General features: G+C 38.1%; 1 protein-coding gene across 2 annotated transcripts; it reads right to left on the reverse strand.

Annotated features, from left to right (window-relative positions):
- Positions 1–7,285: 7,285 nt before the first annotated feature.
- ITGB8 (integrin subunit beta 8) lies at positions 7,286–54,586 on the reverse strand. 2 transcript variants are annotated; one of them, XM_027450911.3, is made up of 15 exons: positions 53,838–54,586; positions 40,191–40,276; positions 37,337–37,511; positions 34,459–34,705; positions 33,401–33,566; positions 30,521–30,679; positions 25,502–25,597; positions 25,319–25,408; positions 22,590–22,724; positions 19,295–19,700; positions 17,505–17,730; positions 16,401–16,504; positions 15,157–15,320; positions 7,672–7,797; positions 7,286–7,402 (listed from the first exon to the last, which is right to left on the reverse strand). In XM_027450911.3, exons 1-15 carry the CDS (start codon positions 54,565–54,567, stop codon positions 7,349–7,351), a joined length of 2,964 nt encoding a protein of 987 aa, XP_027306712.2. In that variant the 5' UTR covers positions 54,568–54,586; the 3' UTR covers positions 7,286–7,348. The 2 variants fall into 2 exon arrangements, with proteins under 2 accessions (XP_027306712.2, XP_027306713.2); XM_027450912.3 differs by lacking the exons at positions 7,286–7,402; positions 7,672–7,797 and adding an exon at positions 9,359–15,064.
- Between the last annotated feature and the right edge of the window lie 17,503 nt (positions 54,587–72,089).

Genomic DNA, 72,089 nt, shown 5'->3' on the forward strand with positions numbered 1-72,089 from the left:
GGCCAAACCATGCCCTCAGCTGTGTGTATTATTCCCAGCTAGGGGATCTGTACATGCCTCAGAGCAGGATATAGTCCCTTGCTTTAGATGGCAAAACTCTTCCATGGCCATATAAGAAAGACATGTTCAAAAATCAAGGTCTGCAATAAATTTCACTGTACTGAATTTCTGTATATAGCTATTTGTTTAGTAAAGAAGATCCATCTGCTTTGTATAGCAGCTTGAAAATGGCAGCTTTTCCTTCCCAGCAGACTCTAAGCAGATTCGTTGCTAGCAGTACAGTTTTTCCCTTGCATACAGCAGGCCTCTTGAAGTAAACGCAGGTAATATGGAAGAAGAGAAGAACCAGGTTCCACATTTATAACAGACTCACAGACCTATTAAGGTTGGAAGAGATCTTGCAAAGTGTCTAGTACAACCTCCTGCTCAAAAGAGGGTCAACGTTGTATCAGATAGGGTTGCTCAGAAACTTGTCCATCTGGATTTTGAAAACACTGAAGAACAGAGATCCAACGGGAAACTTCCTTCAAAGCTTAATTACCCTCAGAATGAATATTTTTATTTATATCCAGATTGAAACTCTCATTTCAACTTATGTCCATTATCCACCATGCACTATGGAGTGCTTGTGCTCTTGATAACCTCCCAATAGGCCATTGCAAGCTACTTTTCAGCCCCCTGAAGCCTTTTCTAAGCTGAAGAAACCCTCATCCCTCAGTCCCTCCTCCCTAAGCAAATGCTCTGGTCCCAACTGTCTTGGTGGCTCTTCACTGAACTTGCTTCAGGTTATCAGTCTTTCTTGTACAGAGGCCCCCAGACTGGATGCAGTGTCTAGATGTGGTCTAATGGGTGCCAATTAAAGAGGTGCAATCACTTCTGTCATTTTCCCAGCTATGTTCCTGTTACTACAGCAAAGAATGCTATTGGCTTTCCTTGATGCCAGGGCTCACAGCTGGCTCACTCTCAAACTGTGTCCACCAGGACTCCCATATCCTATCCAACAGAGCTGCTCCCTAACAGGGAAGACCCCAGCCTGGATCAGTGCAAGGGTTTAGTCCACTTCAGGTGTGGGACTTGGCATTTGTCCTTGACAAATTTCACAAGGTTCCTGTTGGCCCATTCCTCCAGCCTGTCAAGATGTCTTCCTTAATCCAAATACTTACCCCATGTGGAAAAGCCTGAGAGATTCATGCTGTGGAAAATATCTTAATAGATTTCTGCTGTGCTGAGTCTTACTTTCAGAGCTATCCCTATAGTCTTTTCTTGTTTTTAAAATTTCCACTTCTTAGGATTCAACAAACGTAGGAGTGCATTTGGGCCTGCCCTGTGCCAAAAGGAATCTCTTCCAAAATTTTTAAGTTCAGAACTTCAGACCTTGAATGAAGTTTAGGAGTAAAATCATGATTTCCTACCCCAAAAGACCATTTTTAAGGTGTCCCTATAGCAGAGAACATGATAACGAGGACATGGTAATCTTTTTATAACTGTTTTCAGGTATACTCTTGTTTCTGTCTCTTTTTAATTTTTGTCTTAGAAACAATCCTTGTCTTTGTTATAGCTGTGTCTAATTAAAAAATCAGTTTATTTATAATTCTGAGATCTTCATCTACCAAATGACCTGGTTATCAGATTATATCTTTGGCAGTAGGAAAGCCTAGGGACCTAATACAACAGCTTCATCTTTTGTGTGACTCAAGCATACTCCCTTAACTCTGGCCCCCAAACTTTGAAATCACCTCAGATTTCTAGGCCCTTTATAAGTTACCCAACCACAGAATCAGGTGTTTATTTATTTATTTATTTGACCTCCTAAAAATACTTTTGCAGAAGCTCTGAAGATAGGAAGGTACAAAACCTTAATGAAGCAGAGACTGTATGTATGAATCCAGGTTTAGATACTGAAGAAACTCTCCTGTGAAGCACAGGGAATGGAAAGAAATTTAGTGAAGACATAGCAGATTTTCTGAGAAACTGTTGGGATGCTGTAGGTACCTTTCCCACTGTGGGAAGTTGTGGATTAGCTGGTAGGCAGAAAAGCTAAAATGAAACAGGAGGCTAAGCTAGGAGCTGAAGAACTTATTTCTGTTATAGGAAAATTGAAAGTATTACAGTTCTTTCGGTTATAAATTTTATCATCTCCTTAAACGTCTGTTCCCATATCCATCTTATATCCCATTTACAATGTTTTTTCCCTTTTCTAGGACCCTCTATATACAGCCAAGATGCTAATTAGCCAATCAAGTAACCAAACAAGGGCATTCAAGGACAACAACCCATCTGGGAAGAGTTTGGGGTGGGACGAGTGGGAGGAGGCCACCCACCCACAGGTATAAAACCAGGGGCAAGGGAATGATGCCTTTCTTAATTAAGGCCAGCTCTAGCATGGAGTGAGTAGGAGTCTAGAAGTAAATAGCTAGGCAAGATTTTTTGCTCTTATGGACAAGACAGTAACAGAAGGAGTTGGTGACTCTATTTTTATGCCTATTTTGTGGTGTACACACTTAGGGAGACTAATGGGAGAAAGAGCAGCTGACAAAAGGGACTGCTTTAGGAATTGCTCTTGCTCCTGTTCAAAAGGATGAAAGGAAGAAAGAATTCTAGAAATGCTGTTCTTGGGGGTAGAGAGGGACACTTATGAGTACCCACCTTGTGGGGAAACCAGTGTCTGCATGTAAGGATGTTATGTTAAGTTGGCTGAACCAGAGAAGACAGACTGATGGAGATGTTCACTGAGGAAACCTTATGTAGGTGAGCAGTTTGGTCTTCTAAAAAGCAACTTACTGCTTTTTAAACTCTCTCTGTTGAGAGCTAGGCTTACAGAGGAAATCTCTAAAGATGTAATATTAACAAGTGAAAGGAGATCACAGAATCACAATTTCTAGGTTGGAAGAGACCTCAAGATCATCGAGTCCAACCTCTAACCTAACACTAACAGTCCCCACTAAGCCAATCCCTAAGCTCTACATCTAAACGTCTTTTAAAGACCTCCAGGGATGGTGACTCCACCACCTCCCTGGGCAGCCTGTTCCAGTGCCTCACAACCCTTTCAGTAAAGTTCTTCCTAACATCTAACCTAAAACTCCCCTGGCGCAACTTTAGCCCATTCCCCCTCGTCCTGTCACCAGGCACGTGGGAGAACAGGCCAATCCCCACCTCTCTACAGCCTCCTTTAAGGTATCTGTAGAGAGTGATAAGGTCGCCCCTGAGCCTCCTCTTCTCCAGGCTGAACAAGCCCAGCTCCTTCAGCCGCTCCTCGTAGGACTTGTTCTCCAGGCCCCTCACCAGCTTCGTCGCCCTTCTTTGGACCCGCTCAAGCACCTCGATGTCCTTCTTGTAGTGAGGGGCCCAAAACTGAACACAGTACTCGAGGTGCGGCCTCACCAGAGCCGAGTATAGGGGGACGATCATCTCCCTAGCCCTGCTGGTCACACTGTTTCTGATACAAGCCAGGATGCTGTTGGCCTTCTTGGCCACCTGAGCACACTGCTGGCTCATATTCAGCCGACTGTCCACCATCACTCCCAGGTCCTTCTCTGCCTGGCAGCTCTCCAACCACTCATCTCCCAGCCTGTAGCTCTGCTTGGGGTTATTGCGCCCCAGGTGCAGGACCCGGCACTTGGCCTTGTTGAACTTCATACAGTTGACCTCAGCCCATCGGTGCAGCCTATCCAGATCCTCCTGCAGAGCCTTCCTACCCTTGAGCAGATCGACACACGCACCTAGCTTGGTGTCATCTGCAAACTTACTGAGGGTGCACTCAATGCCCTCGTCCAGATCATTGATGAAGATATTAAAGAGGACCGTCCCCAGCACCGAGCCCTGGGGGATGCCACTAGTGACTGGCCTCCAACTGGACTTGGCTCCATTTACCACGACTCTTTGGGCCCGGCTATCCAGCCAGTTTCTAACCCAACAAAGCGTGCGCCAGTCCAAAAAAGATGTGACTATAGCATCAGGTTTCCCTCAACTAGATTATAAGTATGTGCCCTTTCTTAATGAGGATGTCGTTCTGGGTGTAGAATGTAGAGAAAGGAAGATGCTCTCATCCAGAAAAACAGACTTCTTCCTCTGGGGGGGAAAAAAACAAAACAAAACAAAAAAACAAAAAAAAAAAACAAACAAACAAAACAAAACAAAAAAAACCACCACAGATGGAGACCTGGACTCTGGGAACTTTCTCTGAAAGTCTCTGAAACATTCACTGAACCTTATGCAGAACTGAAGACAGAAGAAAGGCAAAGTTGTAGTGGTAGGAGGGTAAGATCTAGAGAAAATTTCTGATTCTCTGAACCATGGATACGTGCAGACTAAGCAGAAACTATGAAGGAAAGAGATTGCTTCAAGGAATATTTCAACAGAATTCAAATCTCAGGAAAAAAATTGTTATAATAACCCTTAATTAGCAAGATTTCAGGTATGTAGCTGCATATGAATGTTGCTATAAATTTATATCCTATAAAACTGCAATAATGCAGGTGATGGTATTATAATTCTGCTATGATTACAACCTCTTTGCCGAAGCTTGCTCAAGAATAACATTTCCCTTATCTTGTTAGTTCAAAGGACATTGCAGACTTAATTTTGTTGGCAAGCACCTGCATTGGCCTGGAGAAGCAGTAGTAATGGGGAACTAACCAAGTAGGGAGTAAAATTTGGCAAGATAAAAGTACATGAATTCCATATGAACTAGGTCACCAAATGTATCAAATAGCTTAAATGATAGCAATTATTCAGTAACACATTTTCCTTCAAGGTATTTCAAATAATGGTGACAGCCATTTGTTATTTTTTTTCTTTATGAAATAACAGTAAACTTTTCATTTACATATTTGACAAAAAGCCAGCTACCTAGACAAAATTTCTGGGCAGTACAGTGAATTCTACATTGCATGCTTTTTCATGTAGTGGAAATCTGAATAACTTTTTCAGTCAGTGGAAAGTAACGGAAGAAGTAAGAATACAATAGTTGTTTGCATAAATACTCTGTGATCTGATAGGGAACATCAACTAAGACAAAAGCTTTTTATGTTCTGGCTAACAAAAGGTCCTGTAAGATACCAGGTTTTGAAGAAGGGAGACATGTTACAAACATTAACTGTCTTGATCTGTTATACCTGATAAGCTCACAGGGGAGCTTAAGGAGTTGATATTCAAGTATGCTCTAACACATTCTTTGGCTGAAGCACGTGGGCCCAGCAATTTCACAGTATTGAACCTCAGAAAAAAACATTCCTTATATATATATTTGTCTGGAAATTAACCTGATTGCTTTTCATTTTAAACAACATGAAGCATTCTTTGTCATATGACATGAATTGTCCTTTGGAGACTGACACTATTTTTGTTTTGCAAAATTATTTGATATGTTATCTTTTTTTTTGACCTAATGATTCTTTTCTTATTTAAAGTCAAGACCTTACTCTCATAAGCAAGGAATAAAGTGGATAGAGAAATATGATGTTACAAATATTAGGTGAATGATTAGAACCCAGTTATCAACCAAGAGTTCACTGTGTAAAAGGTGCTCTGTCTGTCTTCCATGATGTAGTTTTAATGTGTAGGACAGCAGCTAAAAAATATAATCAGGAAAACACAAGGAGTCAAGGAGATTAATACTGGGGAATACTTCAAGTCACATTTTCAGCATGATAGCAGCCTAGTCATCAAGGGAAATTTGGATAAGTATAGGAATTTTTAAAGGAAGACCCTGCTATGCATGAGAAACTAGGGGAGAAATCCCATTTCAAATGTATGTATATAAAGAAGTATGTGAGACTGTTCTGTATTTATAGTTCATCTATTTGTATAGCATATATATGTATGGTCTTGTCTGACAGGATATTGAGCAATCAGAAATGAACTTGATACTGAAGAAACTTGATTTCAATGGAATTTTCAGTCATATAAAGGTATACATGAATAAATATTTACAAATAGTTAATGTAATAAAAATGATGGTACTTAAAAGAAAATGACTGTGTGTGTGTTATTTATAGCTTTAAACCTTGTCAGGTTTAAAGGTTATAGTTAGAGAATGTGTGATTATTTTGGGACTGGCTAGTTCACTGAGGAACAGACCTGACTTCCTAACACTGGAAAGGAGCAGAGGAATGTTAGTGCATCTGATCAGGTTGAGAGGTGCTCTGTTTAGTTTTGCTCTACAGACTAGAACTTGTTCCTGTCTGCCCAAAAAAGCTTTCCTCATGATATATCAGCTGCTTGCTGATGAAGCCCTATGATTTAGTGTCTGCAATTTTCAAGGAAGGCATGGTGAGGAAAATTTTTCAGCCCAATTTAGAGAGAAGTCTGGGAAGTATTTTTTCTGGCTTTTTTTTTTTTTTTTTTTTCTCCCCACAGGAGCCTGAGCACAGATGCAGGACAATTCAAGGACAGGAGACAACCACAAGCTGTACACCTTAAACATGAAGATAAGGATGATCTTGGTAGAAAGAACCATGTTTAAATTGGAGAAGTCTTTAAAATTCCTGTTTCTCATAAAGGAGAGTAAAGCAAAGATGTGTCTAAAAATTCCACAGAAAACTTATCTGTTGGCTTGTCCCCTGTCTCCACAGCTGTTAAACCACATATCATGCACCCTCAGTGATATTCTCAAGAATGGATGTGTTAAGGCCATGGCAAAAGAGTCAGAAGAGGATTTTTAGGGAATGGCTGCTCCTGTGAGCAGTTTTGGGAGCACAGTAATCCCAGCCAGGAGCAGGTCTTGCACTCTCCAGATTGCGGAGGCATAACAGAGTTTTGGGATGAAATGTTGGTTAGGGGCTTAAAAGGGGAACTTGGCAAGCTGAATAGCTGAAAGAAATACATCACATGCCCTGATTTCAATAAACATAATGTGACATAACTTGGCAATACTGTGTTTTTGTGGTTAATCATTTAGTTTTATCAGCTTGCATACACGTCGTCTTTATTAAACAGTAACTGTCCTTCATGAATCATCCCGTTCAAGGCCAAGAAAATAGCCAGAGGCCATGCTATGCTCTGGGCTGAGCAGATGATGAATGGTATGAAGAAAGGAACGCTGCTTTCTGCCACCCAACACCACTTCCTCAGAAGGAAGGACAAGGAGATGATAATGTTGGGCCTCTCTAGAACTAATAAATCGGACTTGCATCCCTCTAGAGCAATCAGACTTACCTAAGTCTATGTCATGTGAATTCTGAACAGTCAGAATTGACCAACCCAAGACTTCCAAGCATAAGACAAGCAGTCAGAAACCCATGAACTGCAGTGAGCATACCCGTGTTTTAAACACAGCTCCAGACAATTTTGGTTTCTGTAAAACTAGTTTTTTTATTTAATTCATACAATATATTTAAACTCTTTGGTTTTAAACCCAGGGTAGCAGGAATGTGTTTCCAAGGTTCTTGTCCTTGTTGTAGACCTAGAAGGAGAACAAACCACCCACATTAACTCCTCACTAGTTAAAATCTCTATTAACAAAGTTTTTATTCATGATATTAATAGTTGACTTTGGCTTTCATCATGCATATTCAGATCTTCACTCAATCCTCTGTGCTGAGCAGATAACTTACAGCAGTCCCTAACACAGAACTTTCTTCCTCCCATCCTCTCTGTATATTACATCAAATTCTGCACCTACCACAATGGGAAGCATGCAGGCAGAGAAATTTTGTAATAGTGTGCACCTACATGACTGGTGTCAAAAAAGTGGCTGAAATCAGGATCTCTGTCCTCCTCCGGCTTTAGAGGCTGTAACTTAGGTTTCTTTCCTCTTTGAAGTGCTTGAGCAGCAAGCCTTTTTCTTGCCAATGGTATCTGCAACAAAATAGCAGTTGCATTACATTACAGCCAAACTAGAGCACTGTCGTGCCCTGACTGACAGCTTCATGGACGTGAATGGAAATTGGGTAAATACAACGATGCCTGTGTCAAAACCCTACCGTTACCTGGATGTTTTAAAATATACAGGTATGTTTTGATTACCAGATTTCACAGGAAGGAAGACTTCATACAGATCACTTAGCAGCATTCCACAATATATAAGGTGTGCAGCACTGTTTGGTGCCAGTCTATCAGAGACTTAAGGTTGGTGTTAACACTGACTTTGAGCTTACATATCAAATGGAAAAAACGAACACCATGTCTGTAGCTCAAGATACGTGCTTAAATTCTATGTCTGATATAGGCTGATGTTTACTGCAAGTTGCTGACAGCATTCATTCCTTCCATAAAGAGCTGCTGTGGAAAATGTGTATTTCTCTGTGGGACTGCTTGCTCTTTGTGTTAGGAAATGCTTATGTATCTCTTTCCTCTGTGAAAGGAAATTCCTTAGCCTTCATCTCATCAGGTTTATATTGGGATTATGTTCGTTGCTTCAACAGAAAAAGTAACCAAGATGCACAGATTGCCATCTATCTATCATATAGATATATGTGTGTATATAATATATACGTATCTATCTATTTTTTCTTTCTAGGTTTGCTGTACACCTTTTCCCAATGTTTTCTGTTCTATTGTATATTAGGGTGTGGCCACTAAGTGGCTTAATGACTGGGAACATATCAGTCATCTCTTGATTCCACTTCTCTCTTGCTCTCCAGAGGAAAACCTGGGTCTTCTTAGAAGCATGAGCTTTCCTTCACATGAGAGAAGTCCTACAACTGGTTTTACCAGTGGTGTTGTCAGGTGGTTTAGTGTCACAGCTGTCTCTGATGCATCATATATCTTGCAGTGCAAATTTTGATTGTCAGAATGTCTGAAGTCCTTTTTATTAGAAATTTTATGGCATTGTGTAAAGCATACACTATTACCAATTCCGCAGAAGAACAGAAGGTGTGTAACCCTTCCAAAACTTAAGTGTTTTCACCAGTACTCATAAAGCAACTTAGGTCTGTAGTGAGTGGCATAGATGAGGCATCTACAAGAAACTGCCATTTCTATGGCAGTAACACCTCTACCACCAAGGCACTGCAAAGCAGAAGGATGCTGTAACTGTCTACTAATAACATATAGATCACATTTCTCCATGCAGTATTTTCTTGTCTCCAATAGGCTGGAAACACCTCCTGGTAAATTCATATTTCAATTGAGTGGGGCAAGGCAAACCAGCTGCACTCCCAAACTGCTGACTCCCCAGATTCTCAAAGCCCATCCCAATTGTGCATTCATCTGTTTGTCTGCAACTGATAAACTGGTATTCCTTGTATTTAGACTGATCTCTCCTGACCCAGTATTATTCCATTTAAAAACACTGTAATCATATAATTCCTCTTCTGGACGTGTACATACATCTTAATGAAAATGCTTTACTTCTTAAAGAGGTGAGGATCTCTTTCTTATCACAAATATCCTAGGCATTAAAAATATGAAAATTCCGTATGGATTAAATATTGATTTTATTTTTTAGAGAGCAAGTACAATGATGTTGCATTAAAATAATGCTATGTCATAGTTGTTACAGCTCTGATAGAAAAATAAACATCTCAATATACTACAGTGTCAACTCATTAATAAATATCAAAATAGAAGTTAGTAGTCAACTGAAATTAATAAACAGCTATAAAAGTATACTATTTTAAATAATAAAATATTCAGTATATTTCCAGACAAACAAAAGTAGTGATTTAAAGTATCATTTAAAAGTATCATTTAAAATGGAAAATGGACAGTAAGAAGTTACAAATTTATTTAAAACCTTTTCCCTTACTAACATTCTCTATGCATAAAATCTAGAGAAACATTATTTATCTGTATATATTTTTTACAAAAGGTAGTATATGTTAAATAGAAAGTTTAAAACTGTAGTATTTTTAATAGTTGTCACACCATTGCTAAATAAGACACTTTAACATATCTTTAGGTTCTGAAGCAGTAGTAGGTAAAAGTGAAGATGTTAGCACATTGAATTCTTCTAACACAAATGACTTTCCAAACAAATGTCTCATCTTTCAACGTCTCCCTTCAAAATATAACTGGAACAGCTCAAACACAGTATAGGTATAAGGATGAGAAGTTAGCATTTGGATAGAGATATCATTTTAATGAATGCCAGATTTCAAAACTTTTTTCTTTTAAAGGAGGTATACTTTTTTTTTAACAGTACGTGCAGAAAAGGAAACAGAGAAAATGCATTCCAGAGCAGCATTTCTTAAACTGAAGAATGTACTACTTTTACGTATTTATTTTGTTTCAACTTTTATTTACATATTTGTTTTCAGAAAGACCAATCATTCTGAGCTGGCTTGCACTCAGTGAAATCCCACTGATTTGGTTCACTATAAAATACATTCACATTGGCTACTTTTAACTGTTTTTTCCTCTCCGTGAATTTCAACTCTGTGCTATCCATGAGATTCTGTGCACTGAGCAGTGTCAAGATCATCATTGAAAAGTAGTGTTGTTCTTAACTATTGCTCCATTCCTGCTTAAATAAATCTTGCTCTTCTGTTTCAAGTGGACAGCGAGAACACTGGCACTATGTTTCCCTCATAGAGCAGAGTAAACATCACCCAGCACTCGTTCAGCATTAATGTCTCTATGAGAAGTGCCCTTTCCTGGCTACAGAAAACTTGACTTAAGGCTGGCAAATGCAGATCTTGGGGCTGGGCTGAAGTCAACGGGTAGATGCCCAAAGCATTCTCAGAAGCTCTCAAGGAGGCCTGAAGCATCCATGTTTACAGTACTTACTGGCACCAGTTGTCTCTTTCTAGATTAAATGCAAGCATTTTTTGATGAGTAAAGATGTAAAAAGCCTGTAGAGCTGAGGATTGCAGACTGTACACTATGTATTTCCAATGCGTGGACAAGCGTTGGAAATACAGGACAGAAACAGTGTCACCCCTGCCCAGCCAGCCTGCTCTGAAAAGGCTTCCTGCCCTGACATGTGGAGCAGTATGGTCTCAGAGCACCATCTCTGTAGGGATGCTATGGGAAACTGTAAGGTGCCTTGTGTCTGCTTGGGATGCCCACTGCAAAAGCAGTAGGACCTCTCTGTCCTGGGCTTCACTATTCCTTATGGACTAAGGGTTGCTTGAAGCTGCTTCACATGTTCACTCCCCGTTTGCAACACGTGTGCATTTAAGTATGCACACTAAACAGGAAACAAATAAATATGATCAGACTGGGAAAATAATTTTTTCCACTGCAGTCTGAAGAATACTTTACATAGCAGGTTTTCATGACACCATAGAGAGGAAAAAATAAATCCAGTTGATTATAATGGATAAAATGTAAACTATGCCTATACAAATGTCCTTCCTTTTTAAGGTCCACTTGAAACACTGCTTGTGAACGTAAGGGAATTTCAGCTGGGCACAATGAAAATTCCTCACATACCATATGCACGTTTTCTGGATGAAACGGCTATTTTCCCACACACATCTACAGTGATGTTACTAACATGCTCATGATGCTTGGAAATAATGCATAGTATTTCTTCATTTTAGAGTCTAAAAAAAATCTGAAGATGCATGTTTTAATTGCATAATAGTGTCACTTCTAAAATGTTATACAATTGATAAACAGTAAAAATAATGTGGAATTATAATTAAAAATTATACACACAGATTTTTACCATTAACAAATCTGCTTTGAAGAGTCACGCAGATGCTCTGTCTCAGAGGAAATCTAAAAGCAATCGTGCTAAGCAGTTATGAGGTGCCACAGTATCTGTCTGTATATTTTTGGGTATAGGCATGCGGTCAAATCATTTGACCTTTTTTTCATTTTTTAAAGCATTGTATTATAAGAAGTTTTATTTAAAAAGTTTGAAATGTGCTATTCTGAGGATAGATTTTTCCCACCTATTTTTACTAGCATCTTTGACGCACAATACATTGAAAACTAATCTGAATTAATTTGTCTGTAATATCTAAGCACTATAGGAAGCACAGGCCTTCTGCAATTGCTGAGGAAATTCCTTGTGAATTACAGGCTGCTTTCTCATTTAAGGTCATGTGCTGAGGGAACACAGCTCCCTAAATAGTGAGGCTTTTGTTGGGCTATTCATCTCCCGCAGCAGCTCTTCTGAAAAACATGGTCAAAGGCAGAGCGAAACAAGTACCAAGTAAAGCCAGAGTTTCTCATGGATAGATTCCATCCCCAGAAACAAAGCCTCCTCCCAAGGATCCTGCTCTATATAGGCTCCCCATGGGCCTTATAAAAGCCTTGACCTGTCACATTAGCAGCAGCTTATTCTTTTTCACTAGCTCCCTCCACAATACAGCAAAACACTGAGTGAGATGCAAGAAAAGGCCTTAAAAATTATATATATTCAATATATATATTTTTTTTGCCTTAGGACAGCAAGCAGTTTACATTGCAATTTTGTCTTGCAAGCCTGCTCAATGCAACCAGAGCACATGAAACATTCAGGCAGGTGTGTGATAAGGAAATACTGGCCATGCCCCTTCACAGGCAGCACTGCAATGCCAACAAAGTGCTACAGGAGAAGACTGGCAGCTATGTGACGTCTGGATGATGGGCGATACAGATCAGATCTTTCTCCCCCAAAGACCCCAGTTCCATTGTCCCCTACCCACACAATTAACTCCCTCTAACAGAGAAAAAATAATTTCTAGAGAAAAAACCAAAACAATAGCTAACACTTCAGTAAGTAGCTTAAGAGCTGTAATGAGAAACGTATGCTGAGGAATCTTTTCTGTTCAAAAAAAATGTATCACATTGTTTAAAGAACATAACCATGTTAGCCTTTTGTTAAACACTCAGATATTCCTGAGTGAGGTTGTATTTCTTTGCTTTGTTTTGCTAAGTGAAACAGAAAATCAGAGATTTTGTTTCTTACTTGCCTAAAAATACTACTGAATTGTGACAAGGACAATAGTAAGCAAACCTTTGCAGATCTTTTATCTTAATTCCACTGATACCAATGGCTCAGAGTCTGCTAACTTACATGGGAGGAAAATGGTTCTATGCATTTTAAAAAGAAAAGGAAAGTTCAAGGTATAGTTAATACATTACAGAGCAAATCTTCAGACAGAATTAATTTATAACTAAGATGTTACAATGAAGCAATCAGTAAAACCAGGGTCAGTGTAAGGATGACCTTTACTTTTAGCTGAATGGTCGGAAGTTCGGGGACTACTTTGAGGATTGCTTCAGAAACATTTCATACGTTAGTTCACAACTATTAAAAAAAAAAAAAAAAGCCCTAAAATCTAAACCTTTTATGACAGTTTAATTGAAAGACCACTGCTCCTGTTTTTATTTTTCTCAGTCCCTCACTTGACACATGACCCAAGAAATTCATTGTGAACACTCACATAATATTCATTTGTTTTGCATCCTACTCTCCTGTCACCTCTATATTACTCAGATTTCAGTAGGAATTTAAGAAATATTGAATATGAAATATTAATACATACTAATTTCTACCAAACTGCATAGGAAGTGGTCCTGTTTTGTTTGTGTTACTCTTATCTATGGCGATTACAGATTAATATTTCAGTAATTAATATTGCTAAAATGACTGCATAATATCTTATGAGATGATTTTTTTTTTCTTTCCAGCAAGATTTTAGTGCACATTTCACAGACAATGACCAGAATTTCTTAGGGTCTTGAAGAGTAATTAAGGTAAGTAAAGGTTAGCTGACTCTTCCAATTAGCATACAGCCATAACGCGTTTTCTACTGCTACAGCCAGTTTCAAGGGTAAGAAAATGCTTCAGTTTGACCTTGTAGCTCAAATTCTGCACTCAGATCAGCTTATATTGATCCCACTATGTTTAGAAGAGTTTTGCCCATCTCTGAAGGCAGAATCTAATCATACATTTATTAAGTCAATTAATGTGTTCTCTTGAGAAAATGACTCCTGTCTTCCTCACCTTCTTTCAAACTGCAGATTATTTTTCACATCACACTGGACACATTTCTCAATGCACAGTCACAAAAATTGAAGTGGTTAAGTAAGAATTCAAGAAAACTAATCCCGCCAACTAATTTACTTAGAAAAAAGAGCACGTATGTAAAATCAGACTTATGTCTGACATACAAAAAGAACAAAGCCCTCATTTGGCAAAACACTGACATGTAGCTAGCAAACCAAACACATCTCTGGTGCAGTTTATCTGATTGCAATGGAGTTGATGCTGCTGACTCCAAAGGCGAAGTGAGGCCAGCAGTGATGCCATGTAGGCATCACTGTAGCATGACACTGGTGGACAGAGGAGCTCTCATTTTCTGTATCCACTTAGTTTTTCAAATATCTTAAAATTCATACAAAAGTTTTTATGTTGAAACAAATAAAAAAGCTAAAAATTTCTCTCTATCAGATATAAATTATCTTTAAGTGACATAATGCATAAAAAACTATATATATATATTTATCTGTGTGTGCACGTGTGTATACACACACAACTATGCACACACACCAGTAACTAAGCACTCATTTAATCCAGTCATTTTTATTAAGTAACGAGGAAAAGCTAAGAGGCTAAAGCAGACAAATCAGTGGAATTTAGTCAACTGAGAGAACTATAAAAGTACCATTTACTCTATTTAAGAGCATTTGAATAGTTTCACCTATTGCTATAACATACAGCAATGTTAATATTTCAGTCACAGCTTTGTCCATTCTTACAGAGCATATCAGTACTAGCTACATGTACAGCGAGATCAGTGCTTTGTCAGACCTGTTCATATCTACATTCTATGCCAGAACTAAATAAATTAGAATACATTAAAGTGCTACATCAACACTAATGTTCCTGAACAGTAGTAACGCACATTCCTCTTCCAAAAAATAAAAAAATAAAAAAATACAGCAGCTATAGTTCAAACATAGTCACATTATGTGAATATGCTTACATGTCACTTTGTTACAGTATCCAACAAAATGCATGACACAAAAACAAACAGCAACAGTCAAGACTCTGACAGAGTGGTAACTTTTAAAAAATAGAGAATGATGAAAATAGAAATTTGCAGAAAACACACAGTCTTCAGAATTCACACTTGAAAGTTTCGTTTAATCGTAACTTGCTGATGTCGATATTTATTTCCTCTGGTTTGTCTCGTCTGTATGTTACTGTTCTTGTACAAACAGTAGGCAAAAACATCTTATCCTTGAAGGAGAAGATACAATTTTTATCAACAATTAGCTAACTTTTATGTGCAAGAAAATATTACTGAATAGGATGGCTCGGAAATCAATTACCTTCTTTGTTGCAGACACTCTGTAATCAGCTGAAGATTTAACTTTATTGCTATTCCCCTGCAGAATTATCTGCCTGATGATAAGTACAACAAGCAACCCAATCAGAAATGTAACTATAAAGATTATGGAAAACACTCTGAAGTAGCTTCGTCCAGAGAAACATTCTGCAATGAAAGGAAAACACAAGTGAAAAGCCAAGTACAAGGAATCTGCACATTCCTCAAGCACATTTATGCCTGCTGCATATTAAAAGGGCATAAATGTAACACAAGTCTGATAAAAGTTAAGGGAAAATAAGTTGCCATACACAAACTATTAAAACAAAGCACATCAAGACCAAATGGTCAAATATTATTTTTTGAATCTATAAAAGTAAGAGTAAGGCTTCACTGTGTTGGCCACCATAAATTCTCTGCCAACTGGTAAGTTTACAGCTGAAACAGAGAAGATTAATTTGTGGAGGCATGCGATGCCAAAACTGTTTAATTTTCACAAGATTAGAGCACATATAATCGGCAAAATATGAAAGAAAACACAGTTTCTTGATTACTTGTCCAGTACTCTTTTCACTGGCCAACTTCTCTCACACAGTTGGCTTTCTTCTAATTAATATGAAGCCCAAGAGAAAAGTGTTCTCAATTAGTTTTCTCATTTATGAACCTTAAAAGAGAAAAATGTGAAGTGACAAAATAGCCATTTATATCCTTTTTTCTTGCAGTGTGGACCGTTTAAGCTTTACAATATTTTATCAAAAAATATTTTAGTCTTTCAAAGTCCTCATAACTATATATATATATTTTGTACTTGAACACAATTTCTTGAACAATAAAAATACTTGAACAGTATTTAAACATTGCTGAAAGTGAGGTAGGCATTATTTAATTATTCTTAATTTCTGGTAATGTCAAATTATGTATACATATCTGAAGTAATAAAACACCCAAATGCCATTATGGATATTTATAAATATTTCTTTAAGCATTACTCAGGCAGGATTCGTTATTATTAGATGTAACTTCTCATGGAGTTGGGAAGTCTATTTAGCAATGCTTGCCAGTTACATTTCCTGTTATTATTTATCTTTTATTTTCCCTGAAGCTAGGAGTGATTGCTCCCTTTTTCCTGCTTTGTTATTACAATAATACTGACACACTTTTGAAAGACATTGTAACAGTGGTGAATTCAATTATTAATCCTGACAGATTTTCATCTCTTACCAAAATTACCTAGAAAATACCACATACCTGAAGTTTGGTCAATGTAATGCAACAGGTAAGCACATGAGGTTTTACACTGGTCAAGTTTAGCTTGAGATGCATTGTTAGAATGATGGCACTGAACACAATTCCTATGAAAGAGAAATATCATTAAAACCTATGTCTTCCTCTGCACTCCCCTTACAGAGATTGTATCAACAAGCTGATGCATCACTTGCACATAATGTTTCCCTGTTGTTAGTAAAAACATTGCGACATTTACTATTATTTTTTTGAAATGTGATGATGCATTTTATCCCTGTGATACTTCTCAGAACTGACCAGACAGATGTAATTAAGTAAAGCATCTCACTGGCCTCAAGCCACTTCCATCCGGCCCCTGCTCTGCACTTTGTGATGTGTGTTCTTCAGGAGGGTAGCTGAGGGTCTAGCACCATCTCTTCCCATTACAGACTCTAGTTCAGTCTTAGTCTTTCTTACCTATCAGTCTCATTGGGACACATGCTTGACTTTGGACAAATTTCAGCCAGCAGGGCTAACTGCATTTTACCTAGCAGTCACCTTTTCACACATGGCCCAGCTTGTCCCTCCAGCTGAGCTATTATTCAAATGAACGTACATACACAATCATTTCTACTGCATTTCCCTTTCCAACAGAGGCCTATCTGTCACTTTCTTATCCACTGTGGGATGCAGCATGGTTACATGTGCTAACAGGAGAGCCTAAGGACAGGGTTTAATTTACTCTTTAAGTCAGCCCCAGTCTGTGTGTCACCAACAGGATGGTCTAAATTCTTCCCTCCTCTGGCTGCTGATTTTGACTTCCTTCCCTTCCTTAAATGGATAGGGAAAAATGACATGGCTTAGAATTAGCACACCAAAACCAAGCCTAGTGGGGAATGCCGTACTCTGGGTAAGACCAGCCCTGCACTGCTGGGAGATGATGGTGACAGTGCACAGGTACAGCTCTTCTTCCACACCTCTATCCTTCATCAGGGAAGCACAAGGAATTCTGATTGAGTTTCCTACAGCCTAACATCTAAGAAAAACAGCACACATCTAGCCAAGCAGAAATATTCCTCCTGGTTTCAACGTTACAGTTAAACATCAAGTCTAGCATAAGAGACGTACCAGTTTTCTTCACAGGCTTTGTTACAAGCAGGGCAATATTCACAGAAACGGCCAAAGCTTCTTGGGTCAGTGCACTCACACTTTCCACATACACAATTTCCTCTTCCACTGCAAATCTGGCCCTTTGAATTCAGGCACTGTTTTGCTGATTGTAATGAACACTGGCAACGGTCCCCTTCCCAGCCAGCAAAGCATTTACATTTACCAGCTTCACATTCACCATTACCTACAACATCAGATAATCTTGAGTCATACGCTTTTATGAAAACAGAAAGTCAGTTTTTACATGCATACGTTTGTATTGCTGATGCCTTGCTGATAAGTTTTTTAAGTTAACAAATCCGTCTGAAATTGTCACCATGATATGTATTTATGACTGTTGTTTGTTGCTTATTTGAGAAAAAGCTTATTTCTACCTTCATCTCATCCTAAAATATTTTACTAGGATTTTCCCTGTTGCCTTGGATGAAAGCAGCAGTGATTAAAAATTACACAACTTTCAGGAACGTAGTCTTCAAGCCAAATAAATAAACTTCTCTGTAGCAATAAAGCATTCAATTCATATAAAGGGCAAGCTTTTGGGAGGAAGGAATATCAAGTTCATGTGCACATGCCATTATTTTTTACTTTTTCTTTTCAGAAGCATCCATTACAACAATGGTTTTCTGCCTTTCTAGAGGACAGATGACTGAGCAGGAGAGGTGGCTATGCTCTATTTATGAACTGTGGGTTGTGTAATAAGAACTTAAAATGCACACCCTCAAGGACTCAAAGGCTACAAAGAACCTCTGGTGGCCTTTATAATTTTCCAGGCAAAGAAGTGAGAGCTTTAGGGCAAAATCCACATGTTTTTCATGTTGCAATACACTTAGGCAGGTGTACAATTGACGCGCTGGCAATGTTTAGTCACAGTTTTACAGTGTGGGAAAACACCTTTACGAAATACAGAAACAGCACATAAAGCACTTGCAGGTCTAGCAAATCTCTTGAGATCTCCCCAGCTATGCCTCAGCAGTATGTGTTTCACACACAATGCAATAGCCTTTCTTGTGATCCAGGGACCCATACACACAAGCTACAGGGAGATGGTTGCATGGGATCCCCAAAGAGGCAGTGAGGATAGAGGATAGACTGCCCCTTCATCTGCCTGGGCTGGGCAAAAGGCAGGTAAAGGAATCATAGGGCATCTCAGTGCAAGGCTTTGCATTCCAGCAAGGGGCATACTCCTTGGACAGGAGACTCCATCACACATGAGAGACCCCAACACCTCTTAGATAAAAATTTCCCTGTTTCTTCTTCCACCACATCTCAGGCTTTGTGAGCTCACAAATTTGAGAGGTCTGCTTAGGTTAATAAATAAATTCACAAAGTTTTTGGGCTACAGAAGAAGGTTGAGAACACGAACCATAATTCTTTGTGTTGAAATGAAGTATTTAAAGAATTAGGTAACATTATTTCTCTCCATTTTATGTAAAGTTCACAGTCACCAACAGAGCAAAACCAAAGAAACTGTGCCAAAGCCCCTAATATTACTCAATTTATCCTACTGTAGCAGAAAAAATTGGTCCCTCAGTTCACAAATTGGTCAGCATAGAGTGAAATGAAAGGAGACAGGACAGCAGAACAGATTTAAAAATACTTCAAAAATTACTTTTGAGGGGAAATAATATATTCTGGCAGAGACAGTGATACTGATTAAATCACATTTTTCCATAATAAGATTAACTTAAAAGTCTCAGAAAAACAAAATAAAAGAGAAACAAAGCACAGACTTAAATTCAACAGCTTACCAGAACATAAGTTTCCCTGGTGATACGGGCAGGAAAAGTCATCCATTTCGCAGTACTTGCCATACACCTTGCCTAGCTTGTTTTTGTAGCAGAAACATTTTCCATCTATGCAATTTCCTTGACCACTGCAGATTGGCTGGTTCGGGTGTTGCCTGCACCTCTCAGAATGAACCGTATCCCCGTGAGAGCTACAGTCGTTGTCACTGCAATCGGGCTGTCTGCCATCAGGAAAAGTTTCATCAGCCCACACTCTTTTCTGCCTTGCACTATCTCCACTCTGACACGCACAGCTTTTCTGTACATTAATGATGGTGGTTTCATTGAAACCAATAGGCTTAAGTATTGCATATTTTCTTCCTCCGGTTGTGTCACATCCTTTCATTGTAACTGATACATTGAAAAGAACCTAAGAAGAAATACAGATATATTTTACATCATTACGATTTCCTATAAACTGCTTACATTTTTTAACAAACAAATAAAGCAGAATCTCACATTATATGTGCACTAGCTGGTAATAAGAAAAGATACAGTGCCCATTTGTGAAATATATTAGCAAAGATAGGCATCACAAATACAGTTAAACCATAGCAGCAGTCTACTTCTCCTGCTGCAGAAGACAAGTTTAATACAAGTTAAATACCCATAGAAGTACCACAGTCCTCCTTTTATTTAAAGTGTTCATTCTGTGTAAATTATAGAAACATTCAAGATCAGCTTAAGCAAGATAAACACAAACAGAAACAGTGATACTCATCATAAAAACAATCTATAATAAATGTCCTTGTTGCAGAAAGTGCCTTCTGTGGAAACAGAAAATATACAGACTTTTTCTTTGGGAGGCCCTACCTACTCCAGCTAAAACACAAAAATGGCTCACACATTAGCAGCAGCTTATTTTTTCCTTTCCTGTGATGGGGATGAAACAAGAGAGTATTGCTGCTCTTGCTGTGGTCCTGGGCAGACCAAGTGCAGCTTTGGGATGGACCCAGCACCCATCTGCTGCCCATGGCATGCCCTCACCACCATGCCCTGCGTCCTTGCCTCTGGCAGAGCTCTGTGCAGCATCAGGCCCTGTGGCTTTCCAGAGCTTTGGCACAGGGCCCTGGCTCATTTTGGTGGCTGGTAACTGCCATGGAGGTGGCATCAGTGGCTACCAAATTTCTGACAGCTTTGATATCTGTGATAGTTTCACCATAGCAGTCTTTGTATTTCACAGCTACCTTTATTTTTCTTTTTTTGCCCGGTGGGCTCCTGACAGGGTATTCTCACTAAGGCTGCATAGCCTGCTGGCTGTGAACAACTCTTTCCGGCCTCCTTGCAGAGAAAGCACCACCAAGAAGACAAGGTGAAACAAGGGCCTGACAGACACAAGTACCTTTACTTTTTACCACCAAAGAACAAAGATTTCCAGCTCAAAAGAACTGAAAATGTAAGAAACTGATTACATGGGAGGCTGAAAGCATCCACAGAGACTGTGAGCATTCATTTCTTGGCGGTCCCCCTCTCCCGCTGCGCCCCCACCCTGCTTGACAATGGCAGCTTTGTGGCCAGCCAGGCTGCGGCTGCCTACACGAACAGGAGAAGAATGCAGTCCAGAGCATGCACTTCTTAACTGTCCCATCCAGGGTGCATAAAGGCTTTGTCTCTCTCTTTTTGCTTTTCTTCTTCTTTTTTTTTTTTCAAGTGCACTATTGCGCGTGTAACCCCTCAGCTGCCTGCAGCCTCTGTGCTTGAGGCTTCTTCCATTAGAAAGTGTGGATATGCCCGAAGGATTCACACGGCAGGTGCAGATTGTGTGGGGGGAGGAAAGGCTGCAGCTAGAGAACGTGCTTTGTGTTCGACACAGAGCCCTGCTGGAAAACATGATCTTCACGTACACTGCTGGAGGATCAGCGAGGAGATGGGAGGGAAGCACAAACCATGTCTGGCTTGTGAGTCATTAAATGTGATGGGTCTGAACACAGCAGCAGAAAGATTAAACTTATTACCACTAAATAATTATGGCACCGTGAACACTGATGCTCACTAATTGCCAAAGTTAGTTTTGCACCCTGAAGAGGCCATAGGATTCTTCCCAAATATAATACACTTTTGTGTTTTGGTAAGAAAAGGAAGGAAGAAGGATTAGACAATGAAAGGAATGTGAGAATTAAGGAAAAGCATTTAGCCTGTAAACAAATACTGAAAGGAGGATTTATGGTTAAAAATAAATTAATCTCTTGAGGATGGCTCATTTTCAACCGCAGTAAGCTTTAAGACCACATGCAATCTTTTACAATCAACTGGCTCAGCTTTTTATTAAAAAGAACCAGATATAAATATTTTTCTTTTCATTAAACAGAACAAATTCCAATCCTATTTCTTATGACATACACAGGGAACAACACTGTAGAGGAGTTAAGAAGAAAAACATATCATATCTCCCTTAAAGAGTAGCATCTATTCAGCAGCAAATTATTCAGACAAAATACAGAATAGTATAAAACACATTTAAATGAACATATTTAAAACTCCCATGTTTAATCTACTGTTTTGCTTTGCTATTTCTACACACAGACACAATCAAATCCCATCAGCTGAGCTGTGTGTACATTGCAAGAAGGAAAGAACTCCTTGACCCCACTCTCCAGAAACACAGACCTCTTCCTGGCAAGCTACTGGTCCAAGCAATCAAATAAATATATCAAGGCACAGAGAAGTCGTTCTCGGAAGAAAATTGTGTTCCTTATATAAGCCAGACATCTTCCCCTGCATTTTCACAATGCATGATGCTCCAGTTTTAAAAGCCATTTCATTCAGTAGGTGGCACCAATCCAAATGGGGATAAATCATTTCATTAATTTAATTTATAAAATAAACTAGTTACCCATGACTCTGAGTGTGCAAGAAGGCTAGCAGAGCAAGGAGAGGGAAAGGTGGCATCTCCTACAGATCCAAGTAGCACAAATTCCAATGATTCTTTTCCATTGGGTGATTATCTTTCAACCTCTTTAAGTACAAATTTCATCACAATGAACACAGCCATTGTGTCCAGCAAAGGACAAAGAAGGATAGTTTTAATAGACATTAGCTTTCAGGAAAAGCTTTTAGCCTTAGTCTCATGAGATTAGTGAGAATTGAAATAAGATTCAGGAAAAATAAAACCCAAGAATAATAGAGAGTCTGTGATAATTAATCAGTAAAATCCAGTTTCAGTTTGAGTAAATCGCTAGAAGATTTCACACCATTGAAACCCAACCAAACAGAAAAATAAGTATTCCAGATCGTTGAAGAAAGAGAACTATAAACATACTTCTTCATTATATCCCACATTTTTACATCCTTCCATGCCAGTTTTTTTACTTCCATCAGGACAGATTGCAGTGATATTGAAATTAAGATCCTGGATCTGGTTATCCACTTGGATTTTCACTTCAGAGATTAGTTTCTGTAACCAGAAAACAACTTTTAGTTGCATTGCATCTCAATATATAATGTGTACTAGTGACTAATACCAAGTACTGCTACTATGACTAACTAAAAATGAAGAAAGCTTGTCTGTATGAATAAAGGAATGAATTAAAGCATTGTTTCCCATATAAAGACTTGATTACATTCCAAATATACACAACCAGTGAACTCGTAATTCTGATAAAGAGGATTACGTTTTCCAGATAAAAAATGTTGTCAGCTTTTCTAAAATGGTTTTGAGGCTGTATTTTTGGCAATTTGAAAATCTATTCCAGCAACCATGTGTAACAAAAAACACTTATTTTTTGAGAGACTATTCTGTATTTTAGCTAGACATTCAAAATAAAACAATAGACATACATACAGTCATTATTATTCAGCAGAAAAAGTTACTAATGAAATTGATGCTTTAAACTTTGGATGTTTTGCGTTTGTCTCAGCAATGTTTCCTCTGAGCAAAGCTTAGGGTGATACAAAGGCTACCGGGTTTGATTTATTTGGGTCAGCTAGGTCTATGTAAGTCAACAACTGGTTGATTCCCATTAGAGCTTTTTACAATATAAAATAATGAAAAAGCCAGCTACTTCGTAACTAGTATTTACTGCAACTTCTAAAATCTTAGTAATTATAAAAAGAATATTACTTCTTTTCCCTTCTGCAATTATATTAAAACTCTATACAATTCTATGAGATGAAAATTGCACAAAAAGATTATTAAAATTCATTGTATTTTACTATTTTTAAAATAGGATATTTTATTGTTACAAATAGAAATTTAATTACATGAATATGAACATATGCTTATCTTAGTGACTTTTTGAAAATTAGTGACTCATCCTTGGCTTTTTAGACAGGGATTTTCACCCAGGGTTTTCCACAACTAAGCCTAAGGCTTCCCTGCTTAGAAAATGAGTGCAAGAGGCTCACTGCCATCAAACATCAACACTAAATTTATTTTCTTATGTAAGTACTTTTGCTATCAAGAAAGCAAAACATTCAAGCCCTGTTCACTGTGTGTTTGTGTATTACAAGCCACTAAAAACATGATAAAAAACCTCAGAAGTATCAAGTCCAATGGAGTTAGAATGCGAAGGAAAATACTGTCAAAAAAATGAAAATAAAGTAAGAACAAACTGGGGGTGGCTGGAGCAGGAAAGTCCCACAGAATCTTCTATTTAAATAAAAGGATTATTTTGTAAATTTTTATTTCCTCTCCTTGAATGTTTGCCCTGTAGTATACTGTAAAAACTCTGATTCACTTTAGGATGGACAGTCTAAAAGGGGCAAAAGAACCATGAGTTTCAATACTATTTTTTTTGCCAGCAGTATTTTACAGTTTTCTGCAAGCCTTTATATTCAAAATGAAATTTCTTGATTTCATAAGAGAAAGTATAATACCAGAGAGAACTTTTATGCAATTTGATTATACTTCCTCTGCTTTTGACTGTCTTTGACTTCTGCACAACATTTCCAACATGAGACTGAAAAATGAGCACAAACCCACTCTATTGCTAGTAACAGACAAGGGACTTGGCTCTTCACTAAAGCCAATGGCTGCTGAAAGCAACCAAATAGCCTAATTTACATTGTTAACCTAGTACAATGGATGATTCTATTCCATCTCCAAATAATTAATGTGATGCACATAAATACCTTGCATACAGGCTTGTAGCTGATTTTTCAGCTTTTGAATCTTGCATGTTTATGTAACTTGCACACCTTGACAGAATTCAACTGTCTAATCCATTACTTTTATTTTGCTGCTGCTCTGTGGGCTCCCTTTATTACATCAAATATATACTACATGTGTTTTTTTTTTTTTTCAAACCTGTTTATCCCCCTTCCCACTCACTACCAAGATGACAGTCTCCACTTTCACGCTGCCATTTCCTGCCAAGCATTTATGAAAAAATAACTTAATGCTCTTTCCCATACTATGACTTCCAGTGGAGAACTCCTCCCAGAAGTTCACAAAACCATTTCCATTGTTTTCCCTCAAATCCCTATCAAAACTCTTCTTCGCTGCAATGCCTTAAAACCCTGAGTCATCACACTGCTTTGTGCAAAGCAAATGCTGCTTTCCACAATACTCTGTTGTCAAACTGCATCCTTGTAAATTCCCACCTGTTGTCCATTTGCTAAGAATTCATGATGTAAAACCCCCTACATACCACTGCATCTTTTTGTTCTGAATTTATATGATGCCCAGATAGCAGTGCCAGGTTTATAACTAAAGATCTGAGATTCCAAAATGCAAATGAGACCGACTTTTCTTTTGAAGTATCATGGCAAGAGGTGAAAAGAATCAAACATCATATTACGGAGCATCCTTAGTAAAGAAAAAGTGCCAGCCCTTGGCTTTGAGACCCAAACATCCTCTGAGATTGGAATTGTTATTGTGGGGCAGTATCACCCACCACCAACCTGGACATTCAGAAAATTAGGAAACTTATCCTGGTGGACTTCAGATAGGAGTCAACATTCTGGAAATTCCAACTTTAGGCTCTAGACTCTGAAACGTGAAAAAATCCTATACAAATACAGCATCCAACACCGTCATTCTGATCATACCTGATAAGCTTCTACCACCAAATCATTGAGATTTGCTGCTTGTGATTCTATTTGTCTTGCAACAGTACCAGGCAACAGAGGTAACAGATCCTGTGAAAAATACAATAATTTATGCACAGTTTTAATATTTAATATAAATACTGTGTTTTCAAATTTGGAAAAAGAATTTGTTTTCTAACCTACTTTATACCAATGGAACTGGCTTCCTTGAACTGCAAAAATAACATTGATGTTATTGTCAATCAATTTTTCAGAGAGTTGCCCAAGAGATGGATGCTCCTACAAAATACAACAGAAAAAAAAAAAAGAAGTTTAGTGGGGGAAACCTTACATTTTATATATGACACAATACAGGACTCCAAAGCCACTCTAATTCTTATTTCTAAATACACAAATGAATGCTAGGCCTACAGCCAAAAGAAGGTGGGACTACCCAAATTAACAGACCGTGACAGAAAAAAACAAATCACCAGCACATCAAGTCAGCTGTGACAGGCTTCTCTGTTGTCAGCTAGGCAGTGGTGCTGCACACTGGGAGGACCAACTGGACCCTTCACACAGCACCATTTTGCTGGTTTGAGCCTGATGCTCATGAAACAGCAGCTGAATATGGTGTTGTCTGGAAGAACAGGATTCCTGAGAACAACAGGTGGGTTCTTGTGCAAAAGTCAGGGAGGAGGAATGACATCAGATGAGGTATGCTTTTGGGGGTTGCAAGGTGAGTCATTAAGTTTGTTTCTCAGAAAGGTGTTTTGGCACCAGGAATCAGACACATCAGCTAAATAGGTCAGGTTCTGGCAACATCAATATCCTATACCTATCTTACAGCTGACACCTTTCTCCAAGACTTGCCTTAGGAGTGATGCCTCAAGCCATCACTTCAATGGCCTGCTACAGTTTCTGAACCATGCTGGTGCTTGAAGGTTTCATGAGTTTCACATCTCTCCTCCATGTTGACATTGTTCTACTTGGTGAACTGACTATTATAGCATGTCCTGTGCTGTGACCTGCCCTCCTATACTTCTTGTTGAAAGATCTGTTGTGGATTTGGGAACAAGAGGTGTGTGGCTATCCCTTCATCCAAGAAACGGGGAACCACAGAGGTGTTCGTGTGGTCTCAGTAGGCTTTATACATCTGTGCTGCGTGGCATTCCTCCAGTTCCAGTACTCTAAAGCAAACTGTATCTGAAAGTCACTGCTGATTTACCATATATGTGTCTGTGAATGCTTCCTAAGAGATAATTTCAATATTTAAAATTCATGACTAAAAATAGGGAAGTGACTGGGGCTTTTGCCTGTGTTTACCTTCCCCAAGTTTTCCTCAGGAGAGCAATAGACATACGTCAGGTTTTTCAATGTCTTTCCCCCACATATTTCTGCTGTCTTTCTCTTCCTGACATTTTTCATCATCTGTCCCATATTCTTTCTCTCTGTCCCTCTCTCCTACACAAACACACTCTCCCTGTTTTCATGCACAATTCATTACTCCTCGGAGTGCCACTTGTTATTCAAGGCACCCTGCAAGTCAACTGCTATCCTAACAGTAATTTGAAAGCCAGGACAGCAGAGAAAAAGTTATGCAAGGGGGTAAAATCCATTTTCCACCACATTGCACTACTATAAATAGCCTTGTATAGAAAGAACAAAGGAATTCCTTGCTGCAATTTGATCTTAGCAAGGATCTCAACTTATTTATTCTTGATAAGAGATTATATTTTTTAAGATAAGTGATGTATGTTAGGTAATACGGCAATAAACAGGCCTTCCTACAGCTGCAGCTGCGGAGCATGCCATATATGAGGGTCCAGAGAGCATAAATACCAGTACACAGCACGTTTACATGTGAAGTGCAGCAGCAGTGGCCATGTTGCCATTTTCACAACACAGCATTAAGGCCTCTTCCCTTCTCCGTGACCACAGACCACAGGGACAGGGCCTCCATTGCCCTTCACAAACCAACATGCCACATGCACCAGGCTGGCAGATCACAGATGCACCAAGTGGTCCCAGGACATGTCCTAGCAAAGCCAGATGTTCTACAAACACCTCCTGCACCGTGGGGCAGTGGTGAGGGATCATGAGAGGGTGCTCAAATGAGTCAGTCTGCTGGTTAACATATGACACTAGACATGTCCAAATGCCAGCAAAGTGCACCTTCAACATCTCTGCAACTAATGGCAAAAGTTTGAGATTGGTGGCATCAGGAATGGGTTTCCAACCCCTGATGAAACAAAAGCTTATTCAGATGGAGTTTACTGAAGTCAAGAGATGATACGCATAGACATGTGAAAGTTGTAGGGACTGGATCCCCAAACCACACAGCATGCTTACAAGTAATACTGGACTTCCATCTGTTTCTTAGCTCTAACTCATTACAGTGTCCACTTTGGTTAACAGTACATTTAATTCTCACTTCAGATTAGAAATAAAAATTTCCTTCTTATTAGAATTTTTTTTTTTTTTAAGCATCAGAAGAACCATACTATCTTTTTCATTTTAAGCATGTAAGGAGATGACATTAAGGGACTGTTGATCACTCAAGGAGCCTCATGTTGCTTGCTGTAAAAAAAACTTTGGTGTACATTTTTATCTTATCTACTCCTGCTACTGCTTAGGAGAATATATTCTCATTTTCTTTCTTGTTCCAATTCCATCATTCGTTTTATTATTTTAACCTACTATATTAAGTCTAGAAGATAACTAATACAGACATTAAGTATTTGAGAAAGAGAGTGAACCAAGCACATATCTAATTAAAATGGTCTAGATTTCTTTCTTACGCTCTTTCTGACCTCTGCGTAACTACTTAAAAAAAGTTAGAAAGAAATAGGCAGGAAAAACTGGAAATATTTTTTTTTTTGAAAATACATAAAGCAAAGTCATCTTAACTTCAACAAGAATAAAATAAAGTATGCCAGAATTCAGTCTTCTCTAGACTACCAGGCACTAAGAATGAAAGCAAGAGCACCATGTTATTACAGATGACTCTTAAAATTAACATTTCATATCATAATTGCACTGAGAAGGAAAAAAAAAAAAAGTAAAACTATGTTTCTTCTTTAATTTTTTTTTTGACAACCTTTCAAGACACCTCATTTAAATATTACTTACAGAGATATCCTTTTTCGGGTTTTACTTGTTCATTTGAAGTTTCTTCCTGTTTCTTTATGGATCTCTGGCTAATGACAATATGACTAAAATAATATATACTATTATAGGCTAATATTATTATAGCAGTGAGAAGAAAAAAAAAAGGCAAGAAACTACCTGCCCTTATAGACACTATTGTGTGTTATCATCTCAAATCTATTCCAGAAAATATCTGACACTGAGAAAGATTTCCATTCTAGACCTTTTCTATCACTAAATTTTATACGTGGGTCTGCAAGAATTAGCCAGTGGTTGAAAAAATATATGGGCCAGAAGCCAGAAGCCATGGGTCAAAATGTGCCAGGTTTTTCAAGGTCTTTTCATATGGCTGGCAAAATAAAGACAACCTAATTTCACAAAAAGCATGAATAACATCAAAAATCATAGAGATTTCTTACTCTATATGGGACAATAAAATCATGATTCTTCAGCCCAGAATTCAGAAAATCATTTAAAACCCATTCTTTAGTCAGCCATCAATCTGTCACTGAAAGAAATTAATTAATTTTGTCTGTATTTTATATTGGTGAGGTTTTACAGACTACAAAGAAGTTAATTTGCCAAATTGGATAGATTTTTTTTTTTTTGAAACTGAAAATATCTATATTAACAAAGAAATCCTGAATCCCACAGAAAGATTTTTATCTATAGCAATTGTGTAATAAAGTTGATAAAAAATAGAGATAGGGATGTCATAACAAATAAATATGCTCTCCTTTCCGGAAGGAAAATTTCTGGATTCTTTGCTTTGAGCAGAATAACGGAAGGGGTTGTGTTTATCCCAAGGACGCTGTAAAAATAATGAAACTGAACAGACTAGCAAAAGGAAAATAAATAATCCTGATATCAGTGAGGGAATATCCAAAAGGTGACAGAGGGAGTGCATTGAGGGAGTGCATTAATGCAAGAACATCAGATAATCGGAAATCCAGATGGTCTTCCTGCCAGCACATGCTTAGTTGCCTCCTCCGTTCAGCAAGGTCCCAAACACCCACCTATTCCTGGAAACCTCCCACATTTCACGATTGCACACCATACGGCTGGCCGCTACCTCCTGCTGCCTCGCAGTAAACACCCTGCACTGGGACTAAATTCAGGGCTAGCCTGGCCTACACCGAGCCCTCACTGATCTCCTGGCCGGGAACACAGGCTGGATGCTTCAGCTAAGTGCAGTGAGCACTGAGAAGAAAACCCTGATGTGCTCTGTACCACAGTTCATATTTCCATTTTCTGATGCTTACATAACAATTAAGCAATGATTCAAATAATTCACATTTCTTAAATGAATGAATTACATTCATAAAAGAAAACCATGCGATTAAATAGTAAAAATCATAGAGAAAAAAATCTTGTATCTCTATAGCTACCTTATACTTGAAGAAATCTTTTTGAAAGCTAAAAATATCTGCTGAAGTCTTATTGTTTGATACAGTGAATTTGAAGCAACTTTTTACACAGGTATTTTTTTACCTGTGTAATATTGGTTTTATACTGTGAGACTCAGAGAATGCTACATTAACACAACAAAGCTTTGTGGCACCAAAATGTTTTCTAGTCCATCAAGGTTGGATTAGCTCATTGGTGCTGTACATCTTCAGTTTCACTTTTACAAAGCTTTCTCAGTCAATGCAACTATGAATCTTCTGACCATAAGGCATGACCACCACCCTTGTCTTATTAGTACAAACATGCAATTTATACCTACTGCTTCTCCTGCTAAATATTGCAGAAACTTCCTATTTATACTTTACAGAAAATGTGTGCCATTCTAATGAGATAGTAATAGAATAAAAATAAAAATTAAAAAAACAACACATTAAAACAACAGTAATATATTCTTCTCTGCTCTGTACTGTTAACTCAGACTGAACAATACTTAATCCTAGATACAAAGGATGTCAATATTTCCATGTGACGTATTCTTTATTTTACATCTTGTCTACCTGAGAAAATATTAATTTAATAATTGAATTAAAAGCAATGCTTAGCACTGATCCAAAAACCTCGTTTACACCACTTCCCTGAAGGTAGAATGTATGACATATACCTTACCATACTCGTAGCTTTGACGTACACATTATCTTTCAAATGACAGTTTCCATCATGAGGAATTACAATCCCTGCTAATTTACTATCAAGGGCCAGATGGGAAGTTTGATCTGTCATCACAAGAAGTAGTCGCTTGGCTTCTTTGCGCCATCCGATGTGGCTCTGAAAAGAAAACAAAATTGAACATAAGAAAGTGATACCTACTTTCTAAAATGTTAAATAACAAAATGAAAGATGAACATAGAAGTCTACTTCCTGGTATTACACTACTCAGCAGCAGTGAGTTTAAACCAGGATATTTAATGCATTCAATCTGCTTTTGTGTGGAAAGATTTTTCACATTCTATGTCTGAAAACTACTTCTGAGAGTCAAAGCTCCACTTATCACTTGCTTTCTTTTTTGAAAGAAAATTCCTCAAAACATAAACAAGCTATGCATTATACAGTGGGCTTCAGTAACAGCTGCCACATTGTTATTACATACAAATGCATATGCATAGCATCCGTATAATTCTCTGGGATCCCAAAAGCATTACAACCAACAAATATGCATTAATTGGTATTGGTACTTGGAACCAATAGAAGCCCTCTTCTATTTTTACTTTCTATTTATTTGCTTGATATTCTAGTCATTCTCTAATTTCCTTTTCCTACACTGCTTTCCAGAAAAGACTTCTGCATATTATCATCCAATCATTAAACACACAGCTTGTGTGTCTTCATGCACTTGCAAATTGATAAAATCTTCATTATGCACAAAAATACTACAAATACCAATATCTCAGAGGATTATCAGCAAAGCAGTATCTGCAAAGGTGAATTGAATGTGCTTTAGGAATTCAGTGATGTGAAGGTTTGCAGGGCAAGCTTGTATCTGGGTTGGGTGCCAGTTTTTATTTTTCTAGAACATTTATTTTTCTGCAAATAATAATGTCTGCTTTAAATCAATTTTTGGAGAGGCAGACACGAATCACTTTAAATTCTTCTTCATCCTCCCTCTCTATTATTTTGTTTCCTTTTTCACTAATTCCATTTTTTCCTCCTTTTTCCTTCTTCTTTGCTCCTTCTTCCTACAACTCTCTCGTCTCTGCCACTTCCCTTAACACTGCCAGGTATCATCCATCTCATGTGAAACCTATCTGCAATAGTCCATGCATTCAGCCAGGGTTCAGGATTTATTCTCTCTTTCCTTTCTTTGCTTTGCAGAGAGGGATTTAGGCCTCTTCTCACACTTTTTCACTGCCAGCTCTGAACAGGGAATGAGTACCTAATAACAGTAGGGATAATAAGTGCAGATTATACTTATAATTATTAAGCTTACTGCTTACATGCAGGCACCAGCCTCACTCAGACAATCCTAGACAGCATTCCCCTAAACAAAGGTATTAAATTGTTTTTATAAACAACTTATATCTTAAAAAAATCCCAAATTTTCCTCCAACAGCATAGAACCTCCTTGCTCCTAAGACTCCATCACTTCACTTTGTCAGTTCAAGACTCCTACATTCATACATCACAGCAACCAAAATTTCAAAGTTGCTCCATGTACTAACCTGATACTGCTTGCAACAGGGATGTATGGGTTACAGCAAGTTGGAGCAAGTTATAAAGTTCCTTTGTGGGCAAAAGGAGCACACATTAATATAAATTATGGTAGTTATGAATTGCACATTGTTCTCATCCATTTTCATTCACTACTCAATTAGCACGAAAGCCTCTCCATTCTCACGAATGTTTTCGTTTATTGTTTTTGGAAGCATAGATTATTCTAAAACTCACACGTCCTAAATGTGGAATGTATCCAGTGAGAAACACTGAATTTTAAAGATTTTTTCCAAAGCTTCAGAATATTTTTTAACAGCTGTAATAACAGTTTCCATGAAGAGTGGATTTATTTACCTGTGTTACATCTCATAAAAATCTGAAAATAACATTGAAGCCAAACTATTCATTTTTAGCACAGTTTGCATTTCTTTTTGGCCTTGACTCCTTCTACTGTTCCAAAAGAGAATGTGAAAATTAAAAAAATAAAAGAATTACTCTGACATCATCTGCAGAGACAAGAACCACACCAAAAGCCTGTGATTTGGGCAGGAGCTGAATTACTTTCTGTAAGAGGACCAGAAAGAGTAACCCCCCAAATCAGCCAACTTTCAAAATTTCTGTTGTACTACTAGGCATACAAGGAAGATAACAAGCAAAAGAACCTTTAAGTGCAAACAATTTACTGTTATTAATAGTCTTAAATCTTGGGAACCACTAATGCAGATCTTTTTGATCCCTTTCTGCATGTAAGAGATGGTGATGCAATTCTGTTAATATAGAAAATTTTAATTAATTTTTAGTTGATTTGCATTTTGTCAAGTATTAACTCATCAAAAGCTGAGGTAATACTGAAGTGCATTTGTTCTTTGTTTCTATACAAGATGTGTAACTGATTCTTCAGTTTTCAGATACATTCTTGAGAAGAAATGTCAAATGGTATGTTTTTAACTGGGAAATAAAGGAAGTCTTCAATGATTTTTAAAACTGATTTTGTGATTGACCAAAAGTAATTTGTGTCTGTCCAAACAAGAAGCAGTTGCTTTCACTGTCCATCCTGTGCTGTCTAGACTGTTTAAAGCCATACTTAAAGAACATCATTAGCTAATATTGATAAACATCTCCTTATGCTATCCTTTTTCAATTTCAGCTGGAAAAAAGGGAAAAAGGGAAATAACGGAGAAGGAGGAAGAAGTTTTCAGGCCTAGAACTGACAGTCTGAATTCAGGAACACTGAGCACAGTTGCACCTACATATATATATACATATATATATATATGTATATATATATATACACTTGTTTGAACTGCCATTTGGTCTTTTGTTGATAACGCTCCTTACCTGGCACACAGCTGCTTGGAGCATCGCATCAAAGCCCCCTTCGGGTGTATCAATATTCCCAGAAATTTTTTGTTTATTCACTGCATTTCTGAATTCTGCTATATTGTCAGTCAGGGACAGAACGTGAATATAACCATGAGGCGGCATACAATCTAAATTATAATCACTGTGCAAAACAAAACAAAACAAAACAAGATTTAGAAAAAAGTCTACCACAGTTGTCCACATTTTCCATTTGAAAGAGATGTAAATATTCCTTATCAATCCACATAAAATCTTGTTACTCGTGAAAATGTATATATGAATGGTAAAAGAAATTATTAAAGAAAAATAACTCCACGTGAGATTAAGTTCAGTTGGAACTTGCTCTAATTTAAAATGAACAACAGATTTTTTTTAGTATTTTATGTAAATGTATATAATACAATACAAGTGAGACCTCACTTAGATAAGTGTTGAATGGCAGGTATAAAAGGTTGAATGCTTGAGAAAAGAAATTCAAGCCAGAGCACCTTTCTCATTTATAACGGGAATTAGTTCACATTACTACTGTGGAATTGGATAACAGGATTGGTTTTGATCCTTAAATGAGCTAAAAGAAAGAAACTGCATCACATTGACTAAAGTAGACATTTTCAAAAGAGAGCTAATGAATGCAGGACCATACAGCAGAAGATAAGTCCTAGGTTAGAAAGTACAAACCTCTTTAATGAATCTAGGCAACATACATCCAAACTCACTGAGAAAACAACAGTTGGCTATAAACACAAAACATATTCAAATAGACTAAAAAGATGTTGTTTGGCTCCTTTTTACAAACAAAAAGAAATGCACTTTTATTTTTTTTTTTGTTTTGATACAACAAACTTTTAAAAAAATCACTTACCACATATTTCAGAAGTAATCATTGTATAATGATTCTCAGCATTTTCTTAGGAACCAAGGCATAATGAAATAGAGACAGATTCTAAAGAGCTTTTAAAATACATATTCATAATGCATATTTGCATAATTTAATCATGTATTCATTCTACAGTAAATACAGAAAGATTACATACCTGCATTGGTTATGGATTCTACCTGGATGAATGCTAATATAGGGTGACACAGTTTTATCCACATAGGATCCAAATCCAAGTCGAAAATCAAGAGAAATATTTGCCATCTTTTTAGATAAAGCAAATCCAACGGAATTGAGTTTCTCTATATTGTTGTGCATAGAAGCTGAGACATCAACTAAATAGTAAAGGTCCACAGGATACTTCTCCAGAGGACGAACTTTTAATATAAAGTTTGCTTCACTTCCTGATTCAAAGGAAAATAATAAGTTTACTTACTTTGCTTATTTTTGAATGTACACTCTTAAAAATGTATCATTTTTGCAGCAACCTCAGCACAAAGTTCTTTATGTCAGCAAACAGAAAAATGAACAAACAAACAAGAAAACCTCCCAAGAGTAAATGAAACCTTGAAGCATAGCTCAAAAATAAGCTATAAAGGAGTTCTTTGTAGAACATCTTGCATTTCTTTTCTCACAGGAGTATTTTTGTGAAAATCTGACTTCTCCCCATTTTCTTTTAAACTCTGGGTTATGCAATCCCTTTGGCATGGTACCAAAAAGCAGTTACGACTCAAAAAGGACACAGATTTGCATACAAATTGTGGCCAGTCACTTCAAGGCTGATACTTGGAACCATATTAGCATATCCTGCAGTCTGTCATGTGTATCTAAAACTACACGTTTCATAAAGTGAGCACAACCTGAAAAACTCACGTAAATTAGGGATCAAACCAATTCAGTTCATTTGAAGAGAATACTCAGTAGAATCCAAATAAAAATAAACAAAAAGGTTTTAATGTTAAAAAAAAAAGTAAAAACTGACCTCTGTTTATCACAAGATAACAAATGTCTGCCTTTCCTGCAGAACTGCATCACAGATGTAATAAAAATGTTGAGGCCTTGGAAGCCCCTAAAAGATCGTACCTACATTGTTTCTCATCTATTTTCTGTGACTGTGTGACTATTCTGTGATTGTGCAATGCCAGTAGAGATTGATGGGACTTTCACTACAGGCAGTGGAGATATTTCAGTGGAAATTTCAGAGAAGTGTCATTCAATGCAATGAATTCAAATTCATTATTTGATGAATGAATTTATTTATTATTATTTAATGAATTCATTATTTAATGACAACCGAAGTGTCAGCTATCTTAGAGAAGAAATAAAAGAGTAGAGCCTTTGCATGATGAGTGACTCAATGAAGATACAGCAAAGGACAGGAAGAAATGATACACTACCAAAAATTATGCAGCTGTTCAATAAAGCTATCTTAACACATTCTGAAATAGATTTACTTTAAAAAAAAAAAAAGAAATTCAACCTGTTTATGTCATTAACTAGTGCATATGACATTGCTAGATAGTGTAATAAAAGTACGTGTAAGTGAACTGTGTCAAATTCTATCACAGATCTGACTCAAAAACATTGAATATGCAAAGTAGTTTTCAAATGGGCTAACTAAAAATATTTTTGCTTCCAATGTTCTTTGAACATAATCCACCTGAATTTTTCAGGATTTGTCTGTATGAGGTCTCACATTAAGAAAATAGAATTTCAGCTTGCTATGTTTCCTCATTGCCATTTTTTTTTTTTTTTGCAAATAACCTTACAGTATTTGTTTTGCATACAGAGAGTGAAGCCTATATTTTCTCCCAAGTAAAGCATGACAGTTTCAATTCATGTAAACAGTGATGAAAAAAAATGGAATCAAAACAAAAACATCTTTGGTCTGCCTGGTCAAATTTATGCTTGCCCCACTATGGCTGTATATCTGTGTATTTCCTTGTGGATTAAAATACAGGCAGAATGTCTATATAATAAAAGTTACTCTCTCTCTGTAGTTCTAGGAATTTCAGTCTTCCTCCTTCAAGCAAAAGCTTCAGCAAAGCATATGGAACCCCAAACTTAATTTCAGTACTGGCAAAATGGTTCATTAAGCCAATGTTTAGAAAGTGAAGTGTTTTCTATGAATCCAGTAAGCGTCAAAGCCTTCGTAACTAAATGCAATTACAGACTTTTCTATAGCTATCTCAGTTCCTGAGACCATTTATCAGTATAAAGCAGTCACTTCTTTGAAAGAAGAGTAGGGAAAGGAGAAGAAGGGTGATGCTGCTTTTTCAGTTTTATTATAAAGCTGGTAAACCAGATTTCCTTTGCGCTTTACACTCCTGCAGTTCCTTTCTTCTTCCTCATAATTGACAGAGAATTACTTTTATACAAAGGGAGATACAGTGAAGATCAGTGAGATATTATAGTACTTCGCACATTTCTTACTTAGTGTTTTTTTACCAGCAATTGATCACTTCAGTAGAGGGCAAATTGAGGTATATTAAAAATCCCTCAGATCAATAAAGAGATATAGATACTGTTAGGGCCAGGTGTGTCATGTTAAGAACTGAATACCTAAGTCTTCTTTATGAATCCATCCCTTTCTTTCATATTGGCTGTGGTGCCTTCACAGTTGTCTAGTCTTTGCACTTAAAAGTAACCAAATTATTAAGAAGCTTATCAAATGATGAATATAGGAATTAGAAATTTTAGCCCAATATACCTCCTGTAAGGAATACGTTTTATACACATGTAAGGGAAAATTATTTTGAAAGGAAAAATAATCAAGAAATCACAAGAGAAAACAGAAAAGACTATCTAAAATCCCTTTTCCACTTGATACTTGCATTATTCTGACCTTCAGATATGTTTGACAGAAACACTTCTTGCTTAAGACCATACTTTAATATGGGAGCAACACCATCACAGTCCTACAATGCAATGTTACAGCATCATTCTTCAAAATAGTGATTCCAGCTGCTTCTTAACAAAATATCTGTATTAAATATTATTGTATTGTATTATCCATGTGTTAGAGATAACCCAACCTGGACGCAGTTGGACTGAAACTTTTCCTGGTGTCACTTGTGTATTTGTTTCTTGATCACTGGGTATTGTTACACGAACTGTGGGATTTTCTACAAGATCTGATTGGCAGCCTCTTTTCATTAAGTTGGAAACAGTGTCACAGCGTCCCTTCTGTGTTCCATCGGCCATGAAATCCTGTTTTATAAAAGACCAAAACAACATAGCAATCTGAACTGAAAAAAATAACAGTAGTATTTTCAAAGGAAAGAGAAAAACAAAATAATAGTATTTGAAACAATAAAATATGCTACTATAATTGCATAAATTGTAGAACTAGTTTATGAAGGCCATATGTTTTACATAAGTGCAATGGCAAAATATTTAACTTAGATGTTAACCTAATTGCTACATTGACTATTTTTCTACAAAGAACAAAATTTCTGTGTGTGAGAAAGAGGATCTTGCACAACGAGAACAAGATGACTTTGGAGAAAAAGGAAACTATGTACTGTCACTATGTCACTAAAAATATTCTGTGCTATGCTATGAATTAGTTCCACCAAGAAAATGTCATTCACATAATTTCTAAACATGTCGGTTTTCAGAGGAAACCAACAGTTATCTTAGGGTAGTATTAAAAAGTAGAAGCAAAAGTCAGATTTAGGTTTACCTAACCTGCATTTATCTGTCACAGATGTTTAAGCTTTAACCCATAGCCTGCACAATAGCCAAAGACCAGCTGGACTACATCATTCCATTCCTCAGAAAGAGAAAGCTAAATTCTACCGGACTGGAGAGTTTAGGATGCCACCAACATGAAAAAAGCCTCGGCAACAACAGAAAAATGATTTGTAGTAGAATGGTGTCAGAAGCAGTGTGTCCTTTCTTGCAGTAAAAGGGCAAAGTTGCCAAGACTGTGGCAACATGATACAGTGCGAAATTCCTGACAACAAATCTGATGATTAGCATGATCCTGATCATGCAAGTGACAAAAAAGGCTTGACAAGATTCTTTGTACTCTTTCAAAGCATTAATCCATCTCAGCCACAGCTGGAGACCAAACAATGGACAATCTCTGATATTTCAGAGGCAGATGGGGAAAATAAACAATCAAAAAGTGCATAGAGCCAACTGTGTATTAGAGAATAAGTTGTCATTCAGATCCTGAAAAGACCAGAGAAAGCCCCTGAAGAATGAGACTTTTAAGTAATGTATCTTGTTTTCTAAGTTCCTACTCATTTTTGCAGTTTACATCCGGTACTGTTTTTTCACAATCTTATTTAGACAACAGAGAATTATTTTATTTTTTTAGGTTACTGCTATTTATACAGTCTTTTTGATTTATATAACTTCAGAGAGGTAGATTTTTAAATATACAAAGAACTTATCTACTCTCACTCTTATCACTGGTGATTGACAGATATGTTCTGAAGTTCACCATGTGGGGGTATAAAATCAAAGCATTTGAAGTGTTTTTCATGGCTGCTTTTATTATTAAAAACATAGTTAGGTGAAGCAGCCACACTAAGCTGAAAATTGCTCCTGTAACTTTACTCTGGGGAATTTCTATCTGAAATAATATGAGTTTTACCACTCCACAAACACAGACAGTGTGTAGGTGAGTGGTCTATCAAAGCATGGTACAAGAGCGTTTGACAAACCCCTGCCTTTGATGAATGGCTCTCAGGATTGACATGAGAAGCAAGGTAAGAGAAGCACATCAGAAGTCAAACCCCGTCAAATCTGGGCATCTGGTTAGAAGGAACCCTCCTACAGCTCCATATCACTGGAATGCTAAGAAGCACTGTTCTGTGACAAACACAAATGTTGCAGGGTAAAATTGTGTCCTCTGCTAAGAGAGGATATCAGGTCACAGTAATGGACCACTCCACATTGTAATCCATGGTGCCATGTATATATGCCCTGAAACAGCTCTTGGACAACAAGTTCTCCTTGCCTCCATTCATCCTCACATTACCTATACTTGCATCACCCTAAGTTAATCATTCCAAGACACAGTATCTCTGATAAACTAATGCCAGTGCCTTATGCTCTCTTATCTCTTCCGTATATCTGCCCTAGGAATTTATCTACCTTCTATGCTAACCGGAAAGCTACCAGAGTGAATATTTATGTGACCTTCAAGACCATATAAACTTGCAAGTGCCAGCAATATTCTTAAAAACCTTGCTCCCCTGAAGTATTTAAAATGGTCCATCCTTACTTGAAATAACATAATCATCTGATTTTCTCTCTTAAACATATCCAGAAACAAACAAACAAACAAAAACATATTTTTACAGTTGTCAAGGAAATAATAATTTCAGAACAATTCTCTATATCTGAGATCTGTCTTCTGTGACGAGTCTCAGAACTGATAGTTTCAAGTGTCAAAACAGAAAAGTATCATTTTTTCCATTTGTGATGGGGGACATAAAATACGGTAAAATCAAAGTTAACTCCACTATTGCTAGCTATTGCTAAATGCAATAGGCATATATATAGACTTGCTCTGATATATAATAAGGTCTTAATACAAATTACTGATAACTAATTTTACTTTTGAAGCCAAAAACTGTTGAACTCTCAAAGTTACTATAAATCTGCCAAACCCATCTACAAAGCAGATGGAACGCATTAGAAAGTTCTCACTTTATTTAAAATTACTGCAATTTTCCAAATAAAAGATTGCATTTTCTCCTTTGGAAACTAAATATATTTCACATGATTTCTCAGGTGCTGTCTCCAGAGGTCATTTAAAGATTTTCCTGCTATTTCTCACGGTAATTTTAACAGTTTAGAAGTCTTTTATCTTTATAAAGATCAGAAGCAGCTAAAATTTAAAGTAAAAAATAAATAAGAAAAATGCCATACCTCTTGAGCACACCATCCACACTCTGGACCCAAAGCAAGACACTTTGTACATGTTCCTGCATTTGAAGTGGCACATCTGTTTTCCGCTGCAATGAAATACAAAACCAAACATTCATGATTTATGAAGGTATGTGGGAATTGTAAAATACCTAATTTTAAACCAAGATTTCAAAAATTACTTCACCAGATTAGCAGTGATGACAACATATCCAAACAGAAGTAAAACAGAACAAAGGCAGCCCAGTGAGGGAGTACGTGGAGCATTTTTGGTATCTACAGTCTAGAACTGTATGTATGGAAAGAATAAAATCCATTCTCAAGGCCGCATTTTTAAAACTCCAATTTAGAATAATTTAGAAGTGAAAGTATATCTTTGGCATGTACCTTGCTGATTTACTGTCTAACAGAAAACATTTACCAGGTAGCTTATCTCTTCATAGACATTTTCCTCTTAAGTCATTTACACTTGACTGAGTTATTCATTATTCACTCTGCATGGAACCCAAAATATTTTCTCACCTTCTATAAATATACCCTCTGCATTTTCTGGAGTGAATAGTTTCCCAGAAGAGGCATATTTTTATTTTTATTTTTTCAGAAGCCAGTACAAATTTATCCAATATTAAGTATGTCACAGATTGAAGAAATAATTCTGCACTAACAACTGCAGAAAGCTGTGCCTACTAACAGGCAAAACACCTCTCTTTTTAGAGTAATGAGAGTGACTTCTCACAGTGAAAAGCATCATTAGGAACATATTTACTAAAATATCTTTCCATCTTTGTTTGATTGATTTCAGCTATGTATTCAAAGAGGAGATCCCCTGTCACATGAACAGCAAGTGCTAGTAGATCCCTCTGAATGATCCAAGGAACTAATGATCCAAGGAACTAATCACAGCTTGCAAGTTATTATCATCAGCAACATATATACCATTATCAGTATTAGCAAGACTGAAAAGCTTAATACAGCACAATTGCAGCATTATACTGATAACGGGTTAGCATTGATTTCAAAGGTCAGACATACATTTCACATAATCTGCTGTTTACAATTTGTGTTACAGATGTGATCAAAACAACAAGCTGGAAAGCAGCCTGAAAAGGTGGTAGAAGAGAGGAAAAAGTGCTTGAAGGAAGAGGTGGGCAGGGACAGATAAAGGAGAAGTTGCTGAGGAGAGAGAAAAGAGCAAGACAAAATCCCAAAGGTTTTTGTATGTTTGTTATGAAAACCAATATAACACATTTGGCTTGGATAGGAAATGAGAGCAAGCTCATCCGGCACCAACACAAGAAAACTTCTCTGCATGTATAAGAAGACAACTGCACTTGATGTTCTGGAGTCAGAAAGAGCAGAGCTGGGGGCTACAGAAAGAACTACCAGAAACCACAGGAGAGGAGGCAGTGAGGACTCCAGGTAGGTACAAGCAGGCACACGGCTGCAGAGCTTAATGCAGATCTACTTCTGGCCAGAACTGGGAAAGCGCAAATATGCAGGAAGAAAAGCTGTTGATGGAGTACAACTAAAAGGAATGTAACTGTTCTTGGCTTAGAGACATCTCTTCCACCTTCAGCTGTATACCAGCAGAGATGAAAGACAGCACAAGAGAAAGTAACATGATGCATTCAGTAGAAGTGACAAGGAAAGACTGGAAATGCTGATTTGCAGTACAGTGATGGCTAAAGACCACCATGAGTCAAAACAGTGAGGAGATGACACGAACTTTAAGGTTACTAATCAAGCAATGATCCATCTTAGAAGAGAACTATTCTGATAAGAATAAATAGTTGGCAGGACAAAATGAGGGGCTTCTGGATCTAGCTAAAAAGATACAGTATAAGATAAATTAATTTCTGGTCATCAACACGGGTAAACCAAAATAAACCAAATAATGAGTTTGGCCTAATTCATTTCCTACAATAGTTTCTGAGCCTCTCCTTGCTTAAAATATATAGTCTAATCCACATAACACAGGCATTGTACTCTCCCAGATTTTCACATTTACAAAAATTAAATGCTATTGAACATGTAAAAGTCATTCATGTCCTACTATAATGTACACATGCTAAAAATAATAAAAAGTGTCTAAGACTAGAACAACAGTATGGTATTTCCAGATGCATCAGAAAAACGGTTGAAAAATAATTGTCCCAGATTTTTTTTGGTGTGGTTAGCTTAGGTATCAAATCTACTAAGGTCTGATTTAGTTTGTTAATACATGCTGCTAAAATAGGTGTCCTTTGTGTCTCTCTAAACTGCTACAGCATAAGAAGTGATCTTAAAATCCAGTTTGGGTTTTCAGTGTGATCATGGCAGACTAAATGCTTTACCAAATGAGACACACAGTATTGCTGGATGCAAACCCCTCTGCTGATAACTCGCCAGTCTCATGAGCTCCATTTTCACAACATGAAGTCACGCATTGGCAATTGACGAGCTTGGTACCATTGGTTCAAAAATTTGATTTTTTTTGGAATAGAGAGAAACTTGAAGAAGGTTTATTAATGCCCAAGACACATTTTGGCTACATAACTACTGTAGTTCCTAAGTACACAGTCCCTTATAGCAGTAACATTTACGGACATGCTTTCATTCACCAAATATTTATTATTTAGTTATAAATGTACTCTAAAACCTTAACTGATTTAGTATGAACTTTTCAGTTTCTTTTAAAAATCATATGTTAAAACAAGAAACATTTTTTTATGAGTTGGCTCAACAAAGAACTGAGATTTTTCCTGCCACTTCACCAAAAACTGAGTCCAGACAAGAATGCGTTACTGCTCAGCCAAAGCTAAGGGCAAGTTTCTACTGGCTTCGTTATAACTGATGTATGCCAAAAGGTATTTTCAACAAGGGCCAAATTTTGTGCTGGGAACTGTGCAGGCATATGCATGTAATAAAAAATGAGTGCTGCAGGTTAAACTACACTTTTCCAGCCTCCCCCACAAAATACAACTGGGCTCCAACTACTGAGCACAGGTGTGGCAAGCCTAAACCTTCAGCAACAAGAGGGATCCAGGCTAGATGAAGATCCCGTATGTTATAATCATATCCTGCCTTCCTATTGTGAAAATAACTTTATCATGATCAGAGTATTTATCTGAGAGATGGAATAATAATAATGCACGCTAGGGTTGGAGAGTGCATGTTAAACAGCCATTTATTTTTTTTAACAGACAGCACGTTGTTCAAGTACAGCCAGGAATTTGGACTTACATTGACTTTGCTGTTGGTACACGTTTGTGCTGTTTTTGGAGGGTGCACCCTTTGTTATCTTAAAGCAAAAAGCCAAAACATAGAAGCTTATACTCCCTGATCATGGTCCTCAGACTGCTGTGCACTACTTAAGGCAAGATACAACATTATGTAGCCTCAATGGTGGTTTTTTTTGTTTGTTTGCTTCTTTGTTCCCCCCCCCCCCCCTTAAATTCTGCATCCAATCTTGTCCTGCAGCAGCATTTAACCAGGCTGTCCCTCTCCATTGATAATGTAGCCTTTGACAAAGTGCATGTAGCATTGCTTCTGAAGAAAGCTGCAGCTCTCCTGCAGTATTCTGCAGCTGCCATCACCTTTCTGCTTTCCTTCAGAGGCTGTACAACGTGATCCCTGCAGAGGGGACAGCCAGAATCTGTCCCAGCAAACGCGCAGCTTCTCCATTCACTTTGGCTGAATGTGCAGATACAATGAAAAGCATTGTAAAAATGTTACAGAGGGGGAATTTTTTCCATGATTATTGTGTCTGACACTTACTTGCTCAGATTACAAGGAAAAAATGAGAGCCTGTGCTTTCACTGCCAATCCTAAAACCTAATCCTGGAATTAGGGCTTTCTCCCCCCCTTTTTCCAAGCAAAGTCTCTTTACCCCTTGTGCACAATGGCATACTTCAAAAACATGCTTTGTCACCACTTGTTTTTCCAAGAGGGTTACAAGGTACACCTCTGAATAAACTCTTCCAGGTCCTCTCCCTTGTCCAAAAAAAGGGGATTTCAATTTGAAAATTGTGCATCTATTATGCTGCAGAACAAATTCCTAAGATTACTTGAACAAAATTACCAGATAATTTCTCTGCTTTTCTCCCTCTCCCATTTCTTACAGTACAGACTTGTTAATTTCACTGCTGTATTAGTGGTTGTCCACATTAGGTTCACTACTCAAATAGGAGCTAAACTGTACACGGATTTGGAAATATATTTTATAAGCAAGAGAAGCAGCAGTATTCTAAAACTGAGCATGTAAGAGATGTATATTCTATAAGAAAAAGAAGGTGTTTAAAAGAAAGGTGTGAAAGATGATTGGCAACATTAAATCCTGAGCACTGGAAAAAACTTCTGTAAACATGTAAACAAGTCAGTAAAAACACCTGTCCATTTGTCAGTCAATCAGACAAATAGAAAAACACCCCACCCCAGGTATCCTTTTCCATTCAAAAAAAATTTTTTTTTTAATCAGGAGTTACAGTATTCCTTAAAAGAAAAGCAGAATATACTGAAAGATAAATACATGATGTGGTTATAAAGAAGAAAGATAAATGAGACATAAACAAGATGTATACATATATGTCCTGATAAATGCAGTGAAAAGCACTACTGATGACCAAGTCCTGATGACCACGATGGGCTCCCATTCCTAACTCTGCCAGTATCCTACTGGTAGTTCTTGGTTTCCTCAATCACTCTGCGTTGCCATACGATCACATTGCTCTATGAGCCTGAAGGGCATTAATGAAAACCACACAAATGATTTTAAAAGTCATCAAAATGTCAAGTGATGCAGCAGTCTGCCTCAGTACAGCAAAGTTCATGTCTTTGACTATGCAGTGACTTAACCGAGAGTTTCCTTTTTTTTTTTTTTTTTTTTTTCACATTGTGCGAGCTCTAAGTCACACTTCAGAGAACTGATGCTGGATGTCTGGTGAACAAAGCAAAGGGGGAAGAGGAAAAGGGAAGAAGAAAAGGAGGAGAAGAAGAACTTGGGCCACACTGGATTAGGACAGTTTGGACAGAAAAGTACATTATTGCTGATGCTGGGATTTGTAATGTTGATGCTGCATGCTGTGCAATGGCACATGCAATGGAGATCCCCAGCAGTGTTAGGAGAGTGCACACTTCCATAACTAAGGAATGATGCAAGGCTTTGGGGAGGTACTCCTGACACCTCACTGAACCCACATGTATATCTTTCTTAGCTTCATCTCTCTGGTAAATTCAATTATATGAATATTGCACTTCATTCTAAAGGAAAAAAACTTGAGAGCAGAAGCCTCAGATTCAAATAACTCCAGTTTTTCAGGGTAATGTATCAATTTTGAGGATTTTTTTTTTTTTTTCTATCAGAAAGTCGCACATAGCATTTTGGAGAAGGTACTGCCTAAACTAGCTACTGGTGCAGTAGTTAGGACTCACAAACACAACATTCAAACTGCAGTCTCAAACACAACCTTGAATGTGGGAGACAGAGCTATTGACTACTCCAGACTGACTTTGTTCCCAAGTCACAATATAGAATGAAAACAAGCAATGTGACCTTGGAAGTTTTCACAACATGCAATTTTTGTTTCTTGTCCAACTCTACTTGTAGCCTCTCCTTTCCATGAAGCTCCCTGCTTTTACAGGAGATGGTTAAATTTTGTTGCTGCAATCCATTGCCTGCAAACAATGAGTCAAAGATTATTCGGTTTCTGAAGCCAACCTATTCTGTCTCTTGCAAATAAAAACACACAGGACAATTTACTCTGATTATATCATTAGAAGGGACTCATTTCCCACAGCCATTAGCTTTTATGGTACAGGTTTGATGGCCCTGTTTGCACAGCTTTGCACCAGTAAAAATGTAAAGCATATGGAACCAAAGGGTTTAAATCTTTTTTTAAAATATTTATTTATTTATTTATTTATTATTATTATTATTATTAAATCTCTTGATTTAAAGGGAACTTCAGGATGGATGGAGCTGTGTTAATTCCCGTGTTTTCTAAGAGAGAACATAGGCATGGGAATCATTATACTCTAGTCATTTCCAGCTGCTAGGATCTCCCTAGGAGTTGGCCAGCTTGGCTACAGTCACGCTGCTATAGTGAAGCCCTGAATGGCTACTGCCATACCTCATGGCTGATTTCATTTCTTTTGTGTTTGTAAGCACGACCAGCAGTAACACAAGCACAACCCAGAATGGTTAGTACATTCCCGTGTATACTATATAGGAATATAAAACTAGACCCAAGCTACTTTTTTTTTTTTTTTTTTTTTCCAAAGCATCTTCTATAGCTTCAGATCCTTTGACCCCAAATCACCTCCCTAAGTTGCCTTTCTATTTTCTACCTAGTACGCACCAAATTCTTGCTTTCCACCCCATAAAAACACTACATCTTCCTGCTTCTGCACTTGCATTCACAAAGCTAGGAACAGTGCAGAGGACTGGCAACAGCTCAGAGCTGTTTCTTCACCAGGGGCATCAGCATGGACTACCTGCTCCACAGGTTCTTCCTCCATAGCAATGCAAACAACTAGCTTGACTAACTACTATCTGTATGCATTGTGGATTGGAACAAGTTTATTCTCTGTTCCAGACTGTAATTCTCAAAGCTGAATATCTAGAGGAACCAGTCCCTCAATTCTGAACACAATAAACTAAATTTTGCTTTACAGAAGTTTTACCTGAAACAAAACAAAAGCCCCAAACCACTGCATGCTTACATATAAACATGAAAAGCTGTGTGTATGGGTATAAAAGGATGAAATGTCAGGGTTAAAAGAAAACACTGAACCCATAATACAGAGATTATACTCACAATTAGAAAACCTCAAGAGTACCAAGTTAAAAGTAAGACTGATATCAAAGAGGGTAACCACTACTCTTTGTGGATTTGTAGTGTGGAGTGCACAAGTTCTGAAGGGAGATATATTCAGCAGCTCTATTTCAAAAATGCTAATGCCTTCTGGACTACAAAATGTTAGCTATTTGTTATTTCAGTAATTTGCTTTTCAATCGAGTTTTGCATATTCCAACACAGTCATTGGCCATGAGAACAACAGAATGTGGTAAAAACTTTCTGGGATTTTCTTTTATTATATTGTTGTTGTTACTTTTATTCTATATGAATGCAGAAAGTTATACGATGTTGTATTTTAATAAATGTGTGATAACACAGCACAAGACTTTTAAGATACAATTTGACCTTTAACAGCTGAAGCATGAGTCCTTCAAATTTGAGTGCAACTGCAGTGCTCTTCTGAATATACACATCAAAACTGGATGAACACAAAGATCTTCTACAAGAATAATGAGACATGGAGTTTCTAACATAGGAGACATATGCATTCATCAAAAACATTCAAAAAATTGAAAAAAAAATAGCAATTATAGTTACCTAGGAACAGGCACTACCCAAGCTCCATATAAGCCTGTTCGGTTTTTGTAACATGGGGGTGAAGACTACATAAAACATGACTGCAGGCTGTAAAATATGCAGACTCATATACTAACTCCAACTACTGGTGCACATACGCTATTTGAATGCAAACTTCTGCTTGTGTTTCTGCAAGTAAGTACTCACATATGTGCATGTTTTGCAGGTGCAGTTTAAATGCTCTGTAGGGGACAGCCTTCAAACATGCAGCTTCAAGACTTTAAACAGGTAGTGATTTATATAATATTCTGAAGTCATGTCACAGCATTTTTGACAGAAAAATGCAATTCAACAGCTTTGCTTAGATTGGAAGAGCATGCTTGCTTATGTCATTAGTTGTATTTAGGTCATCATTCATGCCAAAGTGTAAGTTGTCTCATGTTTTCTTATTTCCTGGGAGTCTTGTTTATACAAGAAGATGGGATCTTGCCATGTTTAACCTCCTGCTTTCCAGCAAGAAGCACCCATCTCAAAGAAACAAGTTGTCCTCAGCACAGTACTAACCCCTGTCACCCTGAAGAGGTGAAGTGGAAATAAATCATACTTAATTACAGTACAGCAAGTGGAATTCACTTAGCCCAACTCACTTGAACACCAATAAGGAAAAGAATTTATTTTGGAAAGGGGAGGTACTGGTTTAATCAGATTTGGACGACTTTTGTGATGCCACCATACATCATGAGGCTCTATTCATAACACAGCTACAACAACAGCAAAATACCAAAAATACTGAAGTTTTTAAGATTTGAACTCAAAAACACTGTGTCACTAACAATTCCCAAGTCAGTGGGTAGAGAAGGGGCCCTAAGAAAAATAAAAATCCAGCACCCAGGAGCACTGTCCCACCTGCCTGAAGCTACAGATTTTCCCTCCTCCAATAATTACAGTTAAAATCTCTCTTATGTCTTTTGATAATTACAAATACTTCAGACTCATTACTGTCACCATGGGTAACAGCAGGCAGAAATTACTGCAGGCATATGACAACAATGCCATGGGAAGCATAAAAACATATGAAGAAAAAAGACAATTATGAACTTTGCACATTTTTGAATTTAGGCAAACATAGACTCAGCTAGAAGTTGCCTTTTTGGCAGCTTTCTAACGCTGTAAATTCCTATCATCCTGAAGCACTTACATTATGCTCAAGGGGTTATGCTTTCTCTGCCACCAGAACAAGAGGGAATCCTGAATGGCTGGCAAGAGGCTTCTTGAAGAAAAGTTCCATTACAGTGGACAGTGAACTAATTCATTAGAGCCCTACATCATTCCCAAAAACTAAATAGCCCAAGTCCATTTATGCAAGCTGCCAAAGAAAAAAACGTTTTTATTTGTTAATAAAGTTCAAGTGCCTAGAGAAGAATAACAGACCATAATCTATTTCGTCCATCAAAAATTATGCCAATTTAAGCAGATTAAAAAGAAGTACTACATCTGTTTCATTGGTTAGACAAAAGTCAACAATTAGTAATGGACACATACAGTTGAAGACAGATTTTGTTGGAAAGAAGACATAAGTAGAAACACTGAGGCCTTAAGAATTTGACTTTAAAAAGTATATTAACAGAAAGGACTTGATGTTCTTTTCCAGGTTTTTGTTTCCAGTACATTCAACTTGAGAAGCTATTTTTTACACCAAAATGTCTGCACCATTAGCTACTGTAAAAGGAGAGTTCACATCCATACTTCTTGAAAATATATGATTTTAGTGTCATGAATGTATTTTAAGATCACTGAGCAACTTTTCAATCTCAAGACAAAGCCATTCTGCTTGTCCTTCTTGGCAGACCCCATTAAGCCACTGCCTGAGAAACACCTGCCCCAATACTGAAAAAAGCACGTTTTTGCTTTGGGTAGTTTTTAGATGCATATTGGTCATAAACAAAATAACTCATGTATATAGCATAGATTTTATTTGTAAAATGAAATTAATGTTTCTTACCTCACATCTATTTCAAAGGCATGAGATCTCTAGCTTATACTAAGAACTTACTCTCAAGTATACTAATGATGAATCTGGCTTTTTGAAGTCTTGATAAACATCAGCAGCCATTTTCACATTACGCAATTTGTAAATGATATATTTCTCTTCTCACACCTCCTACTGTAGATTAGCAATACCAACTGATCCAAATCCAAGACTGAATTAACACATACATCTCATTGTTTTTATTATTTCCATTTTAAAATTGTCTTAGTTTGGTAGCTCTCTGTTGTACTACACTAATACCTGGAACTGATACGGTTTTGTCTTCAGGAGTCATTCATGTGAAAAGTTCCTTTATGTTCTTATTTTGTGACTGAGTTCTTTTTAGGAAATTGAAAAATGTTGCTGGCACTTTGTGAAGCATATGGGAGGTTACAAGACTCACTAATGTTTTCATGTCCTGTTTATGTATGTTGAACATACAAACAGATGAGGGTTTATTTGATGAAGATTTTCTTAAGCTTCCATAAATTCAAGCTTTCTAATATCTTACTGATGCTCTGAGGAGGTAAATCAAACTTAGACTGTTTTTAATGGAAAATCAAATTTATTCATTCAGGCATCTTGACTAGTGGAGTATAATTCCTGCTTGCTCAGCTGTTATTGCAGCTCCAGCCCTTGAAAGCGTAAGTACCAGAGAAGAAGCTACTGCCTATTCAAACTGTTCTGAAGAGCGTTCCTGTTGCATGCAGTCTTCAAGCTGCAGCAACATGTCCATAATGACATAGAGCCAACCTTCCTGGTGCGCCAACAATTTTATTTTCTTTTTGTATTGCTCCTCTAGTTTGTGAATTGCCCATCTCTTTTCTCACAATCTCCACATCTTAAACATCTGTAGTATGGAAACATTGCAAATGTTATACTTGCAACCACCTATTTCATTCAATTTGCAAAAAACAAAATAAAGAACTACTGCATAACCCTCCCCCCCCACAAGAAACATATGAAATTGCAACAGATTATGAGAAGTATGCAATCTGCAAAGTAAACGTATGCATACCTTTGGCATAATAGCTCCACAGGCAACACACAGATAAGCAAACTTCCCCACAGCTATTCCTCAGAAGTGCAACCCACTGCTATATTCCCTCTCAAACACTCAGGTTGGCTTTCCCAAAGATGATCTAACACCCTTAGGGAGCAGATCACCCACACAGGCTCAGGAAATTATAAATGGGCTTTCTCTTCTCCTTGGATTGCTTCAAGACTTAGGAAAGCCTCCGTGCTCAATATCCCACGCAACACAGCTTCCACTGCGCCCTAAACAGAAATGGGCTGGCACAGAAGAGAAATCAAGAGACAAACTCAAAGCTATGAAGATGTACCATTTATTTCAGTTTTGTTTGTTTGTTTTGTTTATGCAAGGACATTTCCTGACCACTTTGCATGGGTGGTTTGAATAGCTTTTCATAGTCCTTTGAGAAGTGACACAGTAATGATTTATGAAACTTTCTAACTAGAGGGAACACACATGAGAATATAATGTGACAAAACTGGCAAACCACCAATAAACCAGATGAGAGAACATTAGTGAATTATGTTTGGCATCAGAAGTCCTGCTGTTGGGATAAATCAATGAACAGTTGTCCCTGCTATCATCACAGATCCCCTCCTTTCCCTAACCCCCTAGCTGGTCTTCCCAAGTGGTACTCTAAAGAAGACTGGAAATACCAACTTTTAAAATGTCAAGAGATTTGTCAACCATGGCAATGTACTAGAATTGTCATATGACAGTTCTTTAATTCTGAAACTGGAGATATAGACTTTCATGCCATCCAACCCCTGTGTGTACATCACATGTAAACTCTGCTTGCTTGAGTTTCATACAAGAATGACTCTGTAGGTATTTTGAAAGCACCACCTTAGCATTCAAATTTCAAAAATTCAATATGCTTAAAAACTGCATTTTAAGACAATACTGGGATTTGAACCAATGTCCTCTGTTAACCCAGACCAGTCAGTTATGATACAGTATTTTAACCCCAGGTATTCCATGTGGTTATACAGCAGATACAAACTAAAGACTTTTATAAGTTTAGTTTCTGAGTGAGCCAAGTGAACTGACTCTCTCTGCACCTCAGTGCAGAAGTTACACAATGGATTAACAAAATGCACGCATGTGCTCTTGCTGTAGAATTCAGCTTTTATTCACTTCACTGCTTTACGTCCTTAGGAGTTTGTCAGTTTTCAGTGTTCCATAATAAATTCAGGATCTGTGTAAATCACTACAACACTATTTCATTTTGAATTAGTCTCATTCTTACATCAGGTATTTGTTTTAGTTGGCTTAGTGAACTGCAAACTTCCCTTGGTAAGACTTACTGAACAAGGGACCCTTTGTAGAACAGAGCAACACTAACCTTTTATCTGAGCTTACAGAACCTTTAATTTGGGACTTGTGGCTTTACAGTGTTGTGAGATTTCCTTCTGCACTCCTCTTAACTGCAAACTCGAGGTCAAGTTGTACCTTTACTTACACCCAGGCAGTAAACTCACATCCCAAATTGTAGTTTGCGGAACAAACACTTCAGGTAGCATCAAACTGCACTTTTTTTTCAGTTAGAAGAGCAGCAAATGCTCCAATAAGAATGAATAAATTACAGTCCCATGTACATTTTATATTCATTCCAGCTTCTTTCAGAACTGGAGACTCAATGCAACAGATACGTGGTTTCTGCCAAATCCGCACATAAATAAACTAAACTTGCTGATGGCACGGGAACAGCATGATGCTCTTCTCCATGCCCAGCACTGTCAAGGCAGAAGCAAAGAGGAGTGGCTGCTTCAACAAAGCTGCTGCGCTGCCAAGTAGCTGTACATGGAGCTGCTGCTCCGCATTTCTCCAGCAGCAGCCTGCAGAAGTTCAAGGAACTCAGGTGGTGCTGTGCTGGCTGAAGGAGCTAACACAACCAAAATTAAAAAGCAATGAGAAGTAAAGAATTACAACCTTAATCAGCATCCAAACCCCTACCATTTATGTGCTCGCTCAAAGAAAAACAAACCAAAATACTCTTCTTGCTTCTACTGTGGCTCTCGCCTGTAAAGTGATTATGTATGAAGGAAAGAATTCAGTGTGACTTTCAGCTTTCATGAATTAGCAGAGGTTTCAAATAAAGAGGAGAAAAAAAAAAAAAACCAACAAAAAAACAACAAGATCTATCTGAGTTACAGACTGCCTGATCTGGTAGCTGTTGTCACAATAAACACGTAACCCATGACTTACCATCCATGTGTACTTTCACTACCAAGCACAACAAAGAAAGTAAGCACCTTTTGCAGCCAAAGCCCCAAGTACAATCTTCACCTATGTCACACTGTTCTCAAGTATTCTTTGCACTATTGCACCCAGGAGCTACACTCATAAGCAGGCACACCACTGCACTAAGGCACAGCACTCTCCTCTACATAAAGTTTCAATTAGCCTTTAAACTCAATTATACTGCACAGAAAAGAATCTGGAATGCTGGATGCAAGCTGTCATGTTTCATAAGCCATTTAATAATATTATATTTTATTTTTTCCTATTGACATTTAGTTTGGTTTTGAACTCAAAATATGAAGCCAAAAGAGCAAAATAAATTATCCTGTGAAAGTTAACAAATTATTCCATTGTTTTTAACAGCACTGGGCAAATCCCACTGAATTAGGCATGAATTTGTCACATATGCAGCAAGGAACTTAAAACTAATACATTGTTCCCATTGCAAATCTTATTTTTAGAGGTTAGAAGTTCTAAACTCGCTCCAGGCTTAAGCATGAGATACGCATTTATTCCAGAAGGGGAAAAAGAAAAAAAGAGAGAAGGAGAGAGAGAAGAAAGGAGGAAAGAAGGAAAGGAGGAAAGGAAGGTGACTGACAACTTGCTCTGCGTTTCTGATCACGACCAGCTGGATGAGGGAGACCCTTTGTGGACTACCGGACTAACCTGATGGCTCCGTCTGACAAACTGCATGACCTGAGGGACACTTGCACTGCCTCCTCGCCCTGCCCGCGACGAACCTGGCACCAGGGTTATTTTTGGGAAGCCGTGCCACAGCCCGAGGTGCTGCCCGCCTCGGCCAGCGCCCTCTCTGCCCGCAGCAGCACCCCGGGCAGGGGCAGGCGCCCTCCCCACACCTCCACCCCTTTCACCGCGAACCCCAGCAGTGCCCCCCCGACACCGCCGCCGCCCGGCCGCCCGCTGTCCCCCCCGGGACGCGGCGATCCCCGAGAGGCACCCCGCTAGGTGAGCCGAGCCGCTCGGCGACTTACGGCGCTGGCAGAGTCCCGGCACGGCCGCCAGCAGCCGGGCCGCCCCGAGGAGGGCCCCGGGGCCGCGCTGGCACTTGGGCACGGAGACGATCCCCGCGGTGAGGCACGCCAGCAGCGGCACCCACATCGTGCGGCGCGCTCGGCCCCGCTCCCGGTCCCGCTGCCTCTCCTCGGGGCCGCGGCTCGGCGGCGCGGCGCTCTCAGTCCCGGCCCCCGCGGGGGCGGCGGCGGCGGCGGCGGGGCCGGGGGAGGAGCGGCGGCGGCGGCGGCGGCGACGGGCCCGGCACAGGTAGGGCGCGGGGCGGCGGCACCTCAAGGGCAGCGCCCGCCGCTCCCCGCGAGGGGCTGCCCCCCCCGGCGGCGGCGGCAGCGGCGGCGGCGGGGCGGCCCCGGGCGGGCGCGGAGGACGGCTGCCTCCATCCGCCTCCAGCCCGAGCGCCCTGCCCTGCCCTGCCCTGCCCGGCCCGGCCCCGCGGCTCCCGCAACGAAACGACCGCCGCCGCCGCTGCCCCCGCCCGCCCCCGCCCCGCCGCCGGTGCGCCTCGGGCCCGCGGGTGTCCCCCCCTCTCCGCTTGCCGGGAGGCTGCGGCGGGGCAGGGCGAGGGCGGGCGGAGGCGGGGCGGCGGCGGGCGGTGAAGTCACGGCGCCCGCCCGCGCCGCTTTGTTCGGCGGAGGATGGCGGAGACCGTGGGGAGCGCCCCTCGCCACCGCCTCGGGACCCCCCCCACATCGTACACAGACCGCAATCACCCCGCCGCCCTTCCCTCGCGATTTGTGTGTGCCCGGAGTTTCCGCCCCTCCGGGCGAAGTGGGAATAACGCAAAGGTTAGAGCCGTGCCCTGGGCGGCGCGGAAAGTACCTCGCCGTGCGGGCACGGAAACCCCCGGCCCGGGCTAGGTGCGCGGCCTCTCGGCCTCCTGTCACCGCCTCCCCGGCCAGGGCGCCGCTCCCGGAGCTGCCGTGGCGTCCCCCAGGCAGGTGACACGCACCTGTGCCGGCCTGACGGGCCCGGGTCCTGTGGCCGTCACCGTGTCACCGCCTCGTTTGTAGCATTACCGAGCAGGTGGCACAGCGAGCCGTATCCTCAAATAATGCCTCAACGTGATGTGCCAGTCTGTCAGCGCAGGGCACAACATTAAAAAGTCATTCCCGTGCATATGGCATTAAATGAACTGTGGTCAGCTTTGGGCCCCTCACTACAAGAAGGACATCGAGGCCCTGGAGCGTGCCGAGAGACGGACTGTGAAGCTGGTGAAGGGTCTGGAACACAAGTACTGTGAGAAGCAGCTGAGGGAAATGGGGTTGTTCAGTCTGGAGAAGAGGAGGTTCGGGGGAGACCTTATTGATCTCTGCAACTGCCTGAAAGGAAGGTGTGGGGAGCTGGGGGTCAGCCTCTTCTCCCAGATAAACAGTGTTAGGACTAGAGAGAATGGCCTCAAGTTACGCCAAGAGAGGTTTAGGTTGGAAATGAGGAGACATTTCTCCTCAGAAAGAGCAGTCAGGCATTGGGACAGGTTGCCCAGGGATGTGGTGGGGTCACTATCCCAGAGGGTGTTCAAGGAAAGGTTGGACGTGGTGCTTTGGGTCATGGTTTAGTGGGTGACATTGGCAGTACGGTGATGGTTGAAGGTCTCCTCCAACCTTAATGATTGTACGATTCTAACACTGTGCTCTCTTACAGTCCTTACAAATAAAAGGCTGTCAAAGCATTTTCGGACCCTGTGCCAAACCTTGTGGCACTGAGATCAGGATGGCTTGTCGACTGCATGTCAAAGGTCAGAAACTGAAGATGCACTGGGTTTGTGCAAAGTCACTGAGGAGGGGATGGCAAAGGAGCAGTCCTATACTCCCACTCCAGGGATTTTTAAATGCTGTATCATTGTTCTGCTTCATTTTGGAAAAATCCCCTCTTTCAGACCTTGAGTGTCATTCTTAAAGCTGCCACAGCTCGAATGGGGATATGGTGTGTGACAAAACCATATACAGTGATGGTCACATAAAAGGGTAGCATCCACATGACTTCAGATGTGGTGGCATTCTTGGTCTAATCACTCTATGGTTTCAGAGATCACAGTTTTAACACTATACAATGATGAGCAACTTGTCTCATGAGGACTCAGATTGGTGTAGTTCTTTGAAATGACACATTCGTGGCAGGCAAGCTAAACTCAATTGACTCCTGTTCATGTTCACCATGATGTCTAAATCCCACCTCATGATGTTGCAGATTCATGATGATTCAAGTTTATCTTGAAAAGGGTCCAGAATAAGACAAACAAGTTCAAGGAAATGTCTTAATAAAAAATAAAAAAAATCCAAGCAGAAGCAAAAGTTGCAGATAGAAAACTGGGATTTTTGCCTGCAGAGTCTAAATAGTGTTGAAGGGAGGAAGAATATGCCTAATACTCCATATGATGTATTTTGTATGAACATTGTTGTCAGATCAGAATTTGAATGCTCATAGAAGCATCATGAAGAAAATGGTTCTGTCATCAACAGCATGAGTTGTCTTGTGAATTTCTAGTCATAACCTAGTCATTTCATCATACAAATAGGAAATTGAGTCCTTACATGTACCGCTTCTCGAGAGAATGATGTGCAAGGATTTGGCATTTGGGCAGACAGGCAATATCTACAGTGTAACATGGAAAAAATAGACAACTTTCATATAAAGTCTGAGAATAAGGTAACTAAAATGAACACTGAGAACATAACTAAAAGGGCAGATCAATAATGGCTGAGAACTATTCACCATGAATACTGAAAGACATGGGTATCAACAGTAAAAAAGAAGCCAAGAGTTGAAGGTGCCAATAGTTGAGGCCACTGTAACTGTTCAGAGTAGTCTGTTGGTTTATGTAAAATGTGTCTTTCCCTTACTTCTTTACCTTCATTCCTCACATAGTGGGAGACAAAGACTTCAGAAGATATATTCTGTAGTGATGGCATCTTTAAATACACTGCTGGTTAGTGTTTGGAATGCAGTAATATAAGCTGCATCTCAGAAGATGTTACGCAGATTTGGATAGCAATTCAAGTTTTACAAATTGACAAACCTAATCGTGTAATGTCACGTAGGAGACTTGGAACAAGGAACTTAAGACGACTGGAACTGGATGTAAGCATCAGTCTGTTGTTCTACCCACAGGACCATGAATGCTTGAGAAAATGTCATTGTGGAATCTCCGTCCTTGGAGATAACTGAAACTCAGCTGAACAAGTTCATGGGCAACCTGATCTTATTGGTCGTGTGTTGAGCAGAGGGCTGGTTGGGCCTCTTGGAGCTTTTTCTAGCCTAAGTTACTCTGAATTTCTATGGTGAAAGCTGTTTAATTCTCTGTTATTATATTGCATGTATACCTTATTTAATGAAGTTTTAAAAGGGTGCTTTCTTTATGGTACTTACCTTTGTTTTCCTGCAAAGAGGATATAATTGTCTGTTACAGCATTAGCCCACAGCCTCTCTTTTCAGGAAACAGTTTTGAAAATGTTGAATCTGCAATGAATGTTCAGTAAAGCTGGTCAAAAAACCCAAAACATTTCTTACAAAAACCATGTTCCTTTTTTGGTTGAATAATCCCGACCATCTTTCATGTGCCATTTCATGGGGGAGAATCCAAACCAAGATTGCAAAGGGGAGAGTGATGGTGTTTTACAACTTCTAATACCAAAACTTTTTAAAATGAAAAATGTGATAGGTGTTCATTAGCTGGTCATGTGATTTCTTAGATTATCATGACATCTTCAATACTGTTAAAAACCCCATAGAAAGCATTTCAGTATACTTAAATTGATTGCATTTCCCTCCAACTTCTCTACTTTTTTCACATTCCTATGAGACCTCACTTTGAATTGCTACTTTTTTAGTTAATAATTCAAAACTCTGCTGGGGCACAGTAATTTTTCTGAATTTGATGGTTTCACTTGATGTTACTGACATTAATGTGCAAATTCAATTTTTTTTGCTATATAACTAAATAAAAGGATCACATGCTTGTCTGTCAGATACAATTATATTCGCTATAGCTTGGGTTTTTTAAAACAATATTTGAATCTAAACTGCATCTGTTTCGTATAAAGAAGTCAGTGTATTTTTCAAATCTTCTGTAAGCCATCAGTTTAAAATGATGGAGGAATTCAAATTCAATTGCTGTTCCCAAGAAACTGATTGCCAAGAAGTCATAGACCTCTCTTCCAGCAATGTGGACTGTGAACAATCCACCTATGCTGATTTTTTTTATATTCAGTAAAATTCTATATAAAATTCCAACTTCCCTGTATAATACATAATCATATTTTTTAAACAATATGTACATCTTTTCAATTTGGCAAGGTTGTTATGCATATTCATGTAGGATGTTAAAACTATGCACATTTTTTCTCATTTCTTGTTTCAGTCCTCAGTGTAAAAACTGGCAATGTCATCATTTAAAATAGAATACGTACCCCCCAAAATAGTACTTTTCATCATACATGTATTGTGCATTAATACCTACCTTAATTACCCATCCATGCTATTGGACCTCCTGATGCACATGCAACAAAGAAAAAATGGTGTGTTATAAGGAAAAGCGGTAACCTGAAGCAAACAAACAAACAAACAAAAAAACCACTAATATTTAGAGTGTATCCTGAAGTTTCCATTGATTTCACATAGCCATCTTGTGGGCTTACAAATCTTGCTTGGGTATGTGACTTCAGTGGCTTCAATAGGCCTGCATGAGATGATCTAGCAACATTTGAAGTCTTTCTGAATTTAGCTCCTTGACACTTACAGTTTGGACAACATTATGCAGAGATAGGTGGGATAACATCTTCGGCTTTCGATACATTCCAGCCTAATTGCATTTGCGTATAGTATGTCTAACTGTTGTTCTTATTCACCGTTTACTTGCATGGGTTTAAGTGTAAGGTGAAGCTTTTTCTGGGCTGTATGCCAGCAAAATTCTCTCCCTTCCACTTTTCTATATACAATTACTTGCAATACCCCAGCAGTACATTTCTCTTCCTTTCTTACATCACCAATTTTAATATTAAGAATTCAGTTAGTAGTACTCCGGAAATCCCAAGTATTGATCTTGTGTGCTTCAGTGCTTGCCAGAAGCATACTAAAGCAGATGTGTCTAATAAAACAATAAACCTGAGATATTTCACACCATTTCAAGAATTTCAAAGCAGTTGGATTCTCAGCCAAAGTGGTCAGTGCACAGTTGTGATCTCACCTTATACTCCATGAGACAGAGACAGCAGTGAGTCCTTGGGTGAGAAGGTATCATTTTGTTAAAGGTTCACTAGGTCAAAAACAGTGATATAAGCTCTACGCAGACACTTGTTTTCTAGGACATCTGTAGTACAGAGGGCTGATCTGTAAATTAATATTCAGGGGGCCTGAGTGAAGATGCCATTGTCCTCTGTTTAAAAAAGAGTAAGAGGATTTTGCTAGAGACAAGCAAGCAGAAGAAATTATCAATACAGTCCAACAAAGATGCTCAGAAGCATAAAAACATTTGTTGCAATGAATGGTCAAAGTTTAGGACTGTTTATTGAAATCTTTTAATAATCTCTTTCTGGAAGTATTTACTGGGAAAAAAGAAAAAAAAAAAAAAAAAGAGCACAACAGCAGTATAGTCAGCTGAGCAGATGTATTCCGAAACAAGAACGTTTTAATTGTTGTCACATGCAAAGTTTTAAAGAACACTTACACTGAGATGTTTCAGTACTTCCACTATGCTTTTTTGTGGGACGGAACTTTCAGATAGAAGTATTTTCTTCCTTTTGACAAATAACCATATGGTGTGCTTTGAGAGCCTTTCTCCTTTCTGATTGCAGACAGAAACACTCCTCTGTGGCCTATCATTAAAGTGTGAAATTTACCTGGGGTTCTTCTAGATGCTGTCATTAATTTTCTCCTGATACTACATCTTAGATTTACAGGCATTGCAACTTGATTTCTGGAAGGAACAGGACAGAAGGGCAGAAAGCCGCTGAGTAAATTATTTCATTAACTTTCAGTGGGACTTTTGTCTGAGGACTGAAGACCTGCCCCAGTGACACAGATCTTTGTGACATTTTCCTGTTTTCCTTCATGGACTAAGAGAAAACTAAAAATACAGAGTTCTATTTATTTTTTTTATCCACAGTATCCACAGAGGACTGCAACCCACCCTGCAAAAATCAATGCAGTTTTGAGACTAACTGCATGTTTTTCCAACTCCACAGAGGATGGACAAGAGCTAGATTTCCTCATGTTACATGGAGGTGTAGATCCACAGGCACTAAGGCTGCTGAACTCTGAAAATACACATTTCAAAGGACAGCTCGTGAAGTAGAAAAATAACATTGTAATTTCTACAAAGGAGCAGCAGACACCCTGAAGTTCAGCAATTTTGTATATATATATATATATATATATATTTTAATATTACAAACTAGAACTACATTTACACTGACACTCTACACATTTTTCTTTCTTTCACCCCCACCCTCCTGTTGACTGTCCTTGCCTTTCTCTCTGGTACTTGATAAAGGTATGCAATCACCACTTGCTGCTGAGGACCAATTAGGTGCCAATCAAGTGATGGTGTTACATTTTCTTATTTATTTTTATTTTCCTTCTTCCCCAAATTTTATTTTCCCCCCTTTTCACATTGAGGGCAATTACTCCCATTTTGCCTCCCTCCTCACCTGCATTAAAACTATTTTCACTCTTCCATGTCATGGTTGTTTCTTTTTCAAGTACTTTGGGCAGACCTTCAGATGTTTTGCAGGCCCCTTGCTTTCCCCATCTTCCCCCCTCTGCTTCTCTCACTTCCCCAGTGGAGAAGTCGATTTCTGACGTAGCAGCTATCTCAGTGTTGCAGTGCTGCAGTTTCACCTTCATCCTCAAACCACTATGATTTCATCCCTTCTCTGCCCCCAGGATTTAAGATATTGGGTTACCAAAAGGGGGAGGATGAGATATTCCATAATAACTCAGAAGGCCTGACAAAATTTTGGAAACTTTCAGAGAAAATTTCCAGATAAGTCCTTGTCACCATTAGCTCACTCGTTTTTCCCAGAGGTTTCCTATGTAATGTTCTACAAGGAACTGGTAGAAAGAAAAAGGTAAGACACTGGTAAAATAGCAGGAAATATTTTTTTTGGATTTCTGAAAGATAAATTCCCTTGTGAGAAACTATTGAGGAAATTAAGTGTTAGAGGTTGAAAGGGAAAGTTAAGTTGTGGTTTAGAAACAGAAGTAGTATTGTTTAACAGAAAATTAAAGTGCATTTTTTAGCACAGCATAGCCTTTTTAGATCAGACTTTAAAGTATCATACAGTTACAAATCCAAGGTTTGTAACTGGGTGATTGATGACTACAAATCATTTCTCCTGTCCATAGCTCAGCTGCTAAATCTGGTGCATTGAGCAGTGGCCAATGAGTGGAAAAATCCCAAAGGCAAACTGTGTGTGCGTGGCAGAGGGGGAAGTGGGAGGGGTGGGGAACAGGGACAGGGAGGGTATGTTTTTCCAGAATTATCAGAGGTTTTGAGCCTCTCTGATAGGATTTCATCTGCTCTTGTCCTCAGTCTTGAAATGTGGTGTGCACATTATAGCCAGGATGCTCTCCGGAAAATCTTTATCAGGATATCCCCACTCCTCTCTCACTCACTGCTACCATGACAACTGAAATAAATCAAGAAATGTTTAATGGCCAAAAGGAGAAAGAATGGAGGCAGATGGGGGCATTTAGAAAACAAAACAAAACAACAACAACAAAACATTACTGATTTTTGTAATTTTTTCAAATATGGGTCTGTATACATCTCCTGACCTCTCATATCCTTCTTACCCGTAGATTGTTAGCACTTTGGCATAGGGAGATGTATGTTTGGGCAGCACCTAACACAAGACATCCCTGCTTCTGAAAAAAGAAAAAAAAAAAAAAAGTTAAAAAAGTTAATCCATAACAATAAATCTTTCCTTGTCTGATTCCAGGATCCAGTAGAACCGGAGTTACTGGTTTTACTGCTTTTTTTTTTTTAATGCTATAGTAAAACTAAAATTCTTTTTAAAATAATGTATAATTAACTTGTGGAATTTGTTGGCTCAGGATAAGAACTTCTTAGGATTTAAAAATAGATTAGATAGTTATAAGAGTTTTATGTGCCTTTACACTAGCCAGGATAAAAGTTCATAAAGGAGGCAAGCTTTCATACTGCAGAACAAAAACCAACTGCTGTCAGAGCCTGCAGGGAAATTTCCCCTGCAGCTGTATAGTGGTCCTTTAAAGATGATTTCTACCTTTGCTGAAGCATTTAGGTGGTGGAGTCTCCCTGGAGAGGATCCTAAGCAAGCTGCTCTAGGTGGCCCTGCTTGAGCAGGGGATTGGACCAGATGGCCTCCAGAGGTCCCTTCCACCCTCAGCTGTTCTCATCTGATCTAGGACTGAAATCAGTGAAATCAGGATAAGGCATGAAAGGGATCACGGCATTTATATGTTGCTAAAGCACAGATGTTACTTTGTTTGGGATGGGCACTTCCAGCCACAGTTGAGACAGTCTAGGAATAATTAAGTTGTTCAGCAACATATAAGGAGTCAGTATAAACTGAGGACAAAAATTAAGGTCAGGCTGGTAGCATATACTTGGCTTATACTTGGCATATACTTGGCTGGAGCATCTTAGGATTTGGCCAGACCTTATCTTTTTATCTCAAAAAAAAAATGTTTTACATAATTAATGTACAGCCCAAACTAGTAATTTCTTCCTCTAGAATTTAGTTAATGTCTTACTAACACATTAACATACATACATATTAGTGTGTGACACACTAATGAACATGAAGATGAGGGGAGATAAAGGTTGCAGAGTAATTTAGTAAGCCTTAATTGTGCTTGAAGAACAATGTTTCTGATTAGTCTTCTTCTTTGGCACTGTTTCCCATTACCTGTGGTCTTTAATTTAAAACTGGTTGTATTAGAAACAGCCTATAGATCAAACAGAAGCATTAAGATTAATGGATACATTGCTAGGTGAAGTTGCATACCCTATGTAACATAGGAGGTCAGAAATGATGATGATTATAATTCATTATCAATTTAAATTCTATCAATCTTCTAAGTGTCCACTCTTCTACAAGCAATTAATTCAGCTGTCTAAAAGCTTATGAGGTACAGTGAGTCCCACAGCTCTTGCGGTAACTCTTGAGTCTGGATGTATGCTAGATAAAATTTTAGGGGAAAAATACATTTTAGCAGTGGGGGAAAACTACTGTAGTACAACAAAATTATGATCTGGGCCTGGAAGAAAAAATGGAACACAAAATATTATTTTGCAGATGTATTCTGTCTGACTCTGAAACAAGTGAGGGTTACATTACATTACATCAAACGAAGCTAAACACTGAACAGAAAAATACAGGTGTCAAACAGAAGTAAAAGAGAGAAGAGCCAGCACCAAAAGCAGTAGTGACATGCACCTTACCTATGCACAAGCTGTCATAAGGATAAATGCCATGAAAGGCCATGATCTCCAGCATAGTGATCAAGGTAATAAGCTCAAATGTATCTGTGTGTGCTACAGAAGATGTAGACACATGGACCACTCAAAGGGACAGAAGAGAATAACTGGACATTTTGCTCTTAGCCATTAGCTGTCTTCTGAGGAACACTGCAAAGACACTATGAACACAGCTTGAAAATGCAGAGTTATGAGTTTACTGATGACTTGTGGGTTTTCATTTTTACAATGGGGGCCAAAATGAGGCTGTCACTAAGCTGCTTCCCATGTGTGGGTGGAAACCACTAGTTCTCTGTAGACTCTTGGTTTATTTTTCAGTGCATCATTGTCAGTTGGTCAGTCCATTTCCCTGTAAGAATATGGGAGGCGTCTTTCCTGTAGGAGGAGAGGGTAAACTGAAAATAAAACACATCAGATCCCGTGGGAAGTCAAAATAGAGTTGGATGTGTGAATCAGGATTAAGTTTTAAAACCAAAAATAGCAGAATTACAGTTCTTTGTTATCCAGAAATTCTTTAACCTTCTGGCAATATAGTTTTTGTTTGTTTGTTTGTTTGTTTGTTTGTTTGTTTTCACTTGAGGTATTTCTTACTCATACTGTTTCAAGGTTTGCTGTTTGCAAATTTTTCATCACAGGATGAGATTTTTCTCATCATATGGGAAACTGAAAAAAAAAAAAAAGACTATTAATACTACTCTATCACTAAAAAGTCGAGTACAATTATCTTTAAAGCTATGTGCTGTTTTTCTGGTAATTTTACATTATGCTGTGTGACTGCAGCTCTTCAGAGCCTTCTTTCTCCTTACTCACTCTTCTTTCTCCTTGCTCTAAATTCTACAGTGTACCCAAAAGTATCAACAAGCTTGCACTTCCACAAAGAAAAAAATAGTGTTCATCATGTAATTCTGTGATACATACATACGTACATTAGAAAAAGGTTTCCTAATATATGATTTCATTATATACATTTGATGTTTTATTGAAATTCAATTTTCAAGACATTCAAAATAGCAGTGAAAGCTGTATTACCTACCTAGTGCAGACACTGTGAATGAGAAAAAAAATGATTTGAAGTGATTTGATGGATATAATAGGTAGATGTAGCCAGATAGAGAGTTGAGGCAGAATTCTGCCTGTAGTGCAAAAAGGAGTCTGTGGCTAGGGTTTTCTTCTCCACCTTCTCCTGCTGTTTCCAAGTGCCATGAATTTCTGAAGAGCACCGAGAGAAAGCAACCACTCCTCTGCAGAGGGCATAAGACCTACACAAACTGCTGGCGGCCTCCACTGCGTTACCCAAATGCTGGCTGGGCACACAACCCAGTTTTACTTTGGAACCATCCATAGCTCAGCATGTGCTTTTTTGTTGGTGTTGTCCTTTTGTTTGTTTCTGTATTGTTTCTTCATTCTGGATTCTTTCTTTTACTGAAACGAAGTAATTTAAATTAATTTTTTATATTTTTTTCACTAATATTTAGATTGGTTTTCAAATCCAAAGCATATGCAGGAAGAATAAGTCCTTTTTGTTGTTGTTTGTTTGCTATTTTATTTTATTTATTTTATTTTTTATTTATTTTATTTTTATTTCCAGGGAAATATATTTTCTCCTTTAATCTCTTTCAGCAATAGCAACTGCTGTAGAGACTGCTTGTAACAATAGTAGGCAAGCATTTTTCCATTCCAAACATAGGAATGTAGTCTGATGGTATCCCTTTAGAGGAGTGTATGAAACCTTTAGGTGGCAGCCAAGGGCTACAGTTCCAATCCCCAGATTTATTAGCTGTGTGGTTTATGGCATCTGCTTTGAGTGGCAAAGAGGATATCTAAAAGAAGAGTGACTTTCTAACTCATCCAAAAGCAAAGTGGGAGAAATTTCACATAGGTGCTTTGTTGTTACTATTACTATTACTATTATTCTTTATTCTTTATTATTATTATTTTATTTTATTATTACTGTTTTTATTATTATTAGTAGTAGTAGTATCAATGTGGATATATCTGGATATATGGGAATGCAACTGGGAATGGAACTGGGAATGAAACTCTTTTTGTGGTCTGTTGCCCTCCTGCCACCCTCTGCATCTTTCAAAGTACTCTTAAAAAAACACTGTAAAGACTCACATCTTACTCCTATTGATAAATCAGTTGTAAAAATGGCATTCAATAGAGTGCTTTTATGTTGTATTCAGAATGTGAATAATACCTTGGGTCTATACCTAGGAGGAGGCTGGAAACAACTGGCAGTCCCCAGACATGTACCTCCTCTGCCCATCACAGCTGCATTTTAGGGACTGCGGATCCCCTTCCCTCCTGGGCACAGAACAGCTCTGCAACAATGCTGGGAGATTTAGGGCATTCTGAAGGAGGCCATGTCTCCATAGGTGTTCATTTGATGTATATCTTCAGGAATTGTATCTTCACTATTACTGTCCCAGTCTTCCCCCATGCTGCTCTAATACAAAGTTTTCTGAAAGCATTTTTTTCATAAAGTGGTCTTAAGGTATATCCTCACAATACCTGACTAAGATGTCTAGAGATGTCAAAATGTTTGTTAATGAAGATAAACTCTTTTGAAAGAAACTGTCCACTCCAGAGACTTTTTCTTAGGAAAGAAAAAGTGTTTTTTACAAGTAATTTCACAATGTTTTTTATTTTTATTTTTATTTTTATTTTTATTTTTATTTTTATTTTTATTTTTATTTTTATTTTTATTTTTATTTTTATTTTTATTTTTATTTTTATTTTATTTTTATTTTATTACGCTTCTATCTTTTAAATGAAGAAAACACAGTCACATTTATATTTTTTTATATAGTCATATTTCTATGTTGTGGGTTAAAAACACAGAAAATTAGAGGTTTACAAATAGCCTCATGTGTTTATTTTACTGTTTTCAAAGTTCTGCTTTGCATAATTAATGATCACATACAGCTACAAATCACTTTGTTTACCTCCACAGTATAATGCAGTATGCATCTTCTCACCATCCCACAGATAGGCTGAAGTATTCAACATTGCAGTGCGAGCAGCCTACATACGTGCTGCACAAACATCCAAGTTCAGAAGTGAGACAAGTAATTGTGTACACTGATTACAGACCAGATGTTAAAAATCAAGTAGTTTAACTTAAATGACTAGCAATTCAAAGACAAACAAGGTCAGTTTACATCAAGATTTGCATTAGAAAATATAATTTTCCTGTAACAGCTTGTAAATGTGTATGGCCTGACTGAGTATGTGGATAAGGAGATTTGTTTTCTGCCTGCTTTTTCTTGTTTCTTTCACATTCTCAATTTTGCAAACATACATAATTGTGGGACAGGCATAAGTTTTATTCCCACTATTTCTGAATGTTCAAGTACAAGCAAGGCTCTCTCCTGAGGACTTACTGCTGTTGTAAAATACACCTGGACTGATGATAATACATCTGCCTTGCAGAGCCTGTTAACTGGCTTGTGCCTAGTTAGCTCCAAGTGGAAGCAAAGAGATGTGAGCTTGCCTGTTCCCACCTATGGAGAGGTGCCTCACTTTTCTTAACACTGTTATGCCCTTACTTCCCCATCTTGTTGCATGGTAGATCACCTCCTGTTGCACAAAAAGGGAAGGCATCAGACTTCACAAATTCTTTGCATTTTAATCATTCACTCCTATTATTTGGCCAAAACATCCTTTCATTCAAGCCCATGCTTGATTTGCTATAAGATGTCTTTTCTTTACGCTGCCTGCATTTGTCTCCAGGAAGCACTGAACAGGGCCTCTAGTTCATGGGGTTGAAATTTCTTAGTAAACAGAATGGTCTGAGTTGATGTGGAATGCAGCCAGAATATTACAAAAGATGTCCTTGTTCATTCAAAAAGCATCAATAGATGTTTACATGGCAAGAAAAGGTAAAGACAAAAGTCTTCCACCCAAACAATACACACTCCTCTTGTGTGTGTATTTGTTAATACTGGCAAGTTGTTTGTTCGTATAACAAAACACTGGAGAATGACTTACCAGAAACAGAGTTACTAAGTGGTCCACTTTCTTTTTTATTTAAATAATTTATTACTGCATAAACATTCTTTTTAATTTAGAAATGTCCATCCACTGCCTATTCAGCTGTGCAGTCTTTCCTGCGGTAACATTTCTTTGGAGGCTCTGTGTAACAGTGACCAGCCAGGCATTTATGTTCTGTCTAGTGCTGAGCTAAACCAAGTTCTTTTGTGATACATTTCCCTACCAAGGGAATATTTGGGATTTCAGGTTAGTTGGAAAGTGTTCGTTTGGGAAACAGGTTAGAAATGATCTCACAAATTGCTGGAAACTAGAGGCTTACTGCAATGGGAGGTAAGAGAGGACGTGTCCAGGATGGTGAAGAAGGAATTATGCATTAGCTCACATAAATCATAATAGCAGGTGTGGATAATTACACTTTAGTAAAACTGTATTTGAAAGCAGTTAAGTTGTAGTTTCTTAGCAACTGCTGCTGACAGCTACATTTTAAGTGGTCAAAGCTTTCAGATTAGGTAACACCCATAGCTTGTTATACACCCATAGCATTGAATGGAGAAAAACAATAAGCAGAAGTGTTTCTCCCCTCTAAAAAGAAATACAGCAGAAGGACAGAGTCACAGAGGAGGTGATTAAATAGAAAAAGCAGAAATTGCTTTTACATTTCTAGATAAGCATTTTCAGGAAGAACTTCTTAGGAAGAACTGTTACTGAGAAGGGTGTGACCCATGTCTACTGAGTGTAATGGATGGATTTTAGGGAATGTTAGCAGGTCCATAATTTGTTTATAGGTAACTTTGTTATTTCATTAACACATTTTGTTATGTCTTTTCATACATTTGTTGTGTTTCAAATTTATATGTGTATTTTAGAGTGTATGTAAAGAATATTCTATGGGGATGAATGTATCTATATTTAGTATGAAATGTAAATGTTGTAAGCACTGTTCATCACTTAGGACCACACTGCTAGCAAGGTATTTTGGGGTGTAGGATAAGAACATTTCATTGAAGAAGAATGTGCTAAAGCCAATTAAGAAGTAAAGAATAGTTAAGGAGAATGAGTCTGAAGGGCTCATCTTTTTGACTAGGTGATGCAAATTTGTATTTGGCTATTTCATTTTGTAGTGTCTGAGTCATCTTTAATTCTTTAAAGGTGCTCCACAGAAAGTCCTACTTCTGACTGTTAATAATATCCCTCTGTTAGCTAGGTCCTATCCTAGGTCCAAAGAACAGTTGATATCATACTCTTAATTCATTACACATAGAGCCAGAAAAAACTTTTTTTTTCTTTTTCTTTTTTTTTTTTTTATCATTTTGAAGACAAACTATTTTCTAGCTACATGGATATATTGGCTTGGATATATTACCCTGGAAAAATTCTTCAACCCGAGACAGAAAGGCAAATGTGTTAGTTAGTTAATTAGTTAGTAAAAACCTTCACATTCTGGGCAAGTGTCCTAAAATCTGGTTTATTATTTTGGATGCGAATGTCAATCTGTCTGTTACATGAATGCTAGGTATATGCTGTGTCCTTATTCCATCTCAGTAGAAGTGTTCTTACTTTTTAAAGTTAAACTTATGTACATGTATGTCTTTTAGAACAGTGGAATTGCCTTCTACAGGTGTTAAAACACCTTAGACATTTCCATATTTTGTTTTAAGTGTAAATCCTGGCTTTTTTTTAACACAGATATATATTAAAAAAAAAAAAAAAGTATCAAAAAGACCCTATTCTAACATGATGTGCCACTGTGTCCTTCCTGATGGAAAAAGGATGTACTCTGTACTCTGTAATGTAAACTAGTACTCTATAATACCATAATGAGGACAGCATAGTGTTTATTGAGAATGACACGTTACACAAAATATACACAGTGCCAATGACTGATAAAAGTAACATGGTTCATTTTATTCAGTTCACTAGACTTTTATCTGGTCGAGCTTTTACTTTTATCCTATGTATCCTCATACAACCTCTAGTATGACATGGATTCTAATATAACTGCAGCTAAAAGGCATTTACTTGTTATGTGATCCAAAACACATACAGTATTCCCAGGGGCTCACTATGATGTCTCAACATATTTAGAGACAGTCCTTGGATTTGAAGAGAATAATTTATTTATCCAAGACTGTATGCTATTAAAGGCTGAGTCTCTTTTTGCCTTTTAATAATATCTCATTGAAGTATCTATCCACCAGCTTTTAAAAAATGTGAGATTTGCTGATCACTTTAATTTCTTGAAATGAGTCTGATATTTTTTCTTCTCACTTTTCAGTGTTTTATTCCTGACCTGCTTATTAATTCTATTATTTCTTCATGTAACATGAAAAAACATCTTTTGCTACTTCACTGTTCCATTTAATCTATATTCCACAGAGCTGATGAATATCCATGATTTCCACTGTGGGATGGTACGCAGATGTTACAGTGGAGGATATATTTATTGGCTGGAATTTCAAGACAGCGAAAACTTAAACGATATGAATCTGAGAAGCAATTTAAGTTGTCTTCAGTGCCTTTGATTCTGATGAATATGCTTCTCTTTTGTTCTGCAGGTTTTCATGGATTTTTCAAGCAGAAGTGCTGAATGGTAAATGCTAATTGGCTCTGCCAGTGAATATAGTGAATATACACCAAACCCCCAAATTTCAGAAATGACCTGGGATGCAAAGTACCACCATATTGAGCAACACAATTGTTAGATATCTGAATTAGACAGAAGCTGTTTTTCACTCTAGTTCCCACTGAAATCAAGTGGATTGCAATCTGAAATCTGAAGATGTTTGACTACCTCCATGCACACGTTGCAATAATAAAAGGGGGACCTATCCCTTAAATTAACATATTTTTATAGTTTAAAAGAGATAATGCTCTCTCTACACAACCTTTGTCTATACTGCCAATTAAATCATTGACACTTCATTTCTTCTTTTGTCTGTAGTCTAGTATTGAAATACAGCAGTGACTCAATGTTGTATAAAACAGGTCCATATTTTACTTTTTAACTTTATGGTTTTAAAAATATCCACATGCCAACTCTGCATGTGGCATCATTGGGAAAGAATTTGGAGGCAGAATAAAAGTATTAATTCCTTTCACCAGAATATTCCACCTATTTAAAGATCTTAGAGCAGACAGATGGGAAATGCCTAAAAAAATAGAAACCCAGGGGAAGCAAAAAAGAACAGGTTGGAATGGACCATCTGTGAAAACTTTTTGGGAATCAGATAGACTTGAATAGCTGGCATAAAGAATGGAAGCCTCATTACCTCCAGATGATGCAGATGCTGGGTCTGTCTTAAAATGTTACAGAATTGTTCAAACTTCACAGCAGTAATTCTGGTAAGTTTGTTGAATGGCATTGTCTGAGTTGGATTTAATTGGCTAAAACCACCTGAGCAATTAAACAAAACAAGGCTCCTTTCTTTTAGGTCAGTCTATAGCCAAGATTTTCAGTCTTGTTTTATTGTGCAATGCATGAAAACTGACTTTGGTCAGACAAATTTGGCAATTCTGTGAGAATTCCTGAAATTACTTGCATGAAAATGTAGCTGAATCATTTTACTACTAGAGTTAAAGTCCTAGTGGTCTATGAAAATTCACAATAAAAAACACACTCTGCAATTAGGGATTTTTTTTTCCTTAGGATTTTTTTTTTTTTTCTCAGAATGTATTTTTTTCTATTTATCTAGGTGCATACATTTGGAGAAATGAAGAAAAATTGTTTAATTAGCTCCAATGACAAAGAGCAATAAACTGTTTTTATAACACTATTCTTAACACTTGTTACTTTGTAGTAATAAACAGTCTGCAGCCACAGAATCTTTGGGTGTTACCAAAGACAAAATAACTACAAAGAGGAACAGGACATGATACTGGCTATAATTTAAAAACAACCTCTAAAATGACCTATCTCTGAAAGAGATGACCTTTCTCTTGAAAGTTCTTTTAGATTCATCTTGCTCTTCCACTCTCTCCTCATGAGATTCTTTTTTAAGTGAAGGTCCCAGTTTCTGAGCAAAAGCTTGGAATGTGTGTATATAACAACATAATTAGTCAATACAGCAAGTGAGCCATTCAATTTGGAATGAAAAATTCACCACCAGATTTTATAAGAGCTGCTGAAATCATGAGGATAAGCCTGCTGCCAGTCTGAATATCACAGGGAAGAAAGATCAAAGGATTGTTCAGAGTCAGCCCTGTTCAGAGCAGGGTAAAAGTAACATCAGGAAAAGGGCATTTGTTTTTTATTTATTTATTTTTATTATTATTATTTTGTAATTGCAGAATTATTTTACAGAAAACAGAAAACTTGTTTTAAAAATTTCAGGCTCAATTTGATCCTCCATAGAAGCAAAAATGTTGCTATGGAGATGGACAGTGCAAAGACAAAATATAGATATCTAGATATCTAGATTTCCCAGAGGAATGTAATTTGAGGCATAAGTAAACTGCTTAAACAGAATAAACACTGTTCTGGAATGTCTTGTTTTCTCCATCAAAAGTATAATAAAATATCCCTAATCCTGTTATTGCTTTAGGAATAGATTTAAACCAAAAAAAAATCAGTCATTCTTATAATATTGCTTTTTAAAAGTTTAAGTAAAGGACTATAGAGAAACTTTTTTTGTTGTTGTTACTGCCTAGGTGCCATTAAAATTAAAGGAGAAACCAACAATAAAATGAAGAAAACTTTGCAGAAAAAACAGTGGTGTGGACTTTGCTGATGTAAAAAAAAATCTTGTTTCCTGTGAGT

This window comes from Anas platyrhynchos, chromosome 2, assembly GCF_047663525.1.
Source record: "Anas platyrhynchos isolate ZD024472 breed Pekin duck chromosome 2, IASCAAS_PekinDuck_T2T, whole genome shotgun sequence".
NCBI classification, from domain to species: Eukaryota; Metazoa; Chordata; class Aves; order Anseriformes; family Anatidae; genus Anas; species Anas platyrhynchos.

Coding starts and splice junctions, on each gene's coding strand:
- ITGB8 (XM_027450911.3), bottom strand. CDS start 54,567: ATGTGGGGGGGGTCCCGAGGCGGTGGCGAGGGGCGCTCCCCACGGTCT. Junction 30,680..33,400: donor TCCAAGCAGCTGTGTGCCAG/GTAAGGAGCGTT, acceptor TTTTCTTTTCAG/AGCCACATCGGATGGCGCAA. Junction 16,505..17,504: donor AAAGCCTGTGAAGAAAACTG/GTACGTCTCTTA, acceptor TCTCTTTCATAG/GAATTGTGTTCAGTGCCATC.